This window comes from Harpegnathos saltator, unplaced genomic scaffold (genome assembly GCF_003227715.2).
Source record: "Harpegnathos saltator strain DR-91 unplaced genomic scaffold, Hsal_v8.6 scaffold59, whole genome shotgun sequence".
NCBI lineage: Eukaryota > Metazoa > Arthropoda > Insecta > Hymenoptera > Formicidae > Harpegnathos > Harpegnathos saltator.
Genome location: NW_020230415.1, coordinates 1,609,617 through 1,681,705, shown reverse-complemented (window position 1 = coordinate 1,681,705; position 72,089 = coordinate 1,609,617). Strand labels below are relative to the sequence as shown.

Genomic DNA, 72,089 nt, shown 5'->3' with positions numbered 1-72,089 from the left:
GAGTGTTTATTCTATTGTAATAAGTTCATGATTCTATCTCTTTTAGCTACTGCAACAAAGTCTTCATCAAATTCATCTGCACCGTCGTTAGCTATTCGCATCGCTTCTTCTATTAGTACTTCATGTTCGAAATGGATTTCATTTCGATCAATTAAAAAATTATGCATTATATACGCTGCTGCTATTATAATATTTCCTAAAGCTGGAGTAGATATATCTAAATACTTTAATCGTCGGAACTTGCCTTTCAATAGACCGATTGCTCTTTCAATGATAGATCTGATATTACTTAACTTTACATTGTAATTAGTTTGTTTTGCCGTCAAGTGACCATTATCACGAAATGGTGTCATCAGATTAATCATTAATGGGTAAGCAGAGTCTCCTATAAGATGCATATTAGGGAATAGCAAAGGATTCCCAACATTATTTAATTGTGTAAATAATTCACTTTGTCTGAATACCCGAGCATCGTGCATTCGCCCAGGCATTCCAAGAAAAACATCAATAAAACGCGCCTTGTGATCGCATACGCCTTGTAATATGATCGAGTGCACCTTGTTTCTATTATAAAAATCTATAGGATTGTCTCCTGAAGCTTTTATTAGTATATGGCAATCATCGATCACGCCAATAATACCGGGAATACCACGAGAACGTCTTTGAAAAATAATTGCTTCGTCATTACATTTCCTTCTGTCGGGCCATATTATATAATTTGGCAATAAACCATCTAGAATCGTGACAATTTCTTTGAATACATAGTGACCAGTGCTTTTGGCTAATCCAAAACGATCTCCAGCAGCAAGAAAACTTTTTGGTTTAGCTAAAATCCAGACTGAAAACATAACTTTTTTCCTTAAATTCATAAGATAGTTTGGATTCCCAGGAACAGCATTGTAACGATACATCCGATTTCTAGTATCGTTACGCTGACTGCCGCTGAACATCACGCGGCAGTCAGCTGAGCGCGCACCCCCTACCAGCGCGGCCACAGTGTCCCAACAAGTGCTCGCCCGAACCTAGCCGACCACCCGGCAGCAACGTTCGGGAACGATCGGCCGTCGAGCCGAACCTGTGGCATCGCCAAAAAAGTAACAATCGGCAACCGCCGCATAATCCCGATTAATTCCGAGCATAATTAATCAACGAAGAGAACCGAAGACCAGACAAGACGAGTATATAATCCCGGAAGTTTTTGACAAGAAGACAGTCTTGGGACAGTCTTCGAACAGTCTTCGAAGAGTCTTTGGAGTTCCGCTTCATCGGATCATTTTTCCTGAGAAGTATCAGAGAGTCTACCGAGCGCCCCTGCAGAACGAGTAAGTAATCTACCAGGCCACAGTCGCCGGCCACCGCGGTTACTTTCCGTCTTTGCGATACAGAGATCGGACGGCGAGTTTGCCATTACTCCGGTGTGTTTTCCGGAACGATTCTCATTTTGTGCCGTCTTTGCGATACAGAGATCGGACGGCGAGTTTGCCGTTACTCCGGTGTGTTTTCCGGAACGATTCTCAGTTTGTGCCGTCTTTGCGATACAGAGATCGGACGGCGAGTTTGCCGTTGCTCCGGTGTATTTTCCGGAACGATTCTCAGTTTGTGCCGTCTTCGCGATATAGAGATCAAGCGGCGAGTTTGCCGTTGCTCCGGTGCGTTTTCCGGAACGATCGCTACGAACGCTCGTAATAATCGTATCGTCTGTGTGAACTAGAGTTTGGCTGGCGAGTTTGCCATTGCTCTGGCGTATTCTTCGGAACTTGTGCAACTAATTGACTTCTTTCCTTGCAGTCAAGATCAAATGGCACAGTGGCCGTTTACCCCGGTGCGTTCTCCGGGACAAATTACACAGCCTGTTTCTGTTGGGCTTTTTATAGGATCTAGGATCGACCTCGCTCATCGGGCCCGGCGACCCCGTCTCGCTTGGGCCTCCCCGGTCACCGCTTCATAATATCGCGCGTTCGCCTCAGCATAAGAGCATTAATTAATCGAACAGCCAAGAAAGACCGAAAGTTAAACGAATCGTTTTTGTCAATTTCTTTTGTGCTCGATCGCGAGAACCGCGCCTCGGCTCGCGGCCTCTTGTACATACACCGCCGAAGATAACGCGCCGCGTCGCGTTTTTATACTGCTTCTTCTCACCGTCTGCTACGGCCGTCGGAGCCGTTTAAATCTTTTCACGGACCAGACGTGATATTCACACGACTACCGCGTGTATATCCGCTACCACGCGTGTCATCGGTCGTGTTCAATATATTAGCTACCGTAGATAGATGTCTTATCGTTAAAATATTTCCCGCGTCAACTAGAATGAATATTGTCTAATTAGTTCGCCGGCGACCACTATCTCGACAAAGATAGTTGTCCTGTCAGCGTCGATTCACGTATTCACGCACACATTATGTAAACACCCGAAACGAGATCTCCACGGCACGTGTCAAACAGAATTGTGCTGCGTCAAGCGAACTCAGCGTGCAAAATAACAAACAATAAAACATTCACACATACACACACACACACCAAGGAAACCGACTCATAATTATTCACCTTCTCCTAATAAAATTTCTGCTCGCGATTCGCTACAAACGACCACCTGCGCAGGGTCGGATCGAGAAAGAAACCTAACTCAGAGACGCGACCGTTACAGCATGTCCAATTACGTTAACTAGCTCTTAAAAAAGTTGTTTACAAAATAAAATTGAATATCTGAATTAATCTTTATGCAAGTTTACATTTTCACTAAATATACTATAATGTACATCGAATGTTGCACGAGACATTCTAAAATGTTCTTTAAATAAGGAATCTTCATATTGAGGAACAATAATTTCATAATAATTTTTATTCCTGACCCTTTCATTACGTTGCTGTACTTGTAATTCATCCAACTTTGGTAATGGTTCTATCATTTCATTGAGTATAACACGTAATGCGTTATTTAGATCGTTTTTACCATCATCCACTGCAAATAACGCTATAATATCCAAATCGTTCATTTTCCCAATTATTAAACACGCTAATGCTTAATTTTTTCCGGCTCTTTCTTCACTTGATGGTTAAATTTAATCAGTTATTTCAATCGAATAGACTAATCGTATAAAAGGCTAAAAAAATAATGCAAGATCACGTGACACGCTATATTCTGAGGCTAAAATCCCCGTTCAGCAGACACTCCGTTCAGCAAATCCGTATCACTAAGCGCTCACTGATTATTCGCTCACCGATTTGCAACTGTTATAATCTGCTGAACGCGCCCATTGACGTATGCTTTCGTAGAGTTCTACGTCATCTCACGTATTCGCTGTAGCGTCGCAATTTATTGCATCTAGCAACACTGACCGGATTGCGTTTCTGGCATCATTAGATACAAGTCAGTAGATAGACTAGGGGGATTCTATCCCAAATTGCTAATTAATTATGCAAAAGACGTTATTTATTAATTAATATTTTTTAATTGATCCCCCCTCTTAATTGATCCCACCTCTTTATTGATCCCCCCTCTTAATTGATCCCACCTCTTTATTGATACCCCCTCTTTATTGATACCCCCTCTTAATTGATACCCCCTCTTTATTAGTACTCTCCTCCTCCAACCTAGAATGTTTGATTCTATGAGCAAGATGGCGGCCGTGACGTCACGAGAGAAAAACGCGTCGGGCTGTAGGTAAACTCGAACCTGGGCCCCGCGGGTTGCTATCGGACGCTCGAACCTCCTAGACCATTGCTGCCTGTTGCTAGTAGACGTCTAGTGAAGGTTCTTACAGTATGTGTGCGATGACGTCACGCATACGTCAAAAGAAAAAAACATGGCGGCGGTGTAGGCCAGACTCGAACCTGGGTCCCGCGGTTGCTATCGAGCGCTCGAACCTTCTAGACCACCGTCGCCTATTGCTAGTAGACGTCACGTTACAGGTAAGATGGCGACCGTGACGTCACGCATACGTCAAAAGAACAAACATGGCGGCGGTGTAGGTAGGGTCGAACCTGGGCCCCGCGATTATTATCGAACGTCTATCGGACGTCTCTCGAACGTCTCTCGAACGTCTATCGCACATCTCTCGAACGTCTATCGGACGTCTCTCGAACGTCTATCGGACGTCTCTCGAACGTCTATCGGACGTCTCTCGAACGTCTCTCGAACGTCTAATAATCATCATACCACAAAGAACTGTATTTTTATCAAACACAATTATCATATATAATCCTAAGAGGTGAAAGGGGATAAGCGTGTTGGAAGAAACATCTGTACATTTGAAATAATGTTTTTATTAAGTGTCGTACAATTTTTGACACGTCCGGGAGAGAAATGCCGTTTATAGCACTTTGTTTCGGGTATTATTCTTTCCTCGTACATGCTTTCTGATGTTAGTTGAGTTTGCGCACTATGTCGGTTAGCGGGCTGTATTCAACTACACGAGCATGCAGGATCAGACAGTACGCGGTAGTATTCGCCGGTATATTCTCCTTACACTCAAATTCTATCCGCACATCTGCAGTGGTGCTCTTGACGGACTCATATTGACGCGAACAATCGATAACCACGAAAGGACCTTGCCGCAGAAAGTCGGTAGTTGTTAATCATACCTCAGCACTGTTGCATCCATAATACGATTTACGAAAACGTCTATACATATCGTAAAGTACGGCGTATTTATTTTTTGTAAAGTCCAAATTCATGTCGTCGTACGGATAACACTCTGAATTCAGATAGAGCTTCACGTTGATCAATTTGCAGTCATCGAAACGAGTTATATTTTCCGACATGACATTCTTCCGGCCAGTCTGCAGCGCAAAGATAACGTATCGAGGTTTCTCCAAATTAGTAGCAGTTTTGACGGTCCACAAGTGTTTGGTCGTGCTTTGCAGTAGAGGAAATTCATACAGATCCCACGAGCGGAAACTCATACTCAGGTATCGTCCATCCTCCAAAGTTTTCAGCATGGAAAGTTTATTGATATCATTCAAGATTACGTGAGGCATTCGCCATTATATCTTGAATAACTCAATCTTAGGATCTATCTGAAGATCCTAGTAGACTGTTGTTGTCGCTGCGCGATCGTAATAGAATCAATTCGTGACGCGCGTTAATCACTATACGCTTGTAGTCTTCACAGAATCCTAGCAACACGCTGAGTGGTACGCAAAAGTTGAAGTACCCGTCCGGCGAAATAGTGTCAGTCGTATCCCACGCGGCATTTTTCATGACAGCATTTTCGTCTGAAGATATCGATACATAGTTTTTGAGCGTTGAAGTTATTCCCACGTTTCTGTTATGATCAATCTCCACACCATTCAGTTCATAACGGATCTCATCAAATATGAATGCAATGCAATTATATCCCAACGTTACAGTCGCACCATCGACTGCAACTTGTTTCGTTACCTTCCCCTCGACATAGAGATAACTCTCGCATGGCAATATGTATAAATCCTGCTGCTGTATTCGTATCTCATCGCTATATCCAAACGTTGTGTTAGCGTAACGTTGGGTTGTACGTATGTGTCTCAATCTTGACGACGCGATCGTCAAAGACCATCACTTCCAATCGTCCAAAGATCGTCACTTCCAATGTTCAAAATGTCAATCATCTTTCTGAATCGTTTCGTACGATAAATCCCAGAGATTTCATAAATTCAACGTTCAACGCGCTGAGTTTCTTTCGAACGAGGGATTTTGTACTCTTAATCGCTGTCTCGTAAAAAATATATTTCCAGCTTGTTTCTTCTGTTCTACTTGATTCACTACAAGCATTTCATAGATTATGTTTATTATTGTTGCTGTCGATTACGTGCAATCTAATGGTAATCTCTTCTTTTCGAAAATTGAGCGATTGTCCTTCTTGATCAACGACACGCACTGTTAAATCATCGATAGACGTTCGAGAGATGCCCGATATACGTTCGAGAGACGTTCGAAAGACGTTCGTAAGACGTTCGAGATACGTTCGAGAGACGTCCGATAGACGTTCGAGAGACGTCCGATAGACGTTCGATAATAATTGCGGGGCCCAGGTTCGACCCTACCTACACCGCCGCCATGTTTGTTCTTTTGACGTATGCGTGACGTCACGGTCGCCATCTTACCTGTAACGTGACGTCTACTAGCAATAGGCGACGGTGGTCTAGAAGGTTCGAGCGCTCGATAGCAACTGCGGGACCCAGGTTCGAGTCTGGCCTACACCGCCGCCATGTTTTTTTCTTTTGACGTATGCGTGACGTCATCGCACACATACTGTAAGAACCTTCACTAGACGTCTACTAGCAACAGGCAGCAATGGTCTAGGAGGTTCGAGCGTCCGATAGCAACCCGCGGGGCCCAGGTTCGAGTTTACCTACAGCCCGTCGCGTTTTTCTCTCGTGACGTCACAGCCGCCATCTTGCTCATAGAATCAAACATTCTAGGTTGGAGGAGGAGGGGGGATCAATAAAGACGGCTTAATTGATACCCCTCTTTATTACCAATAAAGAGGGGGGATCAATTAAGGGGGGATTAATTAAAAAATATTAATTATTAAATAACGTCTTTTGCATAATTAATTAGCAATTTGGGATAGAATCCCCCTAGTCTATCTACTCAAGTCCAATCTCCCTTTTATTTCTTTGATGTGATTTTAGTTTTCCTTATTTTGTTTGAATGTACAATTCTTGGTTTTCCTTTAAATTAGAGTTTAATATTACCATTCAGTAAAATATCTATTATCATATGAGGTCCGGAATATTGATCTCCAAGTTTTCCTCATTTGGTTCACATAAGAAAAAAACTTGGTCATTAATTTGAAATTCTTGTGGATTTAATTTTTGATCGTAATATAATTTTGATTTAATTTTTGAAGCTATTAAACATTCTCTTACCAATTCTTGAAGATTATGAATATTTGTTATTAATTTGCTCAAATAATCATCATATGTTCTTTCTTTTTCTTGATCATTATTGACTTCACTGGATTATCTGGCAATTTTTTCTAACACCAACTCATATGGAGTATATCCAATATGTATATGTGTGTTATATAAAAATGTGGCATATTCTAATAATTCATCTCATTCTGTGAATTTATCTACAAATTGTTTCAAATAATAAATTAATAGTAAATGTGATCTTTCAAAGACTCCATTTACTTGTAGATAAAATGCTGTCGTTCTGTATTGTTTAATTCTAAATTGTTTGAGAATCTCTTCATTAAATTACTCATGAAATTACTTCCTTGACCCGTTAATACAGCTTTAGGAGCACCAAAGATACAAATAAAATTTTTTAATAATGCATTAGCTATATTTGTTGCAGACATAGATTTTAAAAGAATAGCGAGAGAAATTTTTGTTAGGTGATCTTGGATTATTAGGATATAAAGATTTCCTTGAGTGGTTTCAGGTAACGGTCCAACTATATCCATTGATATATTTTCGAATGATTTATATGGTGTATCTGTTATTATCATTGGTTATTATCATTTTGTTATTACTCAAACTAGCTTTTTAATTTGACTTTGTAAACATTGTTTGATATAATTTTGAATTTCAAATTGAAATTTTCCCATTAAAAATTTTGTCTAATTCTGTTACAAATTGTCACTCCTTTATGTCCTCCTATCATTGATGAGTGAGCTTCTTCAATTATGTCTTTTCTTTTTCCTATTTCGGGAATTTTGACTAGTCCATAATAGATAATTAGTTTTATTGAAAATCCAACTTTGCTTTTTGAATTTCATTAAAAATTTGTTCCCATTTATAGTTATCTAATTGTGATGTTTTCGCAATTTATTATTTTTATAGAGTTTTTGTTATAACTTTACGTAATTTTATTGATAAATTTCGTAATATTTCATCAGTTATTTTTTCCTTAATATTATTTTTACATATGAATATTAAATGTATTTTATTTCCCCTTTTTTTATAATTAAATCTCCTGGTTTTGTTTTTCTTATTTGTGGAATTAAATTTTGAGATCGGAGTTCTTTTGCTCCTTGATCACAAGGTTCCCCGTCTGCCGTTAAGAAATTTAAATAATTATTCTTTCTCATAAATATTTGATCACGACTATTAATGATATTTTGTTTTTGGTTCATGTAACATTTGTTTATTAATTAACTTGTCTATTTCGCGGTCTAATTCATTAAATGTTTTATCGATGTCTTGTTTGTCATTTTCTTGCCCATCATTATTTTTACTTTCAATTATTATTACTTTCTTCTTCATATTCATTATCTTCCTCTTCTTTTTCACTATTATATTATTCAAATTGGTCTTGATTAATTGTTTCTTCCTCAATTATTGAATTTTGTTTATCTGATTTTAATTGATCATCTTGATATCTTATTAAATTATTAAATATTTGCAAAAGATTTTGTGGTATGTCTATTGTTAAATTGGAAAGATTTGTATTATTAAAATCATTATTTTGTTCTGCTGGTTCCTCGTTTATTTCTCAAGTTTCTGTATCCTGATTAAAATATTCTTCTGAAATTAAATGATTCGGAATTTATCTTAAAATACTTCCATGTAGAGAACGTACGCCGAAAATACAAGAATTTTTTTCTTCCTATTTTTAAGGCCGAATCGATTGGGACTGAGAAAACCTCGATCGGTTCACCCATTGCTGAGATATAAATATCTCACTTCATTTCAACTCACAATTTCGCGTAATATAGGCACAGGGTATGCGTGTTGATATTATTAAAACCAAGTCATTCCATCCACAGTGAGCACTAGCTTCTCCACATTTCGCCCAGTTGGGATTACTTGTCCATAATATTTATTAGGATGTTACGTCAAGAGAAAACACGTGACCACGCTATCGAGCGCGTATCGGCGGTTGCGATTGTGCGACCTTCAAAACAACAACACGAGTGTTCGCGCACACCACGTAAGTACGGTAAAGAAAACAAATATGGACTGGAAATATACTCTCGTTTTAAACGGACATACTCTCGGCACTTGGCTGAGTGCGTGGTTGTAAATCGTCGAGTGCGTTACGACTAACGCGATCGGCAGTGTGGTGAAACAAAGTGAACATATATTACAACGAAATTCACGGCCATATAGAACTTATCTCACGCATCAAGAAAGAGGTTGTGAGTCTCTCTTTCGCTATTTCTCTCGGCCATATAGAACTTATCTCACGCATCAAGAAAGAGAATAACAGTCTCTCTTTCGCTCTATCTTGCCTGAGGTTCACTTGTGATCCTCTGCGGGGCGAGGTGGTGATGACGTTGCACGACGTTCCTCTTATCTATCCTTTTCTCTCTTAGTGAGAACTATTTACTGCGTCTATCTCTTTGTTATCCTTGATATATATATACAGTGCCTACCAAAAGTTTGGGGCCACCTAAATAATTTTTGAACGGTTTGAAATATAGGATTGAAATTTATAAGAATTCAATGGGATCACAAAGTCTATTATTTAACCACAAAAACACCCACCTCTACACCCCCGGGGGCCGGGGGGAGGGGGAAGCCAAAAAATCTTAAATGACATGTTGGGTTGAGTGAGGGCTCGTTCGAAAGGGCTTTCCGAGACGAAAACAACGCGAGGTCGCCGAGATCTCTACGATTTTTTTTCGCAGAGTTATGATCATTTGAACATTGAGATTTTGCGAGGGCCCACAGCGACAACAGAAGAAAGGTCAGGCTTCACGCGGGCACGCGCGTCCTGTGCGTGCGTGCGTGCGTGCGTGCGTGCGTGCGTGCGTGGTGCGTGCGTGCGTGCGTGCGTGCGTGCGTGCGTGCGTGCGTGCGTGCGTGCGTGCGTGCGTGCGTGCGTGCGTGCGTGCGTGCGTGCGTGCGTGCGTGCGTGCGTGCGTGCGTGCGTGCGTGCGTGCGTGCGTGCGGGCGTGCGTGCGTGCGTGCGTGCGTGCGTGTGTGTGTGTGTGTGTGTGTACGTGTTCGGCCACTAAGGCAAGACCGCTAGCGTGTCCAGCCAACTAAGGCAAGACCGAGATAGGAACACTGGCGTATGTGAAGGAATAAAAACACTAATTATTCAATCAAATGTTCAAATTGATGTCCTTCGACACTTGGCAGTGTCTTAAACGAACGTAAAACGTTTCAATTACGTTAGTTACTGGGGGTATTTGAAAACAAAGGTCTATGAGATTAGGTTCGAAAATTTAGAAGAGCTGCGGGAAAAAGTAATGAACATTTCAAATTCAATCACACCCGATTTTTTAACTAACGTAATTGAAACGTTTTACATTCGTTTAAGACACTGCCAAGTTGTCGAAGGACATCAATTTGAACATTTGATTAAATAATTAGTGTTTTTATTTCTTCACATACGCCAGTGTTCCTATCTCGGTCTTGCCTTAGTTGGCTGGACACGCTAGCGGTCTTGCCTTAATTGGCCGAACACGTACACACACACACACACACACACATACACACACTCACACACACACACGCACACGCACACGCACACGCACACGCACACGCACACGCACACGCACACGCACACGCACACGCACTCACGCACACACTCACACACACACACACGCACGCACGCACGCACGCACGCACGCACGCACGCACGCACGCACGCACGCACGCACGCACGCACGCACGCACGCACGCACGCACGCACGCACGCACGCACGCACGCACAGGACGCGCGTGCCCGCGTGAAGCCTGACCTTTCTTCTGTTGTCGCTGTGGGCCCTCGCAAAATCTCAATGTTCAAATGATCATAACTCTGCGAAAAAAAATCGTAGAGATCTCGGCGACCTCGCGTTGTTTTCGTCTCGGAAAGCCCTTTCGAACGAGCCCTCACTCAACCCAACATGTCATTTAAGATTTTTTGGCTTCCCCCTCCCCCCGGCCCCCGGGGGTGTAGAGGTGGGTGTTTTTGTGGTTAAATAATAGACTTTGTGATCCCATTGAATTCTTATAAATTTCAATCCTATATTTCAAACCGTTCAAAAATTATTTAGGTGGCCCCAAACTTTTGGTAGGCACTGTATATATTGTTATATCACAGTGTGAATAATAGCGTTACCGATACATCTGTTAATTGTATAATCCTTTTCAATTCAGCACTATAGAAACAGCTCTTTCTCTTTGATGATTACTGCTACTAGTAAGGATTAAAAATTGTCGTACACGAATGTAATGAAGTCTATTCTTTCTTTACATTTGCACGTTCAACCAGATATCCGAATGCAAACATTGCCAGAGAATAACATAGGATGAATACAACAAGTTCGTCAATTAAGACGTGGAACGCGACGCTTTCATAACCTGTCCTTGTTTGTCATTTTCTTGCTCATCATTATTACTTTCTTCTTCATATTCATTATCTTCTTCTTCTTTTTCACTATTACATTTTTCAAATTGGTCTTAATTAATTGTTTCTTCCTCAATTATTGAATCTTGTTCTTGAAATATTTTAAGATAATTCCGAATCATTTAATTTCAGAAGAATATTTTAATCAGGATATAGAAACTTCAGAAATAAACCAGGAACCAACAGAACAAAACAATTTTAATAATAAAAATTGTTCCAATTTAACAATAGACATACCACAAAATCTTTTGCAAATACTTGATAATTTAATCAAACATTCACTTATGTCTTTCTCGCCTTTTTTTCAGCAACGGTCAAAGACATCGCAGATAAAGCGATAGAATCAGCTTCCGAATGTTATGCTGGGATAAGAGCTTTACATCTATAGAATTAATAGACATTCATTTATTAAAGGCGTGAGAACGGGCGTAATATCCTTTTTCAAGGCCACGCGCTGTGTTTACTGTTGCATTGTCGGCGACCGCAAACAGCTGATGTCAAGCGAAAAAGATTATGCGCTTCACATTACATTCTTCTTGAATAAGACACTAATAACAATGCAAAGAATACGCTTGTGAATTGCAATCTGCAAGAGCCGCGGTTTCTGTAATTTTCGTGCAGTCAAATACGCAATCAAGCCACTTATTTATAGTTTATTTTTCTTTAATCTTATTGTAACGGCCGAACTCCGCGTTTCGGTCGTTGCTACGCGTTTTGCGGGGATAAGGCTCGTCAGAGTCCGAGTTTGGTGAGAAGGAAAGCAGCAAGACGATTGATAGTAACAAAATAAATAAATTAGCTTTATTCGATACATAGTTATGTACAAGAGCTCAGCCCCGAAGGCGTTGTCGCGGGTTGCGTTTATTAGGCGCGTCGATATGGTACGGTGCGGTGCGATGCGCGGTACACGCGCATGTACGGACGGATAGGCCGCGCGGGAGGCGGGGCCTATTGCGCGACGCATGTAGACGGTGACGACGATAACGGCGCGGTGATCGGTCTCGCCTCGCGACGCTGGGCGTCTCGGACAATTATCGCCCAATACTCGGCTCGTAATCGCTCGCGCAAAGATGGTCGCCGGACCGGAGATTTCAACGCTCGGTCGAACGCACGAACGCGGGTCGCAAAAGACGCGTAAGGATTTCGTCCGTCGGGGCCGAGGACTCTCGACAGAGAAGGCACACGCACCTTCCCTTTTCCCTACGTTCGCGGAGGAAAGCGACCAAGTGCTGCGGACACTCAGCGGAGACGACGGACGCACCGTCCCGGGTCCTTGGTCGCTAGACGGATCGCCCAGAGGCTGAGTACGCTCAGCGGAGTTCGCCGACGGACGAACCCCTGACTCAGGGTGGCGGGTAAAGGCTAGTACTGCCGAGTACGCTCGACTGAGCACGCGCACGCACGAGCCCAAGAAGACGGAAGACGGCCAAGTATCGAGCACACTCGATCGAGACTGCGGACACAATACCGTTTGCTTAGTCGCCGGTCAGATAGTCGGAAAGCGGAAGGCAGAGTGAAACGGTCCGGATAAAGCGGCATAAAGCGTCTAGATCGAATGACGGTACGGATCGGTCTGGTCCTGAGAAGCTCGATCGCCGCTGTTTTATAGTCGTATTCTCTACGATTGATACGGCAGCGATCGAGCGGCGCGCCAATCGGAACGAGGCACGGCGACGGCGCGCGATAATTGCGATCATTTAGGTGACGCAAAGCGCCGTTCTTCGGCCCGACAGATGATCGCTCGGGCCAGTAGTAACGAGGCGCGGGTGTACCTCGTTACATTATATAACATCGACATTATATTAGGAGCGCAAAAAAGTTCTGAGCCCTAGATTTCATACTACTGAAACTACAATTTAAATTGCATTAATTTTCCCGCCCTCTTGCGGTTTTAAAGCAGTGACATTTGGTCTTTCGAAACATCGTGCGATTTGGCGTTTGATGCACATAACCTTAAAATCAGCAGTGTTCATGATGGCAATAACAAAAGAGCATATTCGATTTTCCATCCACTTCGCGTTTCATCTGAAGAAAAATGCTGAAGAAAGATGAAGCCACTGAAATGATCTGTGTTGCATATGGAGAGAACGCTGTAAGTTATGCTACGTGTAAAAAGTGGTATCAAAAATTTCGCCAAGGAGATTTCAGTCTTGAAGATGAACCGCGTGCTGGACGCCCTCAAAAGATTGAAACGGACGAACTGCAAGCATTGTTGGATATAAACTCTGCACAAACTGAAAAGGAGCTTGCAGAGCAACTTGGCGTTACGCGACAAGCCATTTCCACACGTTTACATGCAATGGGAAAAGTTCAAAAGGAAGGCAGATGGGTTCCGCATGCACTGTCCGATGACAATAAAAATCGACGGCGTGACACGGCACTCACTTTGCTTTCAAGGTTCCGGAAAAAGGATTTTCTGCACCATTACAGGTGATGAAAAGTGGATACTTTATGATAATCCGAAGCGTAAAAAATCATGGATTGACCCTGGTCAACCTTCGACATCGACGCCAAAGACCAATATCCACGCCAAGAAGGTTTTGCTTTGCATATGGTGGGATTGGAAAGGTGTATTGTATTACGAGTTGTTACAGCCGGGTGAAACAATAACGGCAGATCGCTATCAGCAACAATTGAGCAATTTGAGATGCGATGCGTTTGAAGAAAAGAGGCCATTTACTGGCAAAGGACGTCGTAAAGTGATACTGCTTTATGACAATGCCCGACCACATGTTGCGAAAGTGACTCAGGACCATATCTTTGCGTTAGGCTGGGAACTTCTCCCGCACGCGGCGTATACCCCAGACATGGCGCCTTCCAATTACTACCTATTCCGGTCTCTGCAGCATTTCTTGGCTGATACACATTTTGTGACACTTGAAGAGATACGAAAATGCATTGATGACTTTATCGCCTCGAAGCCGGTGAGCTTTTACCATCAGGGAATTCGCAAGCTGCCCGAAAAATGGCAAAAGGTCACCGATGCAAACGGGAAATATTTCGTTGATTAATATAGTTTTATTTGTTTTTAAATAAATTTTGAATTTTGCAAAAAAAGGCTCAGAACTTTTTTGCACTCCTAATACAATGAACATTAGCTTCACCACAGCTTGTCTTGCAGGAATTAGTTGTAATATTGCGATGAATGCAAGTTTGTCAATTAAGACGCAAATCCTGACATTTTCACGATCTTTCCTATGTTCGTCTGTACATTTTTGGCCTATATTTGGTCAAATATATCGCGAACATAGCGAAAGAATCAGCTTCTGCATAGATTGTTTTATTAGGGCAAGAGCTTTACATGTATAGAATTAATATACATTCACGTATCAAAGGTGTGAAAGCAGGCACAATATTCATTTTCAAGGTCATGCATTATATGCATTTAATATTTCATGATCGGTCATCCAGAAAGATTGAAGCCAGACGAAAAGGATTATATCTCCCGAAATATTTTCTTTTTTAGGTTAAAGAAAAATAAACAATAAATGTGATAAAAAGATTGCAAAAGGCACAGCGATTGCATGCGGTAATTTACAAGCATATTGTTCGCATCATTGTTAGTGTTACGTCCTAGAGGAGGAGCGCAACCTTTTCGTTCGCAGGAAAGACGAACCTCGTTCATACATGCGTGCCAGGGAACGGGTCAGGAACCCGACGGGTCCCTTTACTCGGTCACTGACGTACGACGAGCGGTCCATTTTTGGTCAAGGACGCGAATCCCTTTACCGGGGATAGGACCATGAGTCAGCTGTTGGAAGGTGGGGTGATTTTGAAATTAATTGAATGAAAATAGACTATTAACAGATTTATTAAAATAAAGATAATAACAAAATGATATAACGGTGCGGTTTAAAATATGACAATTTACGCGAATGATTGTATGTGTATGTGTGTGTGTGAGAAGTAAAAGAAGAAGAAATGAAAAAGGGGAGGAATATGAATAGAGAGTTAGTCGAGTGAGGGAGAACATGAGTGGTCAGGTGAATTTATGGGAATGGATAGTTCAGAGAAAGAAACAGGGGAATAAGATATTGAAGGGGTAGAAGGAGTGAACGCGCGTATAGGAGAAGAGGAAGGAGCAAGGGATAAACGTTGAGGGAGTAGAAAAGGGGGTAGGAGTGTCAGGTCTGGGTGATAATCAATTTCTAGGGAAATATTAATAATAGATCAGAGATATTGAAGTTGATTTTCAAATTCGTAGGGGTCTCTTATCCCGTATACCGTCTCGAAAAGGTGGACTCTATAGATGGACCTTTTTTCTTTTTGGTAACGCAGGGGAAATCCATCATGGATACCCCCGACCCTTTGAGGGGGTCAGGAGTTGTCAGACTCCTACTGACTAAAACCCCTGCGGGATGTCTACCATTCGGACCGTTGTGAGGGAAGTTAGGGAAACTGCTCCCGCATTCCCTCCCCAACATCTCTATGGATGGACCTCACAGAATAATAGTAATGACCCACTAAAAATGGATTTCAATAAACGGGTGGAACCAATAAATACGGGCATAAAAGAAAACAAACTTACTGCTGATTCGAGATAAGTTGACACAAGAAAAAGGGAGAATGGCGCAAATCTGCGTAGGTGTTCTGATTTCCAATATTTGGAAATTTGCACCAGCTGAATATTCCAATTGAAGCACCAAATAATTGTTCACTTGTTGGAACTAGGAAGCCCGCACTTTTTTCAAAATCTAAGTGCTTGAATGTTTGAATGTTCGAATGCTTGAATATTGAATATCTGAATTTCTCAAAATCTGAATCTGAATGAATACCAACTTCTCAAAATCTGAATCTGAATCTGGAAATCTGAAATCTGGAATGCCCGCGGAGGCATATGTCGCGGTTTTTAAACTGAAGATCGGAGGCAGGACCCACCAGAGTGGGTAAAGAGATGGCCTTTGGGGGAAGGGATGAAGCCTGAAGGAGAGCCCAATGATGTCAAAGATTTAGTTAGTAAATTTTTAGTATTGGTCCTGGTTGACCTTAGTGGGAAAAAGTCTTAGCCATTAGAAGTTAAGAGTGAAACTAAAAGACATCGTGAGAGGAGACAGTTAGTTCTAGAAGACATGAATATAGATGGGATAAGGGGTGGAGTGTGGATGTCTCATAGTTTTGGGTGGATAGGTTATGATTGGCCGAATGGATTAGGCACGACAAGTGATGATGGTGGATTCTTGTGAAGTAGAGAGATGTACTACTGTGATCACAAAATAAGGTGAATTTTTCATTTAAATTTCGCGGGTACTTTAAAATCATGAAATTATTTTTTGGTAGGTTGGTAGCATTGTCTTTGACATCTGTACACAGTTTCATGTCAATATATTCAATTGCTGCAGAGCTATACGTGTTTTTGTAAACATACAAAAGTGAGTTTTTCGATTTTTACTATGTCTGATTTTGTTGAGCAAAGAATTTGCATTAAATTTTGTTTGCGGAATGAATATTCTGCCGCGGAAACGTTGAGGATGTTGCAGAAGGTCTTTGGTGATAAGGCTATGTCGCAAAAAAATGTTTACAAGTGGTACAAAGACTTCAAAGAAGGCCGAAAACGAGTTCAAGACGAACAGCGCCCCGGACGACCATCAACATCTACCGATGAAAGCCACGTCAGGAAATCAAAAATTTGCTGTTCGAAAATCGTCGATTGACAATTAGAGACCTTGCTGATGCTAAGGGCATTTCATTTGGATCAACCCAAACCATTTTAAAAGATGTTTTGTGCCTCAAACGCGTCAAATCTTGATTGATTCCAAAAACACTCAATTTTTTTGGAAAAAATGCGTCGCGTTGACATCTGTGAAACAATGATTTCTGACTACCAGGAGTCATGAAATGCATCATTACGGGAGATGAGACTTGGATCTATGCATACGACCCGGAAACAATCAACCAATCGAGTGAATATCGTGCAAAAGGTGAATCAAGACCGAAAAAACCGCACCAAAGTCACTCAAAAATCAAGGTCATGTTGACAGTTTTCTTCGATTATCGCGGTGTTGTACATTATGAATTTCTTCCGCCAGACCAAACTGTTAACAAGGAATATTATTTGAGTGTTATGCGTCGTTTGCGTGAAGTTATTCGCCTCAAGAGGCCAGAATTATAGGCAGACAATTTTTGGTTTTTGCACCACGATAATGCACCGTCCCACACTGCATTGGTTCTTCGAGAACATTTCGCCAAAAATTCGACCCATATCGTTCCACAACCACCGTATTCGCCTGATTTAGCACCGTGCGACTTCTGGCTGTTCAACAAACTCAAAAGACCGCTCCGGAGACACCGTTTTGACTCGATTGAGGATATAAAAGCCGAATCGAAAAAAGTATTGAAGGCCATCCTGGAAAAAGACTTCTCTGACTGTTTCGAGGATTGGAAAAAACGTTGGCATAAGTGCATTGTGTCGGACGGGGAGTACTTTGAAGGCGATGAAATTTATTTAGAAGAATAAATAAAGATTTTTCATTTTATAAACAAATTCGCCTTATTTTTTTATCACAGTAGTATACAGAGATGGATACAAATGGCCAGCTGGAAAAGTCAAGATGCCGAAAATCAAAGGCTGATATCAGATTTTACGACTAAGCTTTGTTGTTAAGCAGCATATAGTTTTAAATCAGGGAGATGTAAGTTTCAAAATTTCAGAGCAGGAGTGTTTCGAGTTGCTTTGTTCTACTGATCTGTTAGCGTAGAGTTTCAAATTTTATAGCTAGGCCGACGGACATACTTGGCGAACACTACCCAGATATAAACTCTAGATTTTTATAACAGGGCACTGTTTCCTGTTATGAAATTTTCCTGAATCGCTTTTCATTTGGCGTGACGGTTGTTCGCCAGATGGATAAATAAGATGGATCTGTTTCTTATGTCCATTGTTATATCAGGAAAATAGAAGTTCGAAAGGAGAGAGAGAAAAGAAAAAAGAACTTTTTAATTAATTGTCCGGAGTTCGCAGGACGTAACATTAGTGTCTTATTGAAAGAGAAAGTAATGCTGAAGGCATAATGTTTTTATTTTATTGGGTCTATGCACAATTCCGTAGCGAAATTCCGACAGATGTTGTTCGCAATTGTTTTTCCGCTCGCACATGTGTCAAATATATGAAGTGTCGTATATTAAGTAAAAGCTAAAATTTGTGCTGACATTTTAAAAAAGTATTCATCGAGATCCATGACGTATACGAAGTTTAATTATATTTTGAACATGGAAGGAAAAAACGTGTATTTTCGATGCATTTCGCCTTTTTATTTTCGAAAAGGCAAAAACTCACAAAAAGATATGCACCATGTGTGTCGGAAGTGGTTTGCGAAATTTCGTTGCGGAGATTTTGATCTCCAAGATGCTCCTCGCTCTGGTCGGCCAGTCACTACTGATGTCGATCATATCAAGGCTTTAATCGACTCCGACCGGCATTTGACAACTACAGAGATCGGACATAACCTCAACATTGACCAATCAACTGTTTTGAGACATTTACGGAAGCTTAGGATGGTAAACAAGCTTGATGTTTGGGTGTCGCACGAACTGAGCGAAAAGAATATAATGGACCGAATTTCAGCTTGCGATTTGCTCAAACGCCATCAAAACGAACCATTTTTAAAGCAGATGATCACTGGCGATGAAAAGTGGATTGTCTACAACAATGTCAGTCAAAAAAGATCATGGTCGAAGCGCTGGGAAGCTGCTCAGACGGTCGCAAAGGCTGGATTACACCCGAAGAAGGTCATGTTCTGTATCTGGTGGGATTGGAAAGAAATCGTCTATTATGAGCTAGTGCCACCCAACAAAACAATTGATTCGACCAAGTACTGCTCACAACTGGCTAAATTAAAGCGAGCAATCGATCAGAAGCGGCTCAAATTGACAAACAGAAAGGGCGTTGTGTTCCACCAGGACAACGCTAGACCACACGTTTCTCTGATGATCCAGCAAAAGTCATTGCGGCTTGGGTGGGATGTTTTGGTGCACCCACCGTATAGTCCGGACGTTGTACCTTCAGACTATCACTTGTTCCGGGCGCTACGAAACAATTTGAATAATAAAACCTTCAACTCTCTAAACGTCCTCAAAAACCACTTGGATGACTTCTTTGCCCAAAGATCTCAGGATGAAAAAGGGATAATGAAGCTTGTGGAGAGATGGCAGAAAGTCATTGAACAGAACGGAACATATTTAGTTGATTAAAATCGCTTCTTTTGCTAAATATTAGGTTAGGGAAAAAGAAATCCATTATTTTTTCGTTTATTTCAAAGCTTTATTTAACATAGTTGGGATTGTTCAATTTTGGTCAAATAAGCACCGTTTTGTTCTACAATTTGTCGCCATTTTAAAGGTAATTTCATGATCTCTCTTTCATAGAAGCCCTGGTCCTTATTTGCAAAAAACTTGACTGAGCAATTTTCACAGTCTTCTCTTGAGGTCAATTTCTTACCATCAAGGAAGTTTTGCAATGACAAAAACAGATGGTAATCGCTTGGTGCCAGGTCCGGACTATAAGGTGGATGCATTAAAACTTCCCAACCAAGCTCCCGGAGTTTCTGACGAGTCACTATAGATGTGGCCGAGCATTGTCCTGATGAGAAACAATTCCTCTCCTATTGACCAATTCTGGCCGCTTCTGGTCGATCGCTAGTTTCAAACGGTCCAATTGTTGACAATAGAGGTCCGAATTTAGTGTTTGGCCATATGAAAGCAGCTCATGGTAGATGATTCCTTTATAGTCCCACCAAACACTTAGCAAAACTTTCCTGGCCGTTAATCCTGGTTTGGCCACCGTTTGAGCCGTTTCGCTGCGCTTTGACCACGATCGTTTTCGCACAATATTGTCGTATGTAATCCATTTCTCACCCCCAGTCACCCCCCATCCGTTTCAGAAATGGTTCGATTTCGTTCCGTTTGGTCAAGGCTTTGCAGATTGAAATTCGGTTCATCATGTTTTTTGCGTCAATTCGTGTGGCACCCAAACATCGAGCTTTTTTTGAATCCAGCTTTATGCAAATAGTTTAAAACTGTTTCGTGGTCGATCTTCAGCTCCTGGGCGATACTACGACTGCTAACATGCCGGTCTACTTCGATCATTTCCATAATTTTATTGACATTCTCGACAACCTACCTGTGCAAGATGCATCTTTAACATCAAAATTACCGGAACAGAATCGACGAAACCATAATTGCGCGTGATTGACTGTGACAGTATCGGGACCATAAACACCATTCACAATTTCAGCCGCCTGGCTTGCATTTTCGCCTTTATCGAAGCAAAATTGTAAAATATACCGAATTTTCTCTTTATTGACGTACATCTTTTACGTGCTATAACTCACAACTTAACCGACAATCACAAAACCGTTAAAGATTTTTTTTAATACGGAATGTCACTTTTCCAACGAGTATAAACCTATGCGATTAATCACGATATATCACGTGATATACCTCTAAAGCCATCTAGCGGAAAAATAATGGATTTCTTTTTCCCCAACCTAATATTTTGAGTTTGAAATTTATTCGATTTTCGCTACGAAATTATACATAGACCCAATACATTAAATCTTTCACAGACGCCAACAAAGCAACAATATACACAGCGCATGGCTTTGAAATCGAATACTGCTCTCATCTTCGATATACAGGACGTCCCATTTTAAAAGATCCTCTCAAATATCTCAGAAATACTACCTTAAATCGAAAAATGTTTCAAACAAAAGTCATATGGTTTTAAGGGGGACATAAAACAATCAGTTTTTTACACGGGCGCCACTTTCGAGATATTTACTGATTATCAATTTTCTTAATTAGAAATCTCAATTTTTTATATCATATTTTTCTACCAATTAAGTTAAACAGCTTTTGTCTGAAACATTTTTTTATTTTCTTAATCATTTTTGAGATATTTAAGGAAAACCTAGTAACTTTTTTATTATTTAACTTATAATATCTCGCTATTTGTCGGAAGAAAAATGGTACCAGATCTTTTTATTTTATTTAGTCTAAAGAATATGTTACTGCAATAGTAACCAAACTTGTTAACTTATCAAATTTTGGAAATTTTTAAATCATCAAATTAAGAGAAATAAGGGCGCTATTGTAGCAATATGTTCTTGACATCAAATAGAATAAAAAAGTCTAGTACCACTTTTTCTTCCAACAAATAGTTAGCAAGATATCGTAAGTTAATAATTGAAAAAGTTACTAAGTTTTCCGTAAATATTTAAAAAATATTAGGCAAATAAAAAAATATTCCAGACAAAAGTTCAAATTAATTGATAGAAAAAGATTATTATAAAAAATTGGGATTTCCAATTAAGAAAATTGATAATCAGTGAATATCTCGAAAGTAGCGCTATCTATAAACAAAGTGTTAACGCTGTCTATGTCCTTCAAATCAAACAACTTTTGTCTCAAACATTTTTCTCTAAAATATCGCATTTACAAAAAAGTCGACTGGTACGGATTGTCTATGACACCCTACATAATTAAATTGTATTTTATTCTATATTTATGATTTTGATTTGCCTTAAATGGCTCTATGTAATATATTATTGAACTTGTTTTAAAAAGAGTTATAATATCCTGAAATAAAAAATATAGGAAAAAAGTTCCATAGGAAAACATGAAGTTCATCTCGAAATATCCTTAACCACATCACTTTCACCAACAAATGCACGAAGGTTAACTATGTTTATACTATTGAAAATATTTATTACAATTTCATTTGACTTAACAAACAATAATATGAAAGCATAATCTTAGTCCTTAAATCGATATAAAAGAAAAAATTTTCCGTTCATATTAAACAGACGACAGTGCATCGGGGTTTAAAGATTCATTAATTTGGACATTAAATTCGGATTCCTTGATGTCAGAAACATAAGATTAGTGACCTTTTAAATTTAATTATGCATTTCTAACGAAGAAATAAGGTGAGTTCTTTGTGACGCAAAGCGCGCGCCTTTATGGCGCGCGTGCCAGTTCTAGGATGGATACGGATGCACCTTTTTGGCACGCGTGCAAATCAAGTGGTTAAGGGGGTCCTGGAGCCGTCTATTTTACCGACACATTGATTTCAATCTTTTCAAACATTAATCTTTTTATTAGCTGCACAGATTGAAAAATCCTTTTGCACAATGAAAGTACTTATAAAAACGAAGTTTGGAACGAAGAGTTTTATATAAAATTCAATGAAATATTAGAAAAATTACAGTTTCGTTATCATGTTCTGCGACAGCTCGTAACTTTACTTATTAATTATAACAGTTCTGCAGTTTATCCATGCAAAAGCTTTTGCTTCCAGACTAGCCATAATATGAAAGAATAATACTAAAGTAACAGAAATGAGCTTAGAAATCAATGTAAAAAGATTAGTGTCAGAAAAAAATGTATTGGTTGCGGAAATGATTGCTACACTTTGGGGTAAAACAGAACAGTAGATTAGTTCCACATAATCGTGATCGATGGAGCTGCAGACAGACAAAATCGTATTATCCTTGTCTGTTTCATGGGTAGAATAATATTATGACAATGAAACTGCCGTTGTTAAATTTTTCTTTGAATTTTACATAAAACTCTGCTTTCTAAACTTCGTTATTATAAGCTTCATTGTGCAAAAGGATTCTTCAATCTGTCCAGCTAATAAAAAAATTAGTGGTTGAAATTCTCTCGTATCTTTGTTCCCTCGATCGCACGCTCATTAAGCTGTGTTCACAATCAATCGGAAGACGTCATCGTATGTCGCACCTGTATGTCACTTTTTTTTAATAACTTTTGGGCATCCCGACTCGAGAAGGATGAGAGCTACTGCTCCTCCTGCGGAGCACACCTGCGCAGTGACTCACAACGAAAGGCGAGAAATGAAATATACGTATGACATAAGTATGTAAATAATTCTTACATTTTGCTTGTAACATCTATCCTTAATTATTTTTCGCTATAGACAAATATGAAAACAATTTCCAATCCGAAGTGTGAAAGTAGATTAGGTTAAGACAAATATAAAAGTCCCATACCGTTTTGCGAGATTCGCAATAATTATCAAGTTATTAATGACAGAAATTTGAGGAGTGGGAGCGCACCGACTAATAGATGATCGAAGAAATTGTAGTTGCTCAAGCCACAGCGCGGCCCAGTCGATTCAGAAACTGTTGCCGGTGTGCGGCGAGAAGGACAACACGCCGCTATTCGTTGTTTTATCTCGCCGCACTTACGTCTTGCCGTACGCTGCCAACAGTTGCTGGGAAGACTGGGCCGCATTGTAATCCGAGAAGCTACGACGGTTCTTCAATCATCCATCTCAGCGCGCGCTCATTCGTCAGACTTCTGTAATTAATAATTCAATAATTATTGCGAATCTCACAAAACGGTACGGGACTTTCATGTTTGTCTTAATCCAATCTATATTCACACTTTGGATTGGCAGCTAATTACCGGACACCCTGTATATACAGGATGTTACATTTCAAACATAATAGATAAAAAATCTCGAAAATTAAATGATATTGAGGTCCGCCTTTTTTATATATTGTATTGTTTCGAAGGGGACACGTTTTGATTAAAACAAAATTTAATTTTGGGTGGAGGTGCCAATGTAAAAAGAAGGTCAAACTTTCTTTTAAATGGAACTCTAATTTTTTTAACACCTACGTTTGTAGCCCTTATCATAACGAATTCAACAACCACATACAACCACAAGGTGATTAGAGGTCAAATAATGGAAGAAAAGATTCATTAACTTTATTAATACATCTTAATAAAATCAAAGTTTATTTTGTTCATATTGGCAAAATTCTATCATAATCTTCCTACGTTAAAGCTTAGTAGAAGTGGATATGGAATGGATGTTGGCGTTGATGATACAAAAACTGTAAACATTCTTCAGAAAATAAACACATAGCAGATAGACTAGGCATACGTACATGTGGGGATGGATACTATTTCAACCAAGTCAGTTATTGATATTGAACACGAGTGTGACTAGTATAATCATTAGTATAAGTTGTATTTTCACTTTCTTTTCTTTCGTCTTTTGCGTTATGGTGCGTTATACTTATGAAAAATATCCTGACATGGTCTTAATTTATGGTGAATGTCAACAAAATGCTAGAGAAGCTGCTTTACCGTCAAAGATATCCTAGTAGACTCCATTATCCATCTCCTATGGTCTTCATTCGTTTATATCATCGTTTGAGAGAACATGGAACTTTTGCACTTTATCGCAATATGAATCGGTCTCGTCCAGTTTGTAATCAGGAAACAATAAATGTTTTAGCAGCAATTATTGTAAATTCTCATGCAACTTTCGTTCGAAAAATTTTTCAATACAATTATTCACTCGTGAGATAATCGACCATATCACTTAAAATTAAACACCCTGTATAAATTTCAAATAATAAAATATAACAAAAAAAGTAAAATTCTAAAAATTATAGAAGAGATAAAATTTTTTAAAAATATAAAGAAACAAAGGTTCTCTATTTTACGTTTGACCTCCAAGTGATGAGAGCCGGGCAATGGTAAACTATTTTATCGGCTAAAAAACGTATTCTATGTTTATTTTTTCACATAGAATATACATTTATTGTAATATCCAATATAGATTGAAAATCGCCGAGTTATTCCAAGTAAAAATAAGAATGTCAGTGACTCAAAAAAACCTTATATACAAATTTCCATGAAAATTGAAAAATTTTGAGGATTTTTATCATCACCATATTGGATCAACTATTTTGAATTTTGAAAATATGATGATGAAATAACTAGTACTAAAAAATCTCTATATACAAATTTTTATAAAAATTGGAAAGTTTTGAGAATTTTCGTCCGCCATGTTGGGTCCGCCATCTTAGATTCGGAAAGTCTGATAACAGATTTGTAATTAACGACTTAAGAATTGTGCTTGGAAGAATCGGAAATAGTATAAAATTTTCGGCTTTGAACCGCCATATTTGATGTCGCCATCTTGAATTTCAAAATACTCACCTACACATTTTGAAGTTTAGGACCTGGACGTAAGAATTTTACTCCCCAGAGATATTCTCATCCAATTTCGATGCGGAAATATCGATAGAAAAAATACTTGATTGAAAAAAATCCGTTCTCTTTTTAAATAAGTAAACATAACATTTTCGGATCGCATTTTTTTAAAATTCTGTTGACTGTTTATGAAAGTTCAAACAATTTTACATGATTCAGAAATGATTGTTCTAGAATTTTTGTAGGGCCAATTTGTAAAAAAGAAAGCTCCTGAAAAAAGCCATGAAGAAGTGTCCGTACAGGACTTAATGGGTTAAATATACATCATTTGAGCAGCTCATCTGTCGATACTGACTTTGATTTACGTCAAAACATAGATGTTTTGTTTTGTTATATAATACAATTTTTTCACTTAACGATCATAATAGTAAGAAAATGATAAGAAAATAATAAGAAAACCAAAACTAATATTAAGGAAGTATTCGAAATAAATTCTAATTATTCGGAGAGTAATTTTGAAATGAAAGAATTTTGCAAAATTGTAAAAACAGATATAATACATGATCAATAGAAGCATACAAATAACTTACATTTCCAGAATCGAAAATCGTTTATATTTCTGAAAGTATTGCTTTTCCGACTTTTGTTTACTATTTAGATTAGGATATAATAGATAATATAGGTACTCCTTTCTATTCAATATAATGTGCTGTCTATTCTAGACTGATATATTTTTTTTTAATATACTGTGTGTATGTTATGTCTGTATGTGTTATGTATCTATATATAATTATCTTTCAGTTTAACATTTCCATGATGCTTGCATACGTTTCGGTCATCTTGATATGTATTGGTACATATTACCTTATCTCGTATTATCGTAAACGAATACGTTACATTCAAGCAGCAAACGCTCTACCAGGCCCAAAAACGTATCCAATTATTGGAAATACTTACTACTTACTCCAGACAAGTTTTGACGGTAATATTATCATTTATAAACTTATCGTTTTGTTTATACATTTTATCATTTTCAAGATGTGATTTTGTTATACTAATATAGAGAAAAACATTAAAATGAACTTCATAATGATGATTATTAGCTATTGTTAATTTATGTGTATACAATATGTGTTAATTTTACCTACATATTGCAAAACACATACAGAGTTCTCAAAAAGTCTTCGAACGATAAAATATCTCGAAAACAATCAGTTTTTGGAAAAAATGTTTCAGGCAAAAGTTGTAAGGTTTAAAATGATCTATTTACTGATCTTATCAGTTTGACCTTGACTAGCGTCAACAAGGTCAGGGCAAAGTCACCTTGAACTTTTCAAATAGAACACCTTACTTTTCTGGCATATTCTTATAACGTATTTCAAGAACTTTCCAAAACACTACAACAAAGTATTTTTTTGTTAAGTATATACCGAGTTATGAAGCTTCAAAGTTACAATACCGTCGGCATTAGCATTACCCAAGGTGTACCGCGAGGAAGTTGCACGATCGGATTTACACCTCTTGTGTGTGTGTGTGTGTGTGTGTGTGTGTGTGTGTGCGTGTGTGCGTGTGTGCGTGTGTGCGTGTGTGCGTGTGTGCGTGTGTGCGTGTATGCGTGTGTGCGTGCATGCGTACATGATCGACACATAAGATCTACACAGATAAGATCAGTAAATAGATCATTTTAAACCTTACTTTTGCCTGAAACATTTTTTCCAAAAACTGATTGTTTTCGAGATATTTTATCGTTCGAAGACTTTTTAAGAACCCTGTATATCCCTAAACACCTGTAACCTAGATTTCATTTTCCAATACTGGAAAACTTATAAATTTTGTCAATATATGAACGTATACAAGATGTCAGGAAAAGGGTTTTGTCCTTTCTCCTAGTTGTATTTATTTTATTTATTCTTACATGATTTTTACATAGTGTTTCAAAAATAGGTGGCCAAATTTTAAGAGCATATTCTACTATAAGGATGAAAAAAGTTATGCAAACATGTGGGTCCAGAAACGCATCTTTCTTAAGTTGTAAACAATTTTTATTAAGCATATCGTCAGCATATTTCAGTCGCATTGTTCGAGAATTTTTAAATAATAAATACGTCAATAGATGGATTAATAGAGGAGGTTAGGAATTTTAATAGATTCATTTTTGTATTTGAATGATCGCGCGCCTAATGAATATTAGCGTGATTATATTAGAGAAATGTTTTCGAACGCAATGGCGTAAATGACATCTTGCGCATGATTTATAGTAGCTACCTCTTCTGTTCTCTTACTTTCGCTTCTCGTACTTACGGAAGAAAAGAATGGAAAAGAACGGTGTATTTGTTGCGTAACTACAAGTTTTTCTTGTGGATTGTTCGATCAACTATTAAAATTGTGTTCTCTTTCAAACACTCCTGTATTCAATCTCTCGTATTCGCTCGTATTCAAAGAAAGTTTCGCTTCTTAGATTTCCATCTCTTAGCTTTTTATTTATACGAACATCTTAAAACTTTTCCCAACAAACACAATGTAACATGTAACATACTTGTTAATTGCAATTTCGTACTCAACAATTTAACTGTTATATGACACATGCATTATATAACAGTTATATTGTTGAATAGGAAATTACAACTAACAAATATGTTGCATGTAATAATGTGTTTGCTGGGTTGTTTATGAGACTCCTGTTGCTATTGTAGAAATCATATTATCGCTTTATATGACAAAACACAAAATATTCCAGAAATTTTTGAACGTTTTTAACAATTCACGAGACGTCGATGCGAGGTATGCATTATTGCAAAAAGAAATTATTTCCAAAAATTTTTTTAATAAAATGTTCATATCAACGTCTACTGTCAATAGAAAGTGTTTATAACTTGGAAAAGAAGCATTGCTAGACACATGTTTTTATAATCTTTTTCATCCTTACAATGAGTAGAATATGCTTTTAAAGTTTGGCCATCTAGTTCTGAAATCGTATTTATACATCAGCAATTAAGTTTTTGAACGTAAATATTAGCTATAAAATTATTAGAATCTCTCTTTTTTAATAATTTTTCAATTAACAACAATAAGTACTGAGACTGAAACTTTCGTAACTACTACTCACAGTAATAACTATAACAATACCATGGTATGTATCACAATTATTGAAATCGGTAAACGGTTCCGGTCTCTTTACTTAATTATACAATATTTTTAATAAAAGGAAATTATATATGTAATATTATTATTTCATGTTAAAATTATATGACGTTTATTATATTCGTTATAATTTTAATACAATTAAATAGACAACTGCTTCATTGTAATGTACTTCTCAAGCACAAAAAGTTTCAGATTTACTGCCCAATCTGTATAAGCTTACGGATATTTATCCTTCTCCATTTCGATTATGGATAGGCAATAAGTTAATTATTGTTATATCCGAACCAGACCAAGCAAAGGTAAAAGAATACGTAGTTGTTAATTTATTTCTAAGTAAATCATTTACAAACTAACTATAAAATGGTAATATATCATTGCTGCTTTTTAATATATCAAAAGTATGTTTAATATATCAAAAAAACATATCAAAAGATAAGATCAACCAAATAAAAAGTGAAAGAAAAGCTTGAATAGAATATATAATGTATAGTTACCCGCGACTGACTCGCGCGTATCGGGTTCACGGAAATAATTATAATTCGTTTAGGAAGAACTATTTATTATTTTATAATAACAGAACTCTTTTCAAATATACAAAAGCTCAGGTTTTCACGCAAATTCTTAAGATCGCTGTCAACGCTTCTCTCTTAACTGATCTCTCCTTTATTAATTGATTCCCTCGTCCAGACAATCCTTCTTCAGTTGTCGATCAGATCGATCAGATGCTCAAGGCTCGCGGACAACGGACGCTGCCACAAACCTTGTGGCTCAGACAACAATACGTATACATAGTATGGCTAAAAAGTTTTCGGACTAATCTCATAAACAAAAGAAAGTAAGGTAAAAAAATTTTTATTAGTAATTATTCTATGATCCCTGTAAAGCTATATACTGTTCAATGTGCTCTGCCAGCCGCTCCAGAGCCAGCCGCTGAAAATCTCTTACTGCAATGTTTCGTAACTCCTTCATTACGTTATCTCCTCTTATGGAAAAGAAACTCAAAAATACACTCAAAATAATATTCAATTTGCGCATAAATTCGAATACTCAATTAAATATAATCCAGTCAGAACCACAACGTTGATCCGACGTCGATGAGGGTTCAATTAACGTTGATTCAAAGGTTCACTGACCATATCAACGTCAAATCAACGTCGAATCGATGTTATTCCTTACGGAAAAAACATTTGAATATTGAGTGTTTATATTCAATTATTCAAATTTACCCTCAAATATACATTTGAGTATACAGGTTGCGTGAAAAGTTCGCGGAGAGAAACTTAGCGGAGCGAAATAAAGAATACCAAATTCTAAAAATGATTTTATTCTTCAATATAGTCTCCATTAACTTCAATACATTTGGCCCAATGGCTCTCCAATAATTTTATTCCATCGCGGAAATGTGTTTCTGGAAGGTTTGTGAAATATGCCTCTACGGCTGCTATAGCTTCTTCATTCGACAAAAAATGCTTTCCATGGAGGAATTGTTTCAGGTTTCGGAACAGATAGAAGTCGCTGGGTGCCAAATCTGACGAACACGGTGGATGATCCAACAATTTGTACTTCAATTAATTGAATTTAGATATTGACAAAACACTTTTGTGAGCAGGTGCGTTGTCTTGATGAAAAATGATTTGTTTGTGCTGCAAACCAGGTCTTTTCTCACGAATTTTTGCGTCCAATTGATCCAAAAGGTTACAGTAATATTCAGAATTAATTGTTTTACTTTTTTCTAGATAGTCAATTAACAAAATCCCTTTAGCATCCCAAAAAACTGATGCCAAAACCTTTTTTGCCGATCTTTCATGCTTTGTTTGCTTTGCAGCTGAACGTCCAGCTTCAGTCTACTGTAAACGTTCCTGTTTCAATTTAGAATCATGGTGATAGATCCAAGTCTCATTCATAGTTATAAAACGACGCACAAAGTCAGTTTTATCCTTCTTAAAACGATCCAAATGACACTGAGAAATTTGCTTTCGAGTGAGCTTTTGTTGAATTGTTAACGTATGCGGCACCATTTTTCCAAACATCTTTTTCATTTGTAATTCTTTATGCAAAATATGCCATACCCGTTCATCTGAAATGCCTATGGTATGAACAATTTCACGCGTAGTCACACTTGGATCTTCAGAAACAATAACATGTATTTGCTCAATGATTTCTGGTGTTGATGCGCTTTTTGGACGTCCACTGTATGGATCATCTTCAATGCTTGTACGACCACGTTGAAACTCAAGTGTCCATTTACAAACCATTGTTTTTGAAGGAGCAGATTCCCCTAACACATTTACCATCTCGGAATGAATTTCCATTGCCTTTAAACCTTTTTTAACAAAGAACTCAATCACTGCACGCTGTTTCAAATTTTCCATTGCAAACAAATACGAGGGTGGTCCGATAAGTACTTAGCCTACAAAAGAAAAACGAAAATTTTGGAAAAGTGGCGATTTATTTCTCAACATAGTCTCCTTTTAGCTCGATACACTTGACCCAGCGATGCTCCAACTTCTTTAACCCGTCTGAAAAATACGTTTTCTCGAGGTCTGCAAAGTAGGCCTCTGTGGCGGCGATGACCTCCTCATTCGACTCAAATTTCTGCCCGGCGAGTGACTTTTTCAAGTTTGGAAACAAAAAGAAGTCGCACGGCCAAATCTGGAGAATACGGTGGATGGGGCAGCAGTTCGTAGCCCAATTCGACCAATTTGACCGTGGCGAGGGCGGAGGTGTGAGCCGGTGCGTTGTCACGGTGGAAGAGCACTTTTTTCTTCGCCAAATGGGGCCGTTTTTTCTGCAATTCGGCGTCGAATCGGCCCAATAATTCGGCATAGTACAGCCCTGTGACCGTTTTGCCCTTCTCCAGGTAGTCGATGTAGATCACACCTTGTGAATCCCAGAAAACGGTGGCCATCACCTTTCCGGCCGATAGGACAGTCTTCGCCTTCTTCGGAGCACGTTCGCCGGGTGAAGTCCACTGTTTCGACTGTTCCTTGGTCTCTAGTGTGTACCAGTGGATCCATGTTTCGTCGACGGTCACGAAACGACGCAGAAACTCCTTTGGATTGCGCTTAAACAGCGTCAAACACTGCTCTGAAGTGGTCTCACGGTTGCGCTTGTTATCCGGAATGAGCAAACGCGGCACCCATCGCGCCGACAGCTTTCTCATGCCCAAAATTTCATGCAGGATATGACCCACGTGGTCTTTTGAGATGCCTACTGTCTCAGCTATCTCGCGCACCTTCAATCGGCGGTCTGCCAATACGAGATCGTGGATTTTTGTCATGTTATCCTCCGTGGTAGTCGTTTTCGGGGCACCTGGGCGTGGCTCATCAAAAACCGACGTGCGACCACGTTGAAACTCGTTAAACCAATTTTTGACGGTCGCCATCGAAGGAGAAGAGTCACCGTACACAGCATCCAAGCGCTCTTTGATTTCGCTGCGCGATTTCCCTTCCAAAAACAAGAATCGAATCATCGACCGATATTGCTCTTTTTCCATTTTTCTAAAATCCGCGGACACGCTCGCTTCCACACGCGGTCAAAACAAAACTACGAGTCCGATTCGGCTGAAATTTCGACAGTAGCCGTCTACGAGAATGTACTACACGATAGTAAATTTCTCTTGCGATAGTGGCGCCATCGGGCGGTGAGGCTAAGTACTTATCGGACCGCCCTCGTATACTGACACGTCAACTTCAATTGGCTTGTAAACACAGAAAGCATTGACAGATGGAAATGAAACCTAACCTAAGTTCATGTAAAGAATGATTATATATAACCGACTATAATTTATAATTCTACCGTTTACTTATAGATGCCGCTCCGCGAACTTTTCACGCAACCTGTATATACCCACATTTGAGAGTAAATTCGAACAACTGAATATAAATACTCAATATTTGAGTGCTTTTTCATAAGGAATGTTTTTGGCTAGGTAATATTCAACTTGAGTATAACCCTCATACTTGAGTGTGACGTGAGTGTTATCCTCATCTTAAGAATCATGCCCGTGTTATTCTCGACTTGAGAGTTAATTTAAGGGGTAAGACCACTCCAGGTCCCAGAAAAAGGCTAATTTCGGGAATTTTTTTCAAGAGTATAATAAAAGCATTGGAAAATTCAGTTAAAGTACTTTATTAAACACACATTTAAGTGTAAGAAAAAATTTTTCTTATTTGTTTTTATTTAAAAATGGCGGCTTCAGAACTCAAGATTGCAAGGCACCTTTCATGCGAGGCCTTAAACGGGCGAAACGATTGCTTCCGCAGATTTCAACAAAACGAAAAACCAAAAATTTTTAAGTAATATATGCCAAAAGCTACTGGATAGCGTACGGAAATTTGAAAATACCGTTTTCTTGAAAAATGATGTACATTTTTAAAAAAAAGTTCATTCTTCACCCAAAAATTTCACCGAAAAATTGTTTATAAAAATGAAAGTTTATATCTTATTGCAAAATCCGTCGCGATCCGAAACGCTATCCACTAGATAATGTATCTGAAAAGTCACCCTCAAAAGTTCAAGAGAATCGATAAAAATTTGTAGAAGTTATCATTTCGCCCAATTAGAAAAATGCAGTTCTTAGAAAAACTTGTTCAAAATTTTGAATAACATTCTATAGCAGAAAATTTTATTATACCTTTAATCTGCAATGCCTGCACCATATAATTGGCCTTCCAAATTGATATTTTTCTCTTCTTCATCCTTCCTGTCTGATTTTAAAGCAAGCCGAGATATTCTTACAGCTTCAGTCAACGATCGGTCGGATAACTCGATACGGCGGTCGTCCGCCTCAACGCAGAAGTTATAACAATTCAGCCCTATGGTCATGCCCAAAACCGCCATAATTTACATGATACTGCTTATTCCATCGTTGAAGATACACACAGCAAGATTTCCTGCAAAATCAAGGACAATTTTCCCACTTGATGTTGATTTTGGGGCTATTGACCAAACCGTAACATTGAAGCTTTCAGTGCTGTTCTGTGTGAAGCCACCTAAACACCGTGTAAGGTCATCGCTGCTTAACTCTTCGTAGATGGGCGTTAAAAACTGTTTGTGGAAGAGCTTGCTTGTGTGAATAAGTATTTAAAGTATTGGTGGCTTTTGCCTTTTGCCACGAACACCACGAACTTTCACCGGACGGGCACTTGTCGTGTTGTGGCTTTTCATTTGTCGACAGTTTGTGGTACAACGTTGCCCAAATTTCATTTCTCATCTTTTCTATTGAATTTTGATTCCTGCGGATGGCCAAGCCGTAGTACATTGAAAGCTCATCAATGACCTTGCCTGTCAATTTTCCTTTCCCGCCAAGACCTTTTACTTCTTTTTTCAAATTTCTTAGCCGAGTTCCCATTCTTTTCTAGAACCCAGAAAATAAGTGATTCTCAACAGGTAAGAGGATTACAAAGGTCTAAATTCAAGCGCGCTGTATCAATCCAAAAGCGCTTGGAGCGCTCAGCGGGGTGCCTTGGCAAAACCTTCGAAAACGACCTCTTTGAGATTTCTCCGGGCTATGAAACATTTTTTTCTTATTCTTAAGGCTTTAAGGCAACATATTGACAAAAAAATCGATTTCTTGAAAATTCTGGAGTGGCCTTACCCCTTAAGTTACTCTACAGTTGAGGATAACACTCAAATGAGTACTGAAATTCAGAATAACTTTGAAATTAACTTTCAAGTTAAAGATAGCATTGTATTTGTGTTTAAATCCGAAGCAGTTACACTAAAGTTTAGTATAACAACAAGCTGGATATGCAGTTTGACAAATAAACTATAGTACTTGATAGGCTACATCTTGAAAAAAAATATTCCTTTAAAATACTCATTAATAATAATAATAATAAATAATACAAAGAAAAACAATTGTTACCAAATAACAATTGGTTAACAATTTTGTTAATTAAAAGTATACAGTAAATGATAAAATTATATAATAAATGTATACTTTTACCATATAACGGTAAATCTTATATCCAAGCGGAAGAGAAAATCATAATGACATCAAAACAACTTCAAAATGATGAGGAAAACTTATTTTTTCATCATGATTCGGTTATTTTCTCAGTGCAATGCCATTAGTTAATAAAATGGAAACTTATCAACATACGCATGCATATTTATTAATTAATATTATAGAAAAATATACACTTTTGATACATGACGTATTTATTATTTGTCTCACCATCATTCATGCAATTATGTATTTTATTAATAAGCTCTGTTTTAGCACATTTTACTTTTTTTCTCTATTGATGTAAATAATTATTATTGGAGCACTGTGTTGAACATACTATCGTTACATAATTATTTCCCAGTTTATTTAAAAAACAATATTTACAGTATATATTTAACTTAAGAATTTATTATATAAAAAGTGTTTATTATTGGGGACTTGAATAAGTTCTCGCTGTTTTTTCGTGAAAATGAATGCTTTATTTAAAAAAATTAGTAAAGAACATGTCATTGAAAGTATTGTCCATCATCGCTAGCCATTACTTTTTCCCATCTTTCTGGCAGCATACGAATACCATGTCGAAAGAACGACTCATCTTTTGAGGTTATCCACGAATCGACCCATTTTTGGCATCTTCATAAGAATGGAAGTGCTGCTCGGCCAGGCCACGAGTCATCGATCGGAACAAGTGGTAATCGGAAGGAGCAATGTCCGGTGAATACGGCGGGTGGGGTAGGACTTCCCATTTGAGCGTTTCCAAGTAGATTTTGACCAGTTTTGCAACATGTGGCCGAGCGTTGTCATGCTGCAAAATTATTTTGTCGTGTCTCTCCTCGTATTGCGGCCGTTTTTCCTTCAATGTTCGGCTCAAACGCACTAATTATAGTCGATAGCGATCTCCCGTGATGGTTTCGTTGGGTTTGAGGAGCTCATAATATACCACACCCAGCTAATCCCACCAAATACAGAGCATGAGCTTGGAACCATGGATATTCGGTTTTGCCGTCGATGTTGATGCATGGCCGGGCTTACCCCACAATTTTCTACGCTTCGGGTTATCGTAGTGTATCCACTTTTCATCGCCAGTCATGATACGATGCAAAAAACCTTTCTTTTTCTGCCGTTGGAGCACCTGTTCACACCTGAAAAAACGCCGTTCGACGTCTCTCGGCTTCAATTCGGCACCTAATTTCCTTGCTTTTGAATCATTCCTAATGTTTTTAAACGTTTGGCAACTGTTGTGTGATCAACTCCTAATGATTCTGCAAGTTCATTTTGCGTCTGACATGGGTCTTCATTAAGTAATGCTTCCAATTCTTCGTCTTCAAACTTTTTCGGTGCGCCAGAGCATTCTTTATCTTCAAAATCAAAATCATTATTTTTAAAGCGTCTAAACCAATTTCTGCATGTTGTTTCCGACAGAGCATGGTCGCCGTAAGTCTCCACAAGAATTCTATGTGCTCCAGCTGCAAATTTTTTTTGAAAAAAGTAATGCAGTAAAATTCCCCGCAAATACTCATTTTAGGACGAAATTCGACATGTTTAACGCTATGAAAAAATATGTTGTTTATGCTTCGGAATAACATATACTGTCACTTCGAATCTAATGGTGGAGCTTCGGGCGTCTTCAAGATGAAGTTGTCTGTAGTATTGCCCGATGCAAAAAGGCTAAGATAATACCATCTGTCGGGAAACAGCGAGAACCTATTCAAGTTCCCAATATAATAAATTGCAATACATAAATTGCAATCGCAATACTCGAAATTGACTGCATTTATTTATACAATTTAAACAATCATGTTTAAAAGCAGTTTCAAAATTCACGGACCTTCGCACTTAATATTGCAGCGTTAATATAAAATCATTAAAGTTGATACTCAATTGATTCTTCAGAATTCAATCTAGAGAATAAGACTCGAAAGTGTAGGGAAATCCCATGCCAAAAAGCCGCATGCGTGCGAGAGACGATGGAAGTTAAGATATGAGGCTGAGCGCAGTGCCATGCGAAGAAAGAGAGAGAGAGAGAGAGAGAGAAAGAGAGAGAGAGAGAGAGAGAGAGAGAGAGAGAGAGAGAGAAAGAGAGAGAGAGAGGGAGAGAGAGAGAGAGAGGGAGAGAGAGAGAGAGAGAGAGAGAGAGAGAGAGAGAGGGGGGGGAGGGGAGAGGGGGGGGTGAGAGAGTGAAAGAGAGAGAGAGGGAGGAGGGGAGGGAGGGAGGGCTGGGAGGGGGAGGGGCGGGAGAGGGAGAGGGGAGGGAGGAAGGGAGGGAGAGAGAGAGAGAGAGAGAGATCTAGCAACCGAGTAGCGAGTGGGTAACGTGGCGAAAGTTTACACACAATATACCTTTGTTGAGGTCAATTAAGAGTGGAGTATGCTTTATTTAAGAACCCGCTAACCCATCCCTGACAACCTATCATTTAGACCTATCATTTAGACCCACAAAAGTTTTTATACAGGATGTCTGAGAAATTTTGGACCAACCGATTTGTATAAGTAGAACAGGTGAAATTAAACAATGAAGTCATATAAAATTTTCCAATAATTGCAATAGTTATTAAGTTATTAATTAAAACTGGGCCAATAAGAGCACGGAAAACAATAGACTGAACTCGATAGAAGTATATACAAATAGATACATGCAGATCGCAAGATAGGGTAATTATCTTTTATTTATTATCGTTGTTTATGACAATGATCCAACGGTCACGTCTTCAGACTCATGAAATTGTTTGATACGTGTCATGCTGCTCCGCGACCAAAAATAAAATTTATTCTAAAGGAGTGCACTGATATGATCATTGCCTACGGGCTAACAAGCGACAATGTACATGTTGCAGCTCGCATCTATGTGGAACGATTTCCTAGACATACAAGACGTCCATCGAGAAAAATAATTTTATATGCAATGTAAAAGTTACGTGAGACTGAGTGCTTAATGCATAACTATGGAACACAGCTGGCGCATTAGTGCATCTTGCCGTTGAAGACGAAGAAAGGATCTTGTGTATTGATCCGCCCAATACAATCAGCTGATTGTCTTTGTTATGAGTATTCAGAAGTAAAACATTTGTCTTGTCTATTGTCTTCATACTTCTGTCGAGTTCAACCTACCGTCTCCCATACGCTCATTGGCCTAGACGTATTAATTAATAACTCAATAACTATTACGATTCTTAGAAAATTTTACATGACTTTATTGTTCAATTTCACCTATTCTACCTATACAAATTGGTAAGTCCAACATTTCTCAGACACCCTGTATAGAGTTTCAATGTCATACTATTCAGTGTCATACTTAAGTGTGCAGAATAAACTTTTAAATGTTCAATGTATATACTCAAACTGAAATACAAATGTTCAATTATTGGGTGTACACACTCCATCTTTTAAGGAATACATTCAATTATGAATATTAATACTCAATCTCTAGAAGTAAACACTCAATGTTCAATATAAATACTCAATATTCAGTGCAAACACCCAAAATATAAGTATATATATCCAAATTTGAGAGTTTACTTTCAAAGTCGAGTATAAAAACTCAATATTCGAGATTTTTTTCGTAAAGATCGGACCGTTTTGATATTGTCGAATCATTGTCCTTTTAACTTCAATTTCAGCTTTGAAAACAAAAAGTAAGCCGCCGGTGCTAAATCTGGCGAGTACGGTAGATGGTGTAGCACAGTAACAGTCATTTTACTAAAAACTAACGAATTATTGCTGCAGTATGAGATGGCGCATTATGATGCAGCAAGAACTAATTTTCGCTTATGTACAAATCCGGACGCACACACGCAATGTGCTTCAATAGCCGATGCATTATACTCACGTAGAACACTGCATTCATTGCTTGTCCTTTAGGAACGGATAGCTTCGATGTTCGGTTAAGTTCGGCTGGTGTGCGGACGCCCGGTTCTTTCATCATCTTGAATGCCCTATCTACCTCTCACATAAAGATAACTTTAAAGTGCTTAAACTTTAAATTTTTATATAATCTTGAAAGAACTCTAATCAAGGTCGTACTATTTATTATATATTTCACTTCAAAATCTACAACTTTTATATGGTGTAGTTGTATATTGAACTATTTTCTCGAGAAAAATATATTTTTCGACATATTAAAAGGTTTTTAACATTTTCTGTACACCCAAATAAAGAGCTATGTTTATTAAATGATAAGGAATACGCAGAAAGTTTATATATATATATATATATATTATATATTCTACTCAAGCTCTTCTTTGCCTTCCTAGTTAATTGAATTTATAAGAATGTATATCATATTTTATGAATGTAATACACATTCCATATACTATAATTGCAGAATCCATTAGCATAAAAAAGCAATAACATAATAGACATTTTAGCAAACCACTATTATATATTACAGACGATCCTCCAAAGCCGATATTGTTTAAACAAAAGCAAGTTGTATGATATTTTCAAGCCGTGGGGAGGAACAGGATTGTTTACAGCTCCTGGTAAGACTTTGCATACGACAAACAGTTTTGTAACGCAGAAAATATAATCGTCGCATTTCTTATGCGATAAATATCCTCATGTAGTATACTGGTTAAATATCCTCATGATGTAATTTATTATTTAAAAGTATAATAAGACGTAAAATATTATATTATATTTACGTCAACTATAGCTTACCAAAAGCTAATTGTATTTCATTAATATTGTAATAGTCGCAGTAGTGATACTAGAAGGATCTAACCCAAATTCTTCGACAGGTGTACGGGGGTTAATACCGCAAACGAGAAGTATGATGTTACTAGATTGACAATTCTTTGACAGCTGATTGGCAACAGCAATTTTATGACAGCTGATCGTTAGCGACAAGAAACGGTTCTTTGACTTGAAAGGGAGAAGGGAAGAAAAATATGTTGGGACCAGACTAGAATCGAACCCGCATTTTTCAGTTACTATGCAATTGCTCTGCTACGTAGACCGTTCTACAATCGTAAATTTTTAGTAATAGATATGTAGTAAAGTCTCTCGAACTCGTCTTGCAATAACAGATGGAGAAGGGAAATATCCTCGTCCATGGATTTTCGACAATCCGCTATCAAATCACTATTTGTCGAACTACTATAAAACATCTATCGTACCACTATTGAATATCCATCAAACGTCTGTTATACCATATCAACGTCTACCGAATTACTATCAAACATTTAACAAATGTGTATCATATCGAACTATTGTTAAACGTCTATCGTAGCATATCGAACTACTATCAAACATCTATCAAATATTTATCGAACCTTTAATAATAAGCCATAATACCATAATAAAGTATACAAATAGGCCTAAAATAGACCACCTGAATAACTTTGAATATATGAAAGATAGAAAAAAATGTTATACAGGGTGTCCCATTTAACCTGACTAATCGTAATATCTGGAAAACTACATGTCGGATCAAAAAAAGTGGGTAATGAAATTTGTTCTTCTCGAAGGGGGACATCCAATGATATCAAACTCGACCTCCCACCCCATTCCCGGGGGGTGGGGGTGGGGATAACTTTGAAATCTTAAATGGGAACCCTCATTTTTTATTGCAGATTCGGATTCTACGCCACAAAATACGTAAGTTTCGTTCGAAACTTTTTTTTTATTCGTGATAGATGGCGCTGTAATCGCAAAAAATTAGATTTTCTGCAATTCTCCAGAAATGATCATTGGATTAAAAAATAAAAAAATACCTGTTCAATATTTTTATAAATATTTTTAAAAAACGTAATAACAGTTATTCCCCCCCCCTTCGGGGTAGGGTGAGTGGTAACGTTCAAATCTCAAATGAGAACCCACAGTTTTCATTGCAGAATTAGATTTTACGTGAAGTTTTTATGGAAACAATTTTTTTCATTCGTAATAGATAACGTTGAATTTTTCCGAGAAACTACTTTTAGCGTTACCCAGGAACAACGACGAGGACGTAGTAGCTTTCTGTTCCCTTCGGGGTGCTTGTTTTAGGTGAGTTCCCTCGCCTCTCACCATCGGGGTGCTTGTTTTAGGTAAGTCCCCTCGCCTCTCATCATCGGGGTGCTTGTTTTAGGTTGGTGCGAAATTTCTCGGACGCTCGCATGTGGATTATGAGCCACTGCAGCTAGTACTGATATTTGATTATTTTCTTCACAAACAGTAGCTCTACGCGTTCTTTTTTTCAGTTGTATACTTCCATCAGTACAAAACTGTGTAACAACTCTAACGAAAGAAGAACGTGATCGTACTCTTTCAGGAAGACGCTCAGCATACAAATTGACAGCATCGTCAAAATTTCTCCTACATTCGCCATAAATGAAAATCATTTCAATTTCTTCTTGCACAGTTACATAATCCATGATGCAAAGTCAGAAGAGAATGATAGTGGCATGGAACACTCTTAAAAAATTGATTAAGCACCTCTTCTGATTAGAAAGGTAAGTGTCTAATAATGATCGTCTCTTAAGTTCTATGGGCGTGGACGATGGAGAAATGCCACTAACAAATTAATTATGCAAAATCACCCCGATGATGAAAGGTGAGGGAACTCACCTAAAACAAGCACCCCGAAGAGAACAGAAAGATACTACGTCCTCGTCGTTGTTCCTGGGTAACGCTAAAAGTAGTTTCTCGGAAAAATTCAACGCTATCTATCACAATGAAAAAAATTGTTTCCATAAAAACTTCACGTAAAATCTAATTCTGCAATGAAAAATGTGGGTTCTCATTTGAGATTTGAACGTTATCACCCACCCTACCCCGAGGGGGGAAGGGAATAACTGTTAGTTTTTTAAAAATATTTTTAAAAATATTGAACAGGTATTTTTTTAGTTTTCAATCCAATGATCATTTCTGGAGAATTGCAGAAAATCTAATTTTTTACGATTACAGCGCCATCTATCACGAGTCAAAAAAAAAGTTTCGGACAAAACTTACGTATTTTGTGGCGTAGAATCCGAATCTGCAATAAAAAATGGGGGTTCCCATTTAAGATTTCAAAGTTGCCCCCCATCCCCACCCCCTGGGAGTGGGGTGAGAGGTCGAATTTGATATCATTGGATGTCCCCCTTCGAGACGAACAAATTTCATTTTTTCTAATCCGACCCACTTTTTCTAATCCGACATATAGTTTTCCAGATATTACGATTTGTCAGGTTAAATGGGACACCCTGTATATAAAAATTATAGGGTGTATCCCCTGCATCGGAGAATTTGGGTTAGAATCCCCAGAGTTACTGTTGTCTACTTTGGTATCCATCAGTAATACTTTCTTAGTTGTACGTAATTGTATACGTAATCTACATTCCAAACGATTTTTATTAAAGATCTTATGATTATTGTTTGTTTTTATTTATTGCAATTATTTTAGTTTATTATTTCAAATTAAAATTTATCCATAAGAGAGATAGGAAGGAAGAAGATAAATAGACAGATAGATGGACAGATAAATAGATAGATAGATAGAGAGAGGGAGAGCGGGGAGGGGGAGAGGAGAGAGAGAGAGAGAGAGAGAGAGAGAGAGAGAGAAAGTACAGGTAATACGAGTGTTCGAAAAATATTGGGTTAGGTTATAAATCCATAAAGTGTTTTAGATATAAATGATCAATTTTTTTATAGAAGATAATTTTATTCAATATATTCAATATATTCGCCGTCTTTCCACTATTTTTCTCCATCTTGATCTACTATCATCTTTTTCATCATCTTTTAAACAGCGGCATAATTCCTCGCTCAGATAACTTCCTGTCTTTCTTAGCGAAAAACTATTTTAAATTCTGCTTGACTTCTTCCTCGAAAATGAAGCGATGTCGATTTAAGGAATTCTGTAAAGAGTGAAATAGATAGTAACCTTAAGAGATAAGATCTGTTGAATATGCGAGATGCAATAAGACATCCCAATATTTTCTGGGTTTGCAATAATGTGTGCGATCTGGCGTTATCATGATGGAAAATGACGCCTTGCCATTCATCCATTCTGAACGCTTCTCATTGATGATTGCGTTAAATTTGTCCAGTTGGGCATAGTAGACATCCGAATGTAGAATACAATACTTTTTCAATCCCATCAAATTGAGAGTATAACCTTGTTTAAGTGAAGTCCTGCTTTTGAACTAGTTTATAGCGGTTCACTTCCCACTCGATCTTTTGCGCTCGTTATTGTAAACAATCCATTTTCCATTGCTCGTTATCGCTTCAGAAATGGGCCGCTCTTCTCGCTTTTTCTAAGTGAATTGCTGATCGAAATATGTTTGAATAGATGAATTTCATTCAATTCATGCAGAACGTAAACATTGAGCCGGCTAACGTAACCAACTAAATGCAGATTTCCTATGCTTGATTTCATTATTTATAAAACCTCTGCAATTTCCTGCATCGTGTAACATGAGTTGATTTCGATTAACATTTTCGCTTTATCGCTGTCGATATCAACTGATCGGTCCAAGCGTGATATATCTTGGATATAAAAATCTTTGGAACGAAATCTTGCAAATTTCTTCTGACACATGTATTCTTTTACGGCATCCTCACCATATACCGCGCATATCTTCTTACAGATTTGCTTTTATAAAATAAATAAGTATAATATGTCTAAAACATCCGTTTTAGTTATCCATCTTTCAAATGACGTTGAACATACAAAACACAACCGATCTTCATGCTGCTTATTCCTCAATGCACATTGAAATGCCATTTTTCCAAATCATTATATACCTCCAAGATTTTGACTGAAGATAACGTTGTTTAGGCTCAGTTTCACAACTTACTATAAACAGAATTTAACTCGTTAATTCTAGTTTAGAGAAAAAGTTGCATTTCACAACTGCCATAAATCACAGTTAACGGTGATTTCCTGTAGTTAAAGTTAAACCCTCAACTTCGGATGTTTAATGAATTTAAACAAAGTTTAACACTCATCAATTTGAAACCACGTTCCAATATTCATTGTCAGTACTGAATATACTTTATAATATATGTACGTAACACGAGTTATAGAACTTCAATACTAGCAATGGATATCGGAACGCAGCTTATGAAATAAAATTTATTTAGTAGAATTTATTACCATCCATAGAATTTATTATCATCCCGTCTTTACGGAAAAAAACTACAAAAATACGAAAAAGTTATTGGTATACTATTGAATGACTGAAGTTCTTCAATAGTATTGCAGTAATTTTTTCATATTCTTGTAGTTTTTTCTTGTAAGGACGCTTTTGAGGTTATGTTAATGTAGTATCACGATTTTTTTAATATGCCGAAGAAATTAAATGAAAATGATATACAAAATAAGGAATAAATATACTGATAAGAGGCCTGTTCGTTTTGTTTGCATTGCTGAACTGGTGCAACAAGTTGAAGTGAGAAAACCTATAGTTTGTCTCACTTTAACTTAATGCACCAGTTCAGCAGTGTAGACAAAACGAACAGGCCTAAGGAGACTCGGAAGTGTCCCTCACTGATTTTAATAAAACTTGCATACTTGTAGAACATCAAAAAATAATCGACATGTATTTTCTTATTTCTGCAATGATGCGGGTTTTTTTTCCTTTTTATCTTTTTTTTGACGAGGAGGAAATCCATCATGGATACCCCAGACCCTCGGGGAAGGGCTTGGGGTTATGCCGGACTCCTACTGGGTGAAACCTCCCCTAGTGGCACTGCGAAGGGACTTCTTCGGGGCCCCGGAGCCGCGTAACTGCAATTAGGGCCCCGAGTCCAGACGGATATGCCGTCGTCTTTCCCCGCGGGGTGGAGGGAGGGGGGAGGCGAGCCGAGGCTCCTCCTCAACCGCTGCTCCCCCTTTACACCTCCGCCCCGTCTGTAGTGCTGGAAAAGGGGAAGCTGGCTGAAACCCGCTTCAACCGCCGTTCCCAGCAGATGGGGCGCCGACCCCTAGTCGCACAACCACGAAAGAAGAAGGCCATACTAGGTGGCGACGGGATGCCGTGCATTCGAGACCTGCATCTTATTTTCGTTCCACAGAAAGAAAAATATCGAAAGCGCGGTAGTCGCTAGACCGGGAATCGAACCCGGGTCTTTCGCTTGCCGGCCGACTGCTCTAGACCACTGAGCTATCTGACGCTCCACGCTCACGACACTCTCCTCTCCCCAGATAAAGTTGAGAGATGTCGTTCGGAAGTGACATCTCTAGTGCTATCTCGAGCGCACGGCGACTACAGAGAGAGGCATTATTACTTGTACCTAGTGGTACAAGTTGGTGGTCTCTCAAAGTCAAAGGTTGCTATCCTTTAAGACCTGCTGTCCATGTATGCCGGCCTCCACCGTTGCCCCTCCTTATTTGGTGCAAATCATAGAAATAAGCCCCAAGGTCCACGTCATATTTTGGCTGCCCTCGGGTGCTTGGACACGTTTTTGCAACGCGCCGAAGGGGGATCCACCATGAAAAAAAGAGGGCGTACTAGGTGGCGACGGAACGCCGTACGTTCGGGAACTAGTCCCGGATGACAGCCACGAGGTAGGGTGGGAAGCTGAAGTAATCCTCCATTGCTTCCACCACCCTATCCCAGGGCAGGGTGTTAAACGCGTTGGCGATATCAAGTGATATCGCCACCGCCACCCTGCCCTCCGTCATGATGACCCCCGAGAGGGACTTGAGACCTTTCGCGTCGATGATCGACCGTCTCTCTCGGAAGCCATATTGGCCGTCATCCAGCTGTGGACCTACCCGGGCCATATGCCCCACGAGGCAGGCAGCGATAACTCGCTCAAACAACTTACCCGCCTCATCGAGGAGGCATATGGGCCTGAACGCAGAGGGAGAATCCTCGGGCTTACCCGGCTTACGGAGGAGGACCACGTTGGCTCTCCCCTAGACTGGAGGGAACCTGTCTTCCCAGGCAATGGTGAAGATGTTCGCCAACCTATCCATTGTATGCCCCGAGGCCAGGATGAGGACACGACCGTCAGGTCCTGGGGCTTTGCCCCTCTTGAGCTTGACGGCCCCGGCCACCTCCTCTTCTGTGACACCCCAGTATCTCCCCCTGGTATTCGGGGGAGAGCGGTCTGTAAGGATCTATAGGGTCCCCGTCACGGACGGGGAATAAGGTCTCCATGACCTTTGCAATGAACCGGGGGTCAAGCATCTCCGCCAGAGGGAGCGCTCATGGTTTCAGCTTTACCATAACAATTTTGTATGGGCGCCCCCACGGATCCGCGTCCAATCTCAGGAGGAGATTGTCCCATCCTTTATCCCTGGCCACCCCTATAGCATCATGGACTTGGCTGCCCTCCGATACTCGTGCCGGGCGGTCAGTATGACCTCGGGGCTAGAATCCGCGTTATTGCGGACACGCCTGAAGGCCCGCCTGAGGTGGAGCGATATACGTCGGAGATCCGCAATCTCCTCGCTCCATCATCAGGCGGACCTTCTGGGACAGGACCTGGTTTTGGGGATAGCCGCGTCGCACGCCTGTACGTCTATGCCCATGACCTCCGCAACTGCGGAGTCCTGGTCCTTGCCCCTCTTCCAGTGGTGGCCAGGTGGAGGCAATCAGGAAGACCTCAAGGACCTCTCTGTCGAGCTGGCTTATCGCCCACCTGATTGATCGGGGAGGTTCTTCCGCGCGACCGGGCCGCAGACCATTGGGGGTGGCGGAGAGGACCATCTCTATATAGAGATGATCGGATAAAGACTCAATTTCCTCCGCCACTCTCCAGCTCTGCACCCGCTCAACAGCTGCAGGGGATGCCCATGATAGGTCAATAAACGACTCCCCCTGCGGCCCAACGAACGTCAGTTCTTCACCAGTGTTGAGCAGGTGCCCAATTCCGCGGCCCAGTCCTCTACTTCCTCCCCCCGCCTGTCACTACGACGGGATCCCCATAACACCGACTTAACGTTGAAATCCCCGGCGATGATGACAGGCCCCTGTAGGAGTCTTGTTCTCCTCCCGATCTCAGCGAGCCTGGACCTGTAACTCTGCAGATCCAGGCTCTTTGGTGAGGCTCTGGGGTGAGGTAGACCCCGACCACCGTCAGAGCCCCCCACCTGGCCATCACGTACCTGCCCCTCCTGCCTAGAAACGTGTTAGGGGGGAATTGGAGTTTGACCTCCAGACTATTGCGGCGGAGCCCAAATTGTCCCCGAACCATCTAGGATGGTTAACATGTTGACTGCCACGGAATTTTTCACGATTCCGGTCTAAAGAGTCAATTTGATTTAATCATGTTATATTATTAAAAACTTTAATAATAGTACATAGTAATAATCAAAAAGCTTAAAAAATGTGTTTTTTTTTAATATTTTTTATTCTCTTTCCTGAGGCCATCTATTCATATTTACACTGTTATGCTACGAGTTTCCTCGTAGCTGTATAAATATGGCAAGTAATGAAGGGACGAGATAACTCGTAGTAGGCAAGTAACTCGTCCTGGGCAAGTAAACAACCTACGAGATATCTCGTAGTTGGCAGTCAACGTGTTAAGAGGGACTTCGAAAGGCTCCGCCACTATTCCTAAACCTGCACTGCGCTCCGCCAGGGTATGCTCAAACAAGTGTTGAGCCTGGCGGGCGCAGTGCAGGTTGGCTTAGAGGAGCTGGATGGTCATTATTGATCGTCGACTACTACGACTTTCTCACCCGGCTCCTCCTGCCCATCACTACCATCGTCATCTCAAGGACGCATTCGCTTCTCCACTCTTTTCTCGACGTCCATGCTCTCTTCCTTTCCCCGTGCGTTAGAGGGGGGAGGACAATGGACGGAGAAGGAGAGGAAGGAGTCATCTCCCTCCCCTTATTTTCCTCCGTAATTGGAGCAGGGGCTGCGGTTTTTTCAGGCACTGCTGCTTCCGCAGCCTTCTGCTCCTCCTTTTTCTTTTGCTTAGGAAGGCGGCACGCCGGTCCCCCCATGCGGTGGCCGGCTAGAACTCCCGCCGCTGCGCACACTTGACATTTGGCCCGCGCATCACATTCCCTGTCCTTGTGTCCTTCTCCCCCGCATCGATAGCAGTTTTTGCTGCGGTTGGTGCTGCTGGTACAATGCTGTTGGACATGGCCCTTTTCTAGGCACCTGTAACATTGCAAGGGCCTAACGTCCAGCAGCTCAATTCTTACCTGGGTCCACCCGACAGCCAATTTGCCCTTTTTAACAGCCTTCTTCGCGGCTGCTAGGGGACATTGGACCCACAGCGATCCTGCTCTATTAGATGTGATCCTAATTTTACCAGTTTTAATTTCCTGGGGATCATACCCTCCTTCCTTTGCTACCGCTGCTGCCACTTCTTCCTCCGTCGTGGTAATTTCTACCCCTCTCACTCCGAGCTCCCCCATCTTTTGTCTAGCAATACCTCTCTCAACTTCACCGCCAAAAGGTCGGCTTGGTCTCGGCCGTTTTCCCCTGGGATATCCAGTACTAGCGCTCCTGTAGTACCCTGTTTCGTTTTGATCCTGGAGATCCCAAGGTTATTAATATTTATTTTGGCTTTTGCTTCTATCAGCAATTCTTTATAATTGCTTTTGTTCGCCGTCATAGTCACCGCCGCTGTATTTGGGACCCAGCGTTTCGGTTTCTTCTTTTTCCCTGCCTTGTTATCTGTAGGCTTGATGGGTTGCCGCATCATTTGTGCCTTCCTATCCACTTCTACCTTCTTCTCTTTCCTTCTCTCCTTTCTTCCCATCACCCTCGACCAACTTTCCGCCATGGTAGAATCGGTCTTTGCCGGTCCCTGACTGGGATGTAGAGGAAAGTTTTGGTGCGAGAGAGGAGGTGGCGGAGGCTGGCGCTGTGTCCTCCGTTGTGTCAACTATTTCCTTGTTGCCGCCATTTTTCCATCCTTCTTCTTCTCCCCCTTATTTTATTGTGCAGAGGGTCTTTGTATAGGAACCTTCTTGGATGTTGTCGGTATCGTTTGCTCATCCTTCCCTTGTGACGTCCACATGACCATAGCCTTGAAAACCATGGACGTCACCCTGTCTTCCAACCTCCCCTCCTCTCTTGTATCCTCTGGTCTTTTGTTCCTGATCTTGGTCTTAACCGAGATATCCTGCGTGATTCTCAGACCTTGTTTGCTATTTTCCCGAGTTCTAACCTTTTCCTCCTTTTTTACGGGATGTACATCCCTCAGGTTCACTTTGAGAGCTCCCGGTTCTATTTCTATAACCCCCACATCTAATTCATCGTCGCTATCCGCATTAGCGACTGAGGGCATTACCCTCTTCCTGCTGAGGTGGTCCTCCCCTCTTCTTTAATTTGTTGAGGGGGGTGGAGGAATCTGAGGTCCAGTTGATGAGGCCTCTCTGAGAGGCTTTTTAAGTGTTTCTTTTTTAGCTCTTCCACCTCTTTCCTCATCTCTTCATAGGAGATGCGGAGTCGCTTGTTCTCCTCACGCACCTCCTCCAAGTTCTGCGCGTTCTCTCCTCCTTCCAACGCAATCCTCTTGCTCATAAGAGTTGCACCAGCCGTTATGGCCGCCGCTGCGTCTCTTAGAACCTTAACATAGGTCCCTTTTAAATTCAGACCTAGTCGCTATCCCTAACACCTGTCTTGCCGCATCTAGGACAGATGCCGCTAGGTCATTGGAAGGTGCCTCTTCCAACTCTTCCGTATGCTTTTTAAGCTCCGCCTTGTATTTATGGTTATTACATAAGTCCTGTAAGGATTCCGCCGGGTTCTCCATATTTTGGAGCAAATTTTCCTCTTTCTTTTTCTTAAGAAAGAGGAAGATTCTTTCTTCGCCATGAAAGCCTTTTTCTTTTCATACTTACCAGTTGTGACTGGTCTATCCCTGGTACATAAGGCTTTCACTGCGAAGGCCTCATCGTCCGTTTCCTCATCCTCGTTGACAGGGATGTCCCATTTGAATGTCTTGGGTAGGCTTTCCACCCTGTCGGGTAACGTAGACGGGGAGATCGATACTACAACCTTGTTGGGTGTCCTTGACCTGGACCTAGAAGGGATCCTTCTCGTCGCCTCAGCAGCGCGTTGGGTGAGATTACGCGTACTCCTCCTTTCTCGCAACTGCTCCAGAGATGAACTCCGGAGTGCTTCCCTTCTAGCTGTCCGGCTTGTACCGGGTTGGTTTGCAGCAACTGCCCCTGCTGCATCCTCCACGTGTGAGCTGGGGAGGACCTCCAGCTCTTTCATGTCGTGTTTCTTGCCAAAGTTGTCATAAGTGTTTGGTCCAGATCCATGTTTAAAGAAAAAGTGTCTGTCATCTTGGTTTGTTCCCCACCACCTCGTATGGCTCCGTCGTCCGGGCATGCCCGCATCCCCCCGGAAAGGGGGAGCCTCCGAGTTCTTCCAGAGGAAAGACATATGACGCGGGCCGGCGAAATGTTACATCGCCGTCACAGGTCTCCCGCCCCCTATACGCGCCTTGACCACCATTTCTGGTAGCCAGACCGCTTTCAAGAGTCTCACACTTCCGACCATGTGGGCACCGTACGAGGCGCCTCCATGCGGGGGCCCCATGAAAGGAGGAAGGTCACCATTGGTGTCGCACCCCACCGACGACCCTCTCCCCCAAGACAGCCAGCGTGCTCGCGCCACCCGAGGATCCGGCTTTAGGGCGATGCGATCGCCGTTCTTCGGGCACAGCACCTAGAGTGTCCTGCCCTGGCCTCGGAATATATCCGAGCGACCCGGAACACCCCTCAACCCCCCGGGTACCATGAGGGGTTCCAAACCCTCATGGTGTGCAGACCCGGGTGTGGGTTTCTCCCTTCGCCCGGCCGTGACCGGGACGGATGAGGGCAAGCGGGGAGGTGCACCTTCTTCGACTGCCGGAGCACCAGCGTGCAATGCCTCCGAGAGTAAGGTCTTCTTATAGGGGCTCCGACCTTGACCTCAGAATACATCCGAGCGGCCCGGAGCACCCCTCCACATCTCAGGCACTATAGGGGGAGGATCTCCATGCGGTGGAGCCCTGGGTGTGGGTACGTCAGACCGCACGGGTTAGAAAGGAGTCCGCTTTCTTCGGCTGCCGGAACACCGGCGTGCAATGCCTCCGAGAGTGGGGTCCCCTTTCTGGAGCGAGTGTAGAAGAGGTCGCCCCCTTTGGCTGCCGGAGCACCGGCGTGCAATGCCTTCAGGGGTGATGTTCTCCTCCCACTCGTTCTGTGACCAGTCTGGTCGGGACCAGGCTGATCAGCCAGCCTGGTCGGGCGCTTTTGGTCTAGTCCCTCCGTATAGATCACTCCGGCATGGTAGAACCTGTCAGGGGCCTAAACCCCCACCGGTACAGTTCTGTACATCACTGGGACCTTCAAGCCCCCCACCACGACAAGGTGGCGCCCACGGATAATGCGGGGAGGATAATGCGGGTTTAACCCATTAAAGGCCATGATATCGTAATACTTGATGTTAGAAAAGTGTCGTAATCAAAAACAAAAATACCCATATTTTTTCTTTTTTCATTTACATTGCTTTAAACCCTTTTTATAAACAAATTGTATAAAAAGTCGAGATTTTGCAAAATAAATAACGGCAATCGATTCTATTAAAAAGAAAAATAAACTTCTGTTCTTGAACAATTTTTTCATCCGAGTCCTATTTTCACTGCAAAATGGTCATAAACAAATTAGAATGGCTTCGGACCATGTCTCCGTGAATAATGATAATACATAACTTGATATCAGAAAAATGTCGTAACCAAAAACAAAAATACCCGTATTTTTTCTTTTTCAATTTACATTGCTTTAAACCCTTTTTTATAAACAAATTGTATACAAAATCAAGATTTTGCAAATTCGGGGTGCTTTTTTTGTGAGTCCCCTTCTCTCTAAGTGAGTGCCTCTCGCAAATCAGGATGATCGATTCAACAATCAGCACCGCTAGAGTGCTACTTTACATGTGTCTTGCATAATGTTACTTTACATTGCACACAAATTTTGTCATATGTTTTTGTGCATTTTTGTTTCTTCTTTATTGTCTGTAAATTGACTTTTTTGCCTTTTCCGTATTTTTATCGTATGTAACTCAGTTGATAGATTAGATTACTGCATGATTCGTTTTGGCACAGTTCGAACTTTGTTAACGTTTTCAAAATAGTATTCACAGACTTCTATTGCTACATCTTTTGTTCCTTTTTTATCTCAAACCTCTTGCATTTGTTAAAGAAGCTTGTATTATTCTCATGAACAGACACCATGTCCATTTTTTGGTTAGAATACAAGACAACAAAGCATTAGCATGTTGATCGTGTTGATCTACACCACCCATATGCTGATTGTATTTAGAAAATGCATGAGGAAATTGTATTTCTTGTTCACCACAATCTTTGTATCGATTCATCGTTACTTTAGGATATATGCCGTAGTGGGTTGACAAAATCGAAACAGGCTTAGAATCCATTACTGTGATATAATTGACCTTGGAATTCGTATCGTAAAAAGTAACACATATTCCTCTGGAAACATATTTAGACATGTTAACATTAACTTTTACACGATTTTGTCTAACTGTGCCAATAGCGCGTAGTCCAATTTTTTTTAAGTAAATTATCAAATCTGGTGAGGTAAAAAAGTTATTGAAATATATATTATATTTATGCAATTGATCCTTAGGAACGGTTTCTAGAAGTCTTTACAATATTTGCATTACAACTTTAGAACCGACATCGATCATAGTTCGACATTCGATCATAGTTCTTTAGATTATGACAAATACAGAGTCAAAATGAAACAATTCAAAATAACGGATCTAATATGGCGACTTCAAATGGCTATCTTTGATATGATATTATGGATTTTAATTTTGGAAATATGATAACAAATTCGTGATCAGCGACCCAAAAAATCTCCATGTACCTTTTTTGGTAACGGTGAGGAAATCCTCATGGATACCACCGCCCCTTGGAGAGGGCGAGAGTTATGCCGGACTCTTACCGGCTAAAACCCCACCGGAGTGCCTACCAGCTGGGCCGGAGTGAGGGAGTCGGGGAAACTACGCCGGCATTCCCTCCCCGACACCCCGGTCCTGGGGCTCCAAAAGAGCCCTTCGCCCAAGTGTCTTGCCCTTCCTTTCAGAGGGGCATGGCGCCCCGACCGGTTTCCCGATCGAGTTGGCCTTCTGGTCTCGAATCATGGAGAGAGGCGACACTCGCCCTCTTTTCTAGGCCTCCCTCACTTATGGAAGGGGACGAGGGAGTGGAACCCGGCCCCAACCGGGTTACCCACTACCCTTATCCACCCCTTACCGAAGCACAGGGGGGCAGCCCCGTCAAGGAGGAGCGGAAATCTCCTCCTCCTCCCAGGAGCTCCTCCTGCCACTCAGGAGCTTAGTGGCCCCCGTCGGCGCGCAGAGGCGAACCCTAAGGGGACGAAGCAGCCTCCTCCTTTTCAGAGGAGGCTATTCCTCGTCCGACGTACCCCCAGGGTCGCTATCTACCCCCCTTGGCGCACGTTGCCACCTCCGCCGTGGTATTCGGCGGGTTCAGCGCTGCTCGGCGATCTCCTCCTTGGACATCACATCCTCGGCGAAGGAGACCGCCGCCGTCCAGACCTGCTTACTCCCAAACGGACAAACCTCCAGCGTGTGCTGCACCGTGTCCTCCATTGCCGGGCAATAGTGGCATCGTTCCGTGGGTTCTTTCCGGATTCTATGCAGGTACCGACCGAAGCACCCGTGCCCGGTCAGCACCTGCACCACCCGGAAGGTGAGTTCGCGTCCCCTCCTGTCCACGAAATCAGCTAGACAGGGGCGGATGACCTCGGCCGTTCGGAGCCCGGGCACCCGAGAGTCGAGCAGCATTTGCTGCCACTGCTCGAGCACCCGGTCCCTGGCCTGGGACCTCAGAGCCGCCACGTCCCTGACCGTTACCGCCTCTTTCTCACCGCGGAGCTCCCTCACGCGCCAGTATACCTGATGGCGTTCTCGCACCAAGAGCTCTACGGGGGAGGGGAGGCCGGCCAGGATAGTCGCCACCATGTAGGAAGTGATCCTATACACCCGGATCGCCCTGATGACCACCGGCCGCAATGCCTGCCGAAGCAGGAGCTTATAGCGGTCAGTGGCTATTAATCGGGGCGCCTCGTACAGGGCAACCGAGACGACCACCCCTATAGGCGGCGAGCATGCCAACTTGGGCCCCCTGGTTCGGCATCAGGCTGATAAGTACCAGCCCGACCTTGCGGACCCGGAGGGCCATCCTCATGTACCTATTTCTGTCGAAATTAAAGGATTTTGAACATTTTTGTCCACCATATTGGATCCGCTATTTTAAATTTCGGAAATTTCATAACAAATTCATAATAAACGACCCAAAAACATAAAATGAACAAGTTTTGTTACGACTGTTTTTATAGATTACCGTAAAATGAATTTTTACTGAAAAATATATAATTCTATACAATTTGTTTATTTACTGGATGCTTAAATAAAAAAAATTGCCATTTTACATTTTTAGCATGTATATCAATACCTAATATATCTTAGAAATAAAAAAATTCGGACGAAGATAAAAAAACAGCTTAAACAATTAAAAATGAAGAAAGAAAAGGTGAGATTGTGGGATCCCATTATGATTCAAAGGGTAAAATAACAACGTATGAAAATTATTAATAGGTAATTAAATAATTTTCAAACCTTATTAGTTATGAGTGATATAAAACCGGTTATTTGCAAGAAAAACCACCTGAGTTTGAAAATTTCGTAGAATTTTGTTTCAAAGGTTGTATAGCATTTTGCGATTCCTGTATATTTATAACAGTAATAAGATATGCGTGGTGCAAGAAATCTTTATGCATGACATTTTTTTACGCAATATCAATGCTGTAAAAATTATTCTCAATAAATTAATAATTTTAGAAATTGAGAATACATAAATTTCTAGGATAATGAGAGACGAGGGGATTCATTTTAATCAAGCACTCCGAATAATGAGAGGTGAGGGGATTCACTTTAATCAAGCACCCCATTAAAATAAGTACAGAAAAAGGTTTAAAATCGCTCTGCAACCTCCTCGTGGTAAATCCTTAAAACTATAATTTTTATAGGCTTTCTGCAGGCATATTTCGAACCATGAAAGAAGGAGGGCGTACTAGGTGGCGACGGGACGTCGTGCGTTCGGGACCTGCATCTTATTTTCGTTAGAAGAGAGAAAAATATCGAGAGCGCGGTAGTCGCTAGACCGGGAATCGAACCCGAGTCTTTCACTTGCCGGGCGACTGCTCTAAACCACTGAGCTACCTGACGCTCCACACTCACGACACTCTCTTCTTCCTAGATAACGTTAAGAGTTGTCGTTCGGAAGCGACATCTCTAGTGCTATCCCGAGCGTACGACGACTACAGAGAGAGGCATTGTTACTTGTACCCAGTGGTACAAGCTGGTAGTCTCTCAAAGTCAAAGGTTGCTATCCTTTAAGACCTGCTGTCCATGTATGCCGGCCTCCACCGTTGCCCCTCCTTATCCGGTGCAAATCATATAAATAAGCCTGGGGTCGACGCCATATTTTGGCTACCCCCTGGACACAGGACAGGAATTTTTATAATTTTAATCGTCATATTGGATCCACCATTTCGAATTTTGTAATTTTGACGTCAAATTCGGAATCAGTTGTATCAAAAATCCTCTGGAAGTATTTTTTTTTGTATATTATAATATATGATTGTTTTCTGTTTATGTTTGGAAACCACCCATAACGTTTAAGGGGTGATTTCTAGCCTTAAACCCGCACCATTGCAGAAATAAAAAATATGTATCGATTATTTTTCGATGTTCTACAAGTGTGCAAAGTTTCATTAAAATCAGTGAGTGACACTTTCTAAGTCTAAGTAAGATTCCTTGTGAGATATGGCTTTAGAACACATATTATTTTCATCTGAAGATGAAGATCTTGAAAATTTCACTTATCGACGACCGAGAATTATTTAAGAGATTTATTTAAGAATTATATTAAGAGAGAAGATGACCATTATATATTGAAGAATTTGACGACGTTGATTTTCATGCACGATTTCGTTTATCCAAAGAATCTGTTACTGCAATTCCAGCACAAATCGAGCGACTTGTTTTCGTCTTTCTTCCCGCTCTACTTCCGAACATTTATTATTAACTAATCACAATCCATATTTGACAAGAAGAAGACATCTTTAGGACTTTCTTTGTATAGACTATAGGTTTACATAAACTACGATTAGAAATGCGACGTGGAACGCAACGCAAGTTTAACCATGACGTTAAATGTAATAACCGCTTAACTAAGCTTGGCTCAAACTCGAATTTGTGAAACTGGGCCTTACAGGTCCAAAATTATCTGTCGCTAAAAATCGCACGGATTTATTGCTCAATATAATATTTTAATAAAAATTAGAAGAAATTAATAACTATTGAAATGTGGGCATGAAGCACGCTTTCTATTTAATGAACATATATACGACGCTTCAATCGACGTTGTGCTATACATTAACAAATATATCAAATGAATATTATAAATTAATAAAATAATAAATTTATATATATACAGTCCAATGTATTTGATAGTTAAACAATAAAGTTGTAATTAGTGTAATAACATATGAAAAAATATCTTACACTATATGTAATAATAACTTCATATACAGGACATTTGATAACTTATGTGGCCATAGCTAATATAGGCATAGCGCTGATTGATATAAAAAAGTCAAATATCGATTTGCGATAATCACAATATTGAGTTATTAGTTATAGAAATCTAATCAATGAAAGCCCGTCGAGAGGACAATATTATCTCAGGGAGCGTTCATTCATCAGATTTCTATAATTAAAAACTGGAAAATTATTGCGAATATTACTAAATAGTATGTGATATTTATATTTGTATTAATTCGTTCTATATCTCCACGAATTCCTCAGAATAAATATGGGATACTTTGTATATTTTCGGAAATTTACAAATATTTGTAAGGTTATTGACAAATTTCTAATATTTTGCAAAGGATGTACCCTATTGCTTTCTTATTTCTTTCTAATATTTAATTTTCCTCAGCATCCGAATGGGTCAGACATCGAAAAATGTTAACAACGAGCTTCAATACAAACATATTACGAGTATTCTGCGATACATTTGTGAAACAAGCTTCAATATTTATGGAGAAATTAGAACACATGACAAACGACGAAATTGATTTAAATCATCATTTAGCGACGTGTACGTTGGACATAGTTTACGGTAAGTTAAAATTATTATTTCACATTAATTTGTTAAAAAATTGTATGTATATGCTGTAAACTTTTCATTATATTAAATATACAAAACCACAATGAAGATTTTAAATAATATATTTCATCATATATATTAAATTATAATAAAAACGTTATATTAAAATTAAGAGCGTTATATTAAACTGAAAAAAGCGTTACATTAAAATTAAAAACCCTGACATTTTCATGCAAAATCTGAAGACACTTTGTTGGGTATCAATTTGGAATCGCAATCAAATAAAAATAATCAATATGCCAAAGCGGTGTCAAGGTATGATTCTGTTTTCCAGATCTTTTATTTTTCAATTCTTGTAAATGATATATGTTATATTCAGAAGTTGGGCTGTTTTAATGAAGTCGTCGCGATGTCTATTTTTAGATTGAAAAGTATAGTTATGCATAGATTGCGGAATATATTTTTATATTCCGATATGATATTTAATCTTACTACTCTAAACCGTGAGCAGCAAAAGCATATAAGTTATCTAAATTCTGTTGCAGAAGAAGTAAGTATTATGCAAATACATTTTTTATAGATGTTATATTGTTTGATCGCTATATAAGTTATTATCATACAGGTAATACAAAAGGAAGACGCAAAAAATAATCTACACTCTATTAAAGCAGAATATGCAAAACCCTGTAAGTTATCAATGTTTTATTTGTATGTCTTCAAATGCTAGATTTTTGTGGTTGTTGCAAAATGTCTGAAAATTTGCTTGTTGAAGTTATATATTTTATATATTAAATTCATATATATATAAAAGAATATACTTTTTGCTCCTTACCAATTTATATTTATAATATATTATTTAGTGCAACATATTTGCATTGATCAGAAATTGGTGACAAAATATTGTCATGAGATATGCAAATGAATTTAACACACATACAGGGTGTCCCAGAACTATCGGATTTTCACATAAAGAATGAAAGGGGCTGCATAAGATCTACACAATACGTGGGAAACTGTTTCTCGCTTTCTATGTCTTAGTAGATCTTATACTTATGCCGCCCCCTCTCTCTCGCCCCTCTTCCTTCTGCCCCCTTCCCTCTCTCTCTGCATCCATCCTTCTCTTTCCCTCTCTCTGAATTTGAAAACTTTTAAAGCAGAATATGCAAAACCCTGTTTGATGAAACCCAGCAGTTTGATAGATTAAAATTAAAACTGGAATCCTACTCCACTGTGTACCCGCCCATCGAATTATCCGATTGGTCAGGTTCATTAATTATTAACTCATAAACTAATGTTCTGATCCAAAAGTGGTAGAGAAACTTTCGGTTCCTAATTGCATCTTCTTTCACCCTTTAAGAGAAAATCCGGCAGTTTTGGGATATTCTATAGCAATATATTTAGCAATAATATAAGAATCTCGTCACCAACATAAAAAAGAATACATTTTATATTGTTTTCTATTTGAATAAAATAGCAAAAAGAATATTTCTCGATATACTAATGGAAGCGTCTGACGAAGGCAAGAAATTTAATCGTAAGGAAATTCTCGATGAGATCAATACGATGGTGACAGCGGTTCGTATAATTTAACTTTATCGGGATGTACACTCAGAGGCAGGTATGGTATCCTTCGACGGCGTTGTATACCCCTGTAACACAATCGAAAGCGATGACAGGCATATACGCAGACATATACGCAGTACTGTACAGCGCGTGAGAAGCGAAGAAGGAGCGAAGGAGAAATGGCGGCAGGCGTTCCGATGTTGTATCTTTATCGCATGTCGCACGATTGAGAGAAAAAGCATTACCAGACGTGGTACGGTTAATGATGTCCCCATTAGCTGTCTCACTCTACGCTTGAATGCAGGGAATATGAGTGAGATAGCTATATAGACACCGTGCTGTCTCTATAGGTGTCTCGCTCGCTCTAATAGCCATGTATCGCGCTTTCCTCTTTTCTCCTTAGCAGAAATGCCGATTAAATAGGGAATCCTGTCTGTAGGCCAGAAGAATAGGCAATTTTCACGAATTTCTTTTCGAAAACTAAGCGGGTGATTTCAAACTTGATAAAAATAATAATATATATTTAACTGATAAGAATGAATTTTTATAGTGTTATACGTATGAATAATAATGTAGCAGATACACAAAAAATAACGTGACGTATTTAAGCGCGCGCTGTTTTACGGCTTCTATAAAATCTCGAAATATGGTGGGCTGGGACAAAAACGCAAGTAAAATAATTAATCTACGAACTTGCCACTATCGTCCGAACAAGGGAAATAAAAAACGAACTACTTTTTCAATAATTTTAAGGCATTTAAAAATTATATTTGAAAATCGTCCCTCTTTCCCGCAGTCTTTTCAAAAGTAAAGACGTGTTGCATTAAAAAAAATTGCACAATTTGATATATCTTACGGCATAACATAAGTTTTTTCGTAAATTTCGTGAAATATTGTTTTCTTGCAAATGAAATATTTTTAACTTACGTCACGTTATTTTTTGTGTATCTGCTACATTATTATTCATATGTATAACACTATAAAAATTCATTCTTATCAGTTAAATATACAGGATGTCCGGAATGTGATCATTAATATTTTGTGTACTGGTAGAACTGGTTAAAACAATTAAGAAAGTCCTGTGCCATTTTACAATTTTTTCAATATTTATTCTGTAATTAATTAAAATGTGTAAACGAATGAGCGCACGAGAAAGCGACAGGACGGGCTCTGTGTATAAGAAGATGGCTTACCTCGCGCGGCGAGAGGCAACCGTAAGCGACAAGAGGCGTGCGCGCGCGACGAGGAGCGAGCGAGCGCAAACGACGAGCGAGCGAGCGAGCGCGAGCGACAAGCGAACGAGCGCAAGCGACAAGCGAACGAGCGCAAGCGACGAGCAAGCAAGCGCAAGCGACAAGAGGCGGCTGCCCAGCGCTCTCTACGCGCTCATTGGCTCACATGTTTCAATTAATAACTCGATAACTATTGCCAATTTGACATTATGGTACATGACTTTTCCTCTCGGCTACACTCAACCTACTAGTACACAAAATATTAATGATCACATTTCGGACACCCTGTATATTATTATTTCTACCAAGTTTGAAATCACCCGCTTAGTTTTCGAAAAGAAATTCGTGAAAATTGCCTATTCTTCTGGCCTACAGACAGGATTCCCTATTTAATCGGCATTTCTGCTAAGAAGAAAAGAGGAAAGCGCGATACATGGCTATTAGAGCGAGCGAGACAGCGCGGTGTCCCTATAGCTGCCTCACTCATATTCCCTGCATTCAAGCGTAGAGTGAGTGAGACAGCTAATGGGGACACCATTAACCGTACCACATCTGGTAATGCTTTCTCTCTCGATCATGCGACATGCGATAAAGATGCAACATCGGAACGCTTCGCACCACTTCTCCTTCGCTCCTTCTTCGTTTCTCTCGCGCTGAACAGTACGCCCTGCGTATATGCCTGTCATCGCTTTCAATTGCTTTATAGGCGTATACAACGCCGCCGAGGGACACTATACCTGCTGGCCTGAGGGCCAATTATTCCAACTTGTTAACTGGTAAGTTAACTGATAGTTAAATCATATCTCTGTTTTTGTCTAAAGTTGAAGAAAAAACGAAGACAAACATATGATTTAACTATCAGTTAACTTACTAAAAAGTTGGAATAACCAGCCCTGTGTGTATACAGAGTGATTGGTAACTTATGTAGTCAAAGCTAATGGGAGTATAGAGCTGATTGATATAAAGAAGAAAGTAAAATTTAGCAAAAATTGTAAGAATAATCGAATTACGCATAAAAAATCGAATTAATTAGCGTGTGCTGCCGCGATAGTGGATGGCACGCTTAGACGTTCAAGCTTATTGCGTGGCCCATCTCACTTAGCAATAGCTGCCGGTGGCCCTTTCTTTCTCTCGCCTCACACTGGCAGCTATTGCTTGGAGAAATAAACCGTTAACAGGCCGTTGGAGAAGTAAGTTCGAGTAGCCGAGCGTGTTATCTATTACTGCCGCAGCGTACGCTAACTCAGTCGATTTTTTTGCACATATAACGTTTACGATTTTTACGTCATTTTTATGATTTTTCCCAAATGATATTTGACTTTTTTCTTTATCTCAATTAGCTCTACGCCTTGGTTATAACTATATGAGTTGCCAAACTCTCTATATAACCGTTCATGTAATATATTAATGAAACTAAAGTAACTATATTTAATGAGACTATAGAACTGATAAAACCAGTTTTCTCTTATGCAGGCTTCTGACACGACTGCCATTGCTATGTATTTTACAATATTTATGTTGGCAAATTTTCCAGAAATTCAAGTACGTATTAAAGTTTAATTAATTTTTTTTCTGAGATTATTCTGTTTCTCGGTAACCGTATTAGTTTTCTTATATTGTTCTATTTGAATCTATTACATTATTTATTGTAAGGAAGTGTTAACTACTGTCCTATCTTATACCTGTACTCGTTCTTTTTGATACTCCATTTTAGTTACGTCTATTTTATAAAAATATTTTATAAAAATTATGCACGATGTGAAAAAATAAAATTATTCTTTATTATTTAAGGGATATAGTTAAAGATCCTAACAATATAGAATCTAAATATTTAAAACTAGCCAATGGGAACTCGCACACGATGTAAATGTGTTCTTTTATAATAAATTATTTTTTATTAAATGTCAAGTATCATAGAATACATATTATATAATTAACCAATTATTTCGGCACTGTATTTGGCCCTCATCAATAGTACGAGGGTGGTCCGATAAGTACTTAGCCTACAAAAGAAAAACGAAAATTTTGGAAAAGTGGCGATTTATTTCTCAACATAGTCTCCTTTTAGCTCGATATACTTGACCCAGCGATGCTCCAACTTCTTTAACCCGTCTGAAAAATACGTTTTCTCGAGGTCTGCAAAGTAGGCCTCCGTGGCGGCGATGACCTCCTCATTCGACTCAAATTTCTGCCCGGCGAGTGACTTTTTCAAGTTTGGAAACAAAAAGAAGTCGCACGGCCAAATCTGGAGAATACGGTGGATGGGGCAGCAGTTCGTAGCCCAATTCGACCAATTTGACCGTGGCGAGGGCGGAGGTGTGAGCCGGTGCGTTGTCACGGTGGAAGAGCACTTTTTTCTTCGCCAAATGAGGCCGTTTTTTCTGCAATTCGGCATCGAATCGGCCCAATAATTCAGCATAGTACAGCCCTGTGACCGTTTTGCCCTTCTCCAGGTAGTCGATGTAGATCACACCTTGTGAATCCCAGAAAACGGTGGCCATCACCTTTCCGGCCGATAGGACAATCTTCGCCTTCTTCGGAGCACGTTTGGTGAAGTCCACTGTTTCGACTGTTCCTTGGTCTCTGGTGTGTACCAGTGGATCCATGTTTCGTCGACGGTCACGAAACGACGCAGAAACTCCTTCGGATTGCGCTTAAACAGCGTCAAACACTGCTCTGAAGTGGTCTCACGGTTGTGCTTGTTGTCCGAAGTGAGCAAACGCGGCACCCATCGCGCCGACAGCTTTCTCATGCCCAAAATTTCATGCAGGATATAACCCACGTGGTCTTTTGAGATGCCTACTGTCTCAGCTATCTCGCGCACCTTCAATCGGCGGTCTGCCAATACGAGATCGTGGATTTTTGTCATGTTATCCTCCGTGGTAGTCGTTTTCGGGGCACCTGGGCGTGGCTCATCAAAAACCGACGTGCGACCACGTTGAAACTCGTTAAACCAATTTTTGACGGTCGCCATCGAAGGAGAAGAGTCACCGTACACAGCATCCAAGCGCTCTTTGATTTCGCTGCGCGATTTCCCTTCCAAAAACAAGAATCGAATCATCGACCGATATTGCTCTTTTTCCATTTTTCTAAAATCCGCGGACACGCCCGCTTCCACACGCGGTCAAAACAAAACTACGAGTCCGATTCGGCTGAAATTTCGACAGTAGCCGTCTACGAGAATGTACTACACGATAGTAAATTTCTCTTGCGATAGTGGCGCCATCGGGCGGTGAGGCTAAGTACTTATCGGACCGTCCTCGTATATTACGCCAACTTACAAATAAAAATTTGTTTCTTCCCCCACGAAACATTGATGTTAATACAACACGTAGGCCCATCGCAATGTCTTATTACCCTTTATCGGTCCATGAGGAGGAGATTTTCAGAAAAGGAAATCTTGATTCTGCTGCTAACTCTTGAAACATGTGCTGTATCAATTCCTCCTAGTATTTCAATAGGGATCAGGAAATATTGTGAATTTTCACACAGTAATCTTCATGTGCAACTTTGAGGGTTAGCCAAATTCAATTATGCAGTGTAATAACTGACAAGAGCAATAATATAAATAATGTCATGTTGAATGCAACGTAAGCAAACCAATCCCAGTAAACACAAAATATCATTGATATTACAATGTCAGCTAAATCATATGTTATATAACAGTTGCTTTTTTATATAACAAAGTAAGAGTTACATACCATATGATTTACTGACATTGTAACATCAACGATATTTTGTGTTTAATGGAATGTTTTTAAATGTAACAATTATTGAAGCTAACAGAAATAGCATTATGAACCATGTATCGATGTGTAAGATGTGTTGTTAGATTTTATATTGTCTGATTTGCAGCATCCACATTGTCTCATGCAATGACAAAAATGTTACATTTTGAGAGACAACTTCCAAGTATTTTTGTTATAGTTATAACATCTGAAACTGCTTCATCAATATTTCTCAATTGGCGTGCCTTATTTCCAACTTATGCTATGTATTAAGCTACGGAATCATTAGATGATACGCGGTAGTTATGAAACTTGGTTATAAGTAATAATTTACATATTTGTTTCGCTCTTATCTACTCGCGAATATTGCAAAGCTTGACCTACATAGCTTTTGCAGTATCACATATAATTAAATATTCAAGCTGAGGATATTCCATAGATGAAGATAATACGTACATGGCTTTTATATTCTTCTTATTCCTTCTTTAATATTATCAGCTACCTTTCGATTTGATTTCTGTACCACCGACCATTTCCAATAGTCCGAATGCAATAAGAATAGAGCGTATTTGAAATTTCCATAGCTAGAAATTATTTCCATCAAATTTAGTTATGTTCCGAAGATCTAACGATTCTACCATGACTTATGCTTCGGTCAAATGAGAGAAAGAATTGGCCGAAGAAACAAGAGATTGTTCACAAGTTATTAGGTGTACAAATGAATAATCCAATTTTTTCAGTTACATTCAAGGTTTATTTTAAAAGAAAGTAAATTAAATTGTTCAATCAAAGTATTCGCCGTTGCTTTCTATAACTTTAAGCCATCTTTCAGGCAGCTGATGAATTCCATCTCGGAAAAATGTTACATCTTTGGACACGATAAAGTCGTCAAGCCATTTTCGGATCTTATCCACTGATTCGAAATACATATCAGACGAGGCGTGTTGCATCGACCGGATGTGATAATCGTAATAAGTGATAATCGGATGGAGCAATGTCTAGTGAATACGCCGGCTGTGCTGCAAGACGTCCCAGCCAAGACTCATTATGGTGTCTTTTGTATTGGAAGCAATGTGTGGCCTGGCGTTGTCACGCAACAATTTCACTAGACGTTTTCCTTTGCCAGTATATGGGTGTTTTCGTTCCAATTCTTGACTCAAGTAGATTAATTGACGTTGGTAGCAGTCCGCAGTAACTGTTTCACCCGGTTCCAACAACTCATAATAAAGCACGCCCTTGATATCCCACCAAATGCAGAGAAGAACCTTCTTTCTGAAGCGATTGGGTTTTGCGACCGATTTTGATGATTCGCCGGGATTTACCCATGACTTTCTGCGTTTCGGATTGTCATAGAGTATCCATTTCTCATCGCCCGTAACGATTTTCCACAAGAAAGACTTTCGACGCTGCTTATTGGGAAGAGAAAGACACGCTGCCACTCGTTGATTTTTCTTGGTTTCAGTGAGTTCATGCGGTTAGGCACCCATTTTCCTTCTTTCTGGATCTTTCCCATCTCATGTAGGCGTTTGGAAATCGTTTGCTGTGTTACTCCCAACTGCAAGCTCTTTTTGTATTTGTGCCGAATTCTCAGCGAGCAGTTGTTCCAAATCATCATTATCACACTTCGGAGGGCCTCCAGGGCGTTGTTTATCGTTTAGACTGAAATTACCGCTTTTAAACCGCTTAAACCAAAATACGCACACATCGTACGATACAATACCTTCGCCGAGAAAGGAACAAATTGATTCGCATGCTCTTGCAGCATTTTTTCCTTGTTGGAATTCGTAAAGAATGCAGTATCGGATGTGCACCTTATCCATGCCATTTCCGACTGTAGTGAACTGAATACTTTTGAAGGTTATGTTGGGCCTTTCGCCAAACTATATGTTCTTTTTAATAGCTAAATTTCAACATTGCATAATCACAAAAGAGCAGGAAAATCTATTCAATTTAAAATTGATTTCATACTGCTTAAAATAATTTGGATTATTCATTTGTACACCTAATACAATACGCATTTACTTGGTCCCATAACCTCTTAAGACGATTGAACTACTGTTTGATCAACGCCAAGAACAACAAAAACGTTTATATATAATGCTTTATGTATACTGCTACTTAGCACAATGTCGAGTCAATGACATATATGAATCAGACTTACATCTAGATAGCCAAACCTGCGCGAGCAAATTTCGAGAAAAGTTATTGACAAATTTAATGCAGGATCTGTGTTATCAAATTCTGTTCCCAAACTGCTGCCAAATATGCAACAGAGTTGCTGCCTGGCAACTTGTAGCAGGTCTTGACATCAAAACACGAACTGAATACAGACGTAGATGGCTATGGTTTTGGTATGGATTTTTGATCGAATTTGCTGCAAATTTAAGCGCAATTTTTAGTTAATTCGCTTACTGGATACAAAAAGAAAAATGAAAAAGAACTAGAAAAATGGGTTGATCGGAACGATGCCACGCAGACATTAAAGTACTACTAATGGCGCACGCATACACGCACACAAAGTAACTAAAGAACTAAGTAACTAAAGAAGCGCTAAAATAAGCAAATATAATTTTTATATATCTAACAATTTTTTATATATCTAACAATTTTGTATCATATTTATTAGTGTCGAGAAAAATTTTGAGAGAGTTTCAAGAAGAATCAACAATTCTCAATTATTTTAAATGTATTGTAATTTGCACAGTGAATGCATATATGCATTATTACAATTATTAGGTGCTTGAATTAATTCTTGCTGTTTTTTGTGTTGGCAATAGAATTCTTCCAGTAATGCCTGCAATTCTCCATCTTTAAGCTCTTTCGGCTGACCGGAACGCTCTTTGTCACTCACGTCAAAATTGTTGTCTTTGAATCGTCTAAACTAATCTCTGCGAGTTGTTTCAATTAAAGCATGCACCCCATAAGCCTCCATTAGCAAACAATAACTTTCAGCAGCAGATTTCTTGAGATGAAAATAGAAAAGTAATACTTCCCGCAAATGCTTTTTTTTTTATACGAAACCCGACATCTTCAATGCAATAACAAATTGTGTTCTTTGCACTCTGATCTAATGTCACATACTGATTAAAGCCTATTGATAATACTTTCATACATACAAACGGTCACTTTCGGCCATGTTAAAATATCACAATTACTGACCTCTATTAGTCAACAGCGAGAATTAATTCAAGTACTTAATATAATTAACGTATCTCCACACATTGTTAATTTTTCTCAAAATCTACAATTATAACATCACAGAATATGTATATATATAAAAATTATGTAAAAATGATAATTATAATTATAATTATATATTGTTTGACGCTGTCTGAGAAAAAGCGCCAGAACGAGATTAATCATTTCCCATAATTTTTTGGAGGCTGAATACGAATTAAACGTTCATTACTAAATTGCTCTATCATATCACAATTTTGAAAAATTTGTAGTTAAATTTGTAAAAATGGGCTGTTTTTATATATTTTGTCATCTTATAACTAATGCGGCATACTGGAGAAGGCTTCAGCTGCACCTTCACGGGAATACGAAGTTTATATAATATCTGGATCCTAGGCAGACTTCCATCATAGATTACATTGTTTCCGTTTCCTGACGCTCTACCAGGCCCAGATCTTTAACCGAATCCACGATATCGGGTACCATAACCTTAACGTGATTAATTTTTTATTCTTCTCAGAATTAACAATTACGATATACTCGTAATATGCAGATACAATGCATCCGAACCAAAATAAACGGAAACATTTATGGTTTTATAATGCCTGTGCAACTTGATATCATAAAAAATAAAGAATAATTTTTATCTTTTCACATCATATTATTCATTTCTTGCAAAATCATCCTAGAAAATACAAAAATCTTTAAAATAGTATAGAAAGACGAGTAACAGATATAGTACAATATAAGGTTTAATGTCGGTTTAAATAGCTATTTAAAGAAGGATATTCACCTAAACGAATCAAAATAAGATCAAACCTTGCGAATTCTTCGCAGAAAAACAGAAAGAAATACAGAGGGTGTGTTTGTACAATTGAAAAAATCATATTTCTCGCTGTTTAAAAATTTAAGTATCATAAAAAATATAAAAAATTTGCGACGCTGTAGCATATTTTGTACACAAGATTATTTAAAACAGCGTTTATATGATGATTACCGTTGTTCTCATCTGGAACAAACCTCATCTGGAAGCAAAATCAAACAAGATTCATAAAATTTAAAGATAAATATAGTATTTGACGTAATTGTTTTTCGAAATACTGTTAATGAACTATTACGTCCTGCAGACTCCGCGCACTCTAGACTTCTTTTATAAATAAGGAAAATTGAATTTATTATTACTTATTATATGGCCGGATGCGCTCAGGCATGGTATCACACGACGATCTCTGGAAGTTTCGATGCTCCGGAAATATTAACAATCTTGAACCAACTCCGATCTTGTTTCCCACGCGCTTAGTCAACGATAACAGTATCGCGACATCCTTCTTAGAAATATCGATATTTCCTTCTTAAGATTGTTGCCACGTTTTTTTTAAACAAAAAGACTCTCGAAATCCTCTTATTTCCGGATGCATCCTATCTCCTACAAAATTATCTTAAAGATACTGCAACGTATTCTTAACCCCCACCTCTAAAAAACATTCGAAGCACAGTCCTATGACCATATTTGAGCATGAAAATTAGATTTCTGGAACAATTCCCTAAAACCCCACTCTCTCAACCGAGCTGACGTTTTGAGAAAAGCCAAAAGGCCAACTCACTTCTCGACCGACCCGCAGCCAGGACAGAAGCTTCTCTCAAGCACCCCTTCAGGGTCTCCTAACAATCTAGCCTACTAGTGGCTTAGACAGATCAGTGTTACTTCAGTCATTAATTATTCTGTTCAACGATCTCGTGCATTCTTGGGGCATTGCCAGCGACCCTGCCGAAACCAGCTTCCTATTCTTGGCGCAAAACTTGAGTCCATCCTCACAGACACCTAGCAATTACACTTTTCATTGTCGACTAAGATCAGAAAACCAGCAGTAAGTTATTTATATTTTCTTTTACCTGAGTGCCTCCTTTCTTTTTATTTTTCATCTTTTCTTCTCTCTCTTTTCTTTTCCTCTCCTTTTTCTACCTTTTTCCTATCCCCCTTAACATTCCTCCTTAATTGTAAAATCCGGTGTCAGTAGCCCAATCTTTTCGATCACAGTCAGACATAACGAACACGGAATTTTGTTCAGACCGCGATTGTTTATACATATATGTACATATGTACACATTATAAAATCGTATAAATTTTATTTCATTGTGAACTTCCGCTTAATCATCAATAAAACAAATTATTTGTAATTATAAGCCAATCACATTTTCCAACTAATTATTCTCAACAAAAATTCTCCCTTCCCTCAACTGTCGCTCATGGTCCTATCCCAAGTAAAAGGATTCAGTTCCTTGACCTAAATAAAAGACCACCGACGTATGTCAGCGCCAGATAAAGGGGTTATTCCGATCCTTGATCTGCACCGCAGACTTGCGAGTACGTCGGAGCTTGTGAAAGTAAGCGTCAAGTTGCGTCCTCCTCCAGAACGTAACAGAACAAAATGACAACTAGTCAAAGTTCACATAACGTTTTTCATTGTTGCTTGGTTTTGACTGTGAGGCAAAACTAAGCATCATAGAGAGAAACTCCTGTGTCCAGAAATTAGTTTGTAATGTTCAGAAAAAGTGTGTAAAATTGCAAGTCAATCGGTGATCCGTTTTCGAGATATAGTAGTCACGTTTTGAGAATATATTCTGAGAATAACATGTTTAAGTTTTACATTAAATTTACTTTGCGTAAACATTACAAATTTTACATTTACACTAAATCGTCTACTCCAAGGCCATAAAATAAACCATTATCGAGGTGGATACTTCCAAAAACTCAGTCATAATGTTGATTAGACGTTAATTTGACGTTGAAAGATTCGATGAACCGTTGAATCAACGTTACTTCAACCCTCATCGACGTCGAATCAACGTTATGGCTCTGACTGGGAGAGTCTTTTTGTTTTTACTTACGTCGTAATCTTTTCTCTTTTGTGCTACTTAATGCCCGCTTTTCAGTCTAAAGTGCATATATCTTCCGCAACAATGTATATACGTGCATTCGGACCTAACTACACTTACATTGATTGGAGAATTCTTAAAAACATTATTGCATACTTTCATAAAATGTATATGCGGCAATATATACAGCTAATTTAGCTCGGCATCTATATATTAAAAATTACCACTCGATTTAATTAAATAACCTATAGACTGACCTATAGAAACAATAGACTGCGCTGCATTTCTATTGCAAATGCAAAATGATGCTATCAGAGTCTGTTAGCAAATTCTGCGCGCTTTCTGACGCCGGTATACTAATTTTAACTTATAAATAATTTTAGTTTTTAACTTATAACTAATTTTTAAAAGGAAAAGGTATACGAGGAATTAGTGGAAATTTATGGCACGCAAGATCCAAAAACCGTGCCTGTCAAGTTCGAAGATTTACAGCATATGAATTACTTAGAACGCGTTATCAAGGAAACACTGAGACTCTTTCCTGTTGGGCCTATTATTGGACGACGACTTGATGAAAATTTACAAATAGGTTTGCTTATAAATGTAGTAACTGCTGTAGTGAAATATTATGTGTCTACCTACGTTGTATACAATTGTACGTGTTTGGATATCCAATGACGATATTGCACTGCACAATGAAATATATATTTCTTTAAGTTAACTATTGAATATTTCATAATAACATTTATTTTTATAAAAACAATGTTTCAGGAGAATATATTTTGCCGGAAGGCGCTGAAGTTGTCATAGGAATATTATATATGCATCGAAATGAAAAGTATTGGCCAAATGCATTGACGTTCGATCCAGATCGATTTCTCCCGAAGAACATGAAGAATATTCATCCTTATTGTTACATACCTTTTAGTAACGGTCCAAGAAACTGTATAGGTAGATATATTAGGTCAATCGGAAAATTCCGTCCGTTTTCTTGCAAAACGTATGGCTTTATTTAAGTAACAAAATGAAAAAGTACATCAATCAAAGTATTATCCATTGTTAGCGATGACTTTTTCCCATCTTTCGGTCAGTAAGCGAATTCCACGGCGAAAGAATGACTCATTTGTGGAAGCTATCCAGTCAGAGACCCATTTTTCAACGTTTTCATAAGAATTGAAGCATTCCTCAACAAGTTCGTGTGTCATCGACCGAAACAAGTGGTAGTCGGAAGGGGCACAGTCTGGTGAATAAGCCGTATGGGGTAACACTTCCCAGTGAAATGCTTCTAACGTTTCCTTGATAGATTTTGTGACGTGAGGCCGAGCGTTGTTATGAAGCAAAATCACTTTATGCTGTCTCGTTTCATATTCTCGTCGTTTTTCGTGCAATGCTCGGCTCAAACGGATCATTTGTTTTCTATAGGGATTCCCTGTGGCTGTTTGACCAGTTTTCAACAGCTCATGGTACAGCACACCCTTCTAATCCCACCAAATACAGAGCATTACCTTCTTTCTATGGATATTCCGCTTTGATGTCGATGTTGAGGGTTGAGGGGATCGCAAATAGTTTTTCGACGTTTGAGATTGTTAAAATAAATCCATTTTTCATCCCCAGTGATGATACGATATGAAAATCCCTTTCTTTGTTGCCTAGCGAGGAGAATTTCGCAGGTGGTTTTTCGCCTTTCAATGTCTCTTGACTTCAGTTCATATAGGACCCATTTTCCTTCCTTGTAAACCTTTCCTAAGACTTTCAAACGATCGGAAATGACAGATTGAGCACAATTTAGTGCTTCTGCAAGTTGCTTTTGCGTTTGACATGGATCTTCGTCCACCAATGCCTGCAATTCTTCGTCTTCGAATACTCTTGGCCGTCCAGAACGCTCTTTGTCCTCTACATCAAAATCACCAATTTTAAAGCGTCGAAACCATTGTTTGCATGTTTTATCGGAAGAAGCATTATCACCATAAACTTCTACAAGCATTCGATGAGCTTCAGCTGCAGTTTTCTTCCAATTGAAGCAAAAGATTAACACTTGGCGCAAATAACGCTTATTTGGCTTAAATTTCGATATTTTTTATGCAGTGAAAACAATGTTATTGATGCAAACATATACTTTTATGTACTGAATGTTATTGACAAATGTCAAAACAAACTATTAAGCTTCGTTTAGACATTACAGGTTAACGACAGTTCTAGCTATAGCTACTTGTCGCTAAACGGACGGAATTTCCCGATTTACCTACTAAATGACTTGAAAGCTGCTGTGGTGGAACATACGTTTAATGGATAAAATTACAGGTTCAAGGTATGGAATGATGTCTATGAAAGTGCTCATTTCAACTTTATTGCGTACATTCATATTAAAAGTGGACAAAAGGGTGGAAATAAATGAAATAAAGTTGAAATTGGAAATGATGTTAGCATCCTGTAAGCCTTTAAAAGTCAGGATTGAAAAGAGGAATTAACGGCACAATAATGTAAAAACGTGTACGCAGTGGAAAATTCTTATTAACTAGGAACTTTCTTATTAATATAATTAAGAGTAATAATTTGTTGTTATTTTTAACTAAATTGGTGAATGTATAATATTACAATATTATGTATATTATTACAATATGTATTAATATTATAAAATATATAAAAGCAAACAAATTAAAACATGGAGCGCAAAGGACTAATGTGGGGAAATCAATTACACTTGAAATTTTTCTTCAATACGGTGAAAAAGGCGATGTTGTAATATAATATGTGTTCACGGTTCTCACGGAGTATTAATGGTTTTCAATCAAATATTTATTTACATGTTCCACATAATAAGTACAATACATTTCAAACACATTCTTCATTTGAAACATGTCTCAATAAACAAAAACTTTGAATTTCAACGTGGATCTAATTAAATTCATTAATACACTTTTTGATGACATCCAGTTGTAACTTTTTAGAAATTTGATAGTGTAAGTGTTAGATTGTTTGATTTTCTAACACGAATAACGACATTATTAATGACACTATTCAAATAATATTTGAAAACAAATAATAGAAACATGAACAAGAAACATAATTTATCATTAATATAT

General features: G+C 39.3%; 3 protein-coding genes across 4 annotated transcripts; 2 read left to right on the top strand and 1 right to left on the bottom strand.

Moving 5' to 3' along the window:
- Nucleotides 1-11: 11 nt before the first annotated feature.
- Nucleotides 12-2,993, bottom strand: LOC105189166 (putative nuclease HARBI1). The gene is made up of 2 exons (XM_011151097.2): nucleotides 2,861-2,993; nucleotides 12-838 (listed from the first exon to the last, which is right to left on the bottom strand). The coding sequence occupies exons 1-2, from the start codon at nucleotides 2,991-2,993 to the stop codon at nucleotides 12-14; spliced, it is 960 nt and encodes a 319-aa protein (XP_011149399.1).
- Nucleotides 2,994-18,553: 15,560 nt separating this feature from the next.
- On the top strand, nucleotides 18,554-19,459 carry LOC105189167 (histone-lysine N-methyltransferase SETMAR-like). The gene has a single exon (XM_011151098.2). The coding sequence runs from the start codon at nucleotides 18,554-18,556 to the stop codon at nucleotides 19,457-19,459; it is 906 nt and encodes a 301-aa protein (XP_011149400.2).
- A 6,566-nt stretch (nucleotides 19,460-26,025) lies between these two features.
- LOC105189168 (cytochrome P450 4C1) lies at nucleotides 26,026-71,701 on the top strand. 2 transcript variants are annotated; one of them, XM_025304126.1, is made up of 12 exons: nucleotides 26,026-26,222; nucleotides 28,562-28,683; nucleotides 38,725-38,815; nucleotides 56,259-56,441; nucleotides 56,675-56,744; nucleotides 56,853-56,979; nucleotides 57,052-57,115; nucleotides 57,904-58,004; nucleotides 60,698-60,766; nucleotides 69,418-69,595; nucleotides 69,778-69,957; nucleotides 71,308-71,701. In XM_025304126.1, exons 1-12 carry the CDS (start codon nucleotides 26,054-26,056, stop codon nucleotides 71,472-71,474), a joined length of 1,521 nt encoding a protein of 506 aa, XP_025159911.1. In that variant the 5' UTR covers nucleotides 26,026-26,053; the 3' UTR covers nucleotides 71,475-71,701. The 2 variants fall into 2 exon arrangements, with proteins under 2 accessions (XP_025159911.1, XP_025159912.1); XM_025304127.1 differs by having other exon boundaries at nucleotides 28,577-28,683; nucleotides 71,308-71,480.
- Nucleotides 71,702-72,089: the final 388 nt, after the last annotated feature.

Bases quoted from the DNA above. Each gene is read 5' to 3' on its own strand.
- LOC105189166 (XM_011151097.2), bottom strand. From the start codon at position 2,993: ATGAACGATTTGGATATTATAGCGTTATTTGCAGTGGATGATGGTAAA. The intron at 839-2,860 runs GTAATGAAAGGG...TTATGTTTTCAG, and splicing joins TGAATTACAAGTACAGCAAC to TCTGGATTTTAGCTAAACCA.
- LOC105189168 (XM_025304126.1), top strand. From the start codon at position 26,054: ATGATGCTTGCATACGTTTCGGTCATCTTGATATGTATTGGTACATAT. The intron at 26,223-28,561 runs GTAATATTATCA...GTACTTCTCAAG, and splicing joins ACTCCAGACAAGTTTTGACG to CACAAAAAGTTTCAGATTTA. The intron at 58,005-60,697 runs GTTCGTATAATT...TCTCTTATGCAG, and splicing joins TCAATACGATGGTGACAGCG to GCTTCTGACACGACTGCCAT.
- LOC105189167 (XM_011151098.2), top strand. From the start codon at position 18,554: ATGCACCATGTGTGTCGGAAGTGGTTTGCGAAATTTCGTTGCGGAGAT.